At 39.3% G+C, this 61,339-nt stretch overlaps 4 protein-coding genes across 5 annotated transcripts; 3 read left to right on the plus strand and 1 right to left on the minus strand.

Moving 5' to 3' along the window:
- Positions 1-2,116: 2,116 nt before the first annotated feature.
- slc25a25b (solute carrier family 25 member 25b) lies at positions 2,117-27,034 on the minus strand (the record flags this gene model as incomplete). Its single annotated transcript, XM_080018329.1, has 11 exons — positions 2,117-4,094; positions 5,172-5,322; positions 5,435-5,602; positions 5,728-5,835; positions 7,373-7,525; positions 7,606-7,764; positions 18,354-18,465; positions 18,789-18,821; positions 22,588-22,675; positions 22,788-22,914; positions 26,693-27,034. The coding sequence occupies 11 exons, from the start codon at positions 27,032-27,034 to the stop codon at positions 3,916-3,918; spliced, it is 1,620 nt and encodes a 539-aa protein (XP_079874455.1). The 3' UTR covers positions 2,117-3,915.
- Positions 27,035-31,108: 4,074 nt separating this feature from the next.
- naif1 (nuclear apoptosis inducing factor 1) lies at positions 31,109-34,979 on the plus strand (the record flags this gene model as incomplete). Of its 2 annotated transcripts, XM_080017349.1 has the most annotated exons (3): positions 31,109-31,553; positions 32,320-32,373; positions 33,382-34,979. In XM_080017349.1, 3 exons carry the CDS (start codon positions 31,109-31,111, stop codon positions 33,927-33,929), a joined length of 1,047 nt encoding a protein of 348 aa, XP_079873475.1. In that variant the 3' UTR covers positions 33,930-34,979. The 2 variants fall into 2 exon arrangements, with proteins under 2 accessions (XP_079873475.1, XP_079873476.1); XM_080017350.1 differs by lacking the exon at positions 32,320-32,373.
- A 510-nt stretch (positions 34,980-35,489) lies between these two features.
- Positions 35,490-39,685, plus strand: dpm2 (dolichyl-phosphate mannosyltransferase subunit 2, regulatory). The gene is made up of 4 exons (XM_080018252.1): positions 35,490-35,625; positions 36,505-36,594; positions 37,670-37,772; positions 38,073-39,685. Exons 1-4 carry the CDS (start codon positions 35,623-35,625, stop codon positions 38,126-38,128), a joined length of 252 nt encoding a protein of 83 aa, XP_079874378.1. The 5' UTR covers positions 35,490-35,622; the 3' UTR covers positions 38,129-39,685.
- Positions 39,686-43,463: 3,778 nt separating this feature from the next.
- On the plus strand, positions 43,464-54,085 carry pip5kl1 (phosphatidylinositol-4-phosphate 5-kinase-like 1). The gene is made up of 10 exons (XM_080018021.1): positions 43,464-43,604; positions 45,194-45,405; positions 48,210-48,260; positions 48,357-48,511; positions 49,253-49,377; positions 49,525-49,559; positions 49,656-49,711; positions 50,936-51,048; positions 52,695-52,857; positions 53,390-54,085. Exons 2-10 carry the CDS (start codon positions 45,196-45,198, stop codon positions 53,823-53,825), a joined length of 1,344 nt encoding a protein of 447 aa, XP_079874147.1. The 5' UTR covers positions 43,464-43,604; positions 45,194-45,195; the 3' UTR covers positions 53,826-54,085.
- Positions 54,086-61,339: the final 7,254 nt, after the last annotated feature.

Here is a 61,339-nt window from a genome sequence, read left to right on the forward strand (position 1 = left end):
TTTAAATAGTTTTTCCTGAAACAGAAAAACGTTATTATTCAAAGTCCAGTCAGTAAGGTCTGCAAGCAAATCAGTAGGGGGATCATGTGGGCGAGGGTGTTTGTCCAGAAAATATCTCAGGGCAGAAAGGCATTGTTCATGATCAATGTTCATATATAAAGCTTCCACATCCATAACAAGTAAAGCCTTAGGACCAATATAATTGTGTTTCCAGATTTTGGAGAGAACGTTGGTCGCATTCTGTGCATAGGCGGGGAGAGAAGGGAGTAAAGGCTTGATGAAGTCCATATATTTTGAAGAAAGAATGATGGAAAGAGGAATTGAAATGGTCTAATCAAAACCTTTTTTTGATGGGGGGGGCTAATTTTATCAGCAATTTCATACAATGTAACTTTAAACGCAGAATTAATTTAATAAATAAAATCAATCACAAACTTACTGTTGCACCTCATTAATGCATAATAATTGCTAGTTACATTTTTATGAAAGTGATTTGAGTGAAATTTTCTTTCAAAGAAGAAGTGGTCATTGGAACATATTGGTAAGTGGTAGAAGTCCACACACTGGGTGAAAGTAACTTAGCGTTACCATTTTATGCACAAGGCATATTTTATACAATTGAATTAGAGCGGGATCTAATTCTGTAGAAAAGCAGCATCCTGTAGAACAGTGATTCTCAAAGTGGGGGGGGTCCATTGGACTTAGCCGTGAAATTGTTTTTGTATCCCTTTGAAGGAGTTAATCTTTAGAAATAACATTTTTATGCAATACTGTATATAATTCTCCTTTTAGACAAACAAATCCCCCCATGTGCACCTCCTCACCACAGTGTGCGTGCCTGTCTTTACTTGTTCATTTGATACATTGTTTTTATATTGTTTTTTGAAATGGTATAATACAAAGATATTTCCCTCGAATGTTTTTCCACATGAAGTAGTGTGAGAAATAGACCTAATATTGAATTCTTTTTTGGGACATCGGTCCTTGGGTTATTTGCTTTCATATACGGGTCGTAGGATGAAAAAAGATTGAGAACCCCTGCCGTAGAACAATGGAATTTGACAACTGACAAAAAAAAATATGGGTCAACTAAAGAACCTTCCCTTCATCAAGTGGAGTTGAAGAATGAACTCTGCAAGGAACATTCAAACGCATTTCAAATAATTTCATGCAATTTTAAGGAAAGACTGATCATTCAGCAGAAAAATTTAAAAGCAAGGACTAACTGCACGCTATCATTTAATTTTGAAAACCCATACACAACAACACACTTCTTTAAAAGTGACCAGAGCTCAAATAAACAAGCATGGACCTAACCTAAAAGCGACGGGTCAATATTTCTCATTGTCTACCAGATTGCTTATTCTCTCTCTGACTCATAGGCCGTTTCAAGAGTAATGATTTCATATGAAACACATGTTTGGGTTTTCACTTTATCTGATGGAAGCATCAGCAACACATTGCAACCACTAATATCACATTTTCAGTTTTAATCGATTTTTTTTTTTTTTTTTACATTTTTTATATGAGTTTGTCTTTATTGGTTGAAGTTAAAAATTAAGGTGGACATTTTTTTTTTTTTTTGTTTAACATTAAATTGCTGTGTCTGTGTTAATTACTTAAGAAATATCACTAAAGAAAAAATAAAACACACTTCTGTACACTGTTTACTTGGGACATATAGTGCCCCTGATGGCAGATTAGTTGTTTACTAATAAAATTAAAACCTAATTTGATTTATTTTGATGGATATGATATATTAAATATGATGGAATCATATTTTCAGTCATCTAAAAGATACGTAAAAATAGATAAATTACCACACAATACGTTAACAACAGGGGATGCAGGGAATGCAATTCAACTCAAGTTGTCCATTCCCCAAATATGACCATGGCCTTATCTTTAGAAAATGTGATGCTATTTTTAATCTTTTTATACATTTTTAGCATGATATTGTCATGACCAAAAAGGTCCAGACCTGGGCCAGGAAAAAGTCTGGATCTCTGGCCGACACTGTTCTGGTCTCAAAAACTTGGAAGAAAAACACAGGAACCTTGCAGAGTCTGATGCGATAAAGTTTATTGTGTATCTGAGAACCAAGTACAGTTATAAAGAGTGAGTAGCCTCCACAAGCTGACTGAAGAACTGTAGAACTAACTGAAGAACTGCACTTTTGATCGCCTTATATACCCAAGATATTCCCTCCTCCTGGTACATGGAACCAATCACTTTTTTTTTCCCGGGGTGTATCCCAAGGAACCAATCAGTCTTGTCAGATGCCCGTGTTTTTCTGGGAATTCTTCCAGGTGGCCGAAATATTTGTCTTTTTTGTGCATGTTGAGTCCTAAACCTCTGAAATACTGGTGTCTCATCTGGGTGTTTTCGCAGGAGAATATGTTCACGCAACACCTTTTTTTTGGGATTACCTAGCATATATATTTTTTAAAGGTTTTAAATACACACAGCTTGAATATTTGGTTGTGGACTTGTGGCTTGGTACAACATGTCAGCTGGTCGCTTTCTCATGCGTGGGTTAATAAGCTGTACTTGAGGCTCAATATAACTTTTGACCTGGTTTCTCGTCAGGTGGGGGTTAATATTTAACCACAACAATATGTAAACACATCTGCCATGCATGGAATGACTTAATTGCACACATCTATATCCAATTGGTTTCATATGGTATATTACGAAACGCAACCCTTGCACTTTCATAACTGGTAGGAAACTCCTGGGGTTGTATTACAGGCCTCAAGATCAAGTGAGAGAAAAAGTAGACTTATGATTCACCCCTTGCTTAAATGTTTTTTTGTACTTCCCATCCTATAGACCATTGTTTCCCAATGTGTGGGCCGCAGCCCCTGGTGGGCCGTGATGGTACTGCAGGTGGGCCACGAGAGGTCATTTACAATCAACAAATAAAAAGTTTTGAAGTTTGAAATTACCATAAAATATTTATGATGAAATATTTACATTTAAAAAAAGTAATCAGAACTAATAAAACAAAGCCATGGGATTTAAATGATGTGTTATTCTTCATTTATCTGACCTACTTTTAATCCAGACTGGTTTGGCCGCAGAACATTTTCAGATTTAAAATTTCCACAGCATTCTTAAGTTTGGTAATGTATGCTATAGACCTACATACATTCCTAATTTAATCTGTGATGATGGATTTGGTTCTAAAAATCTGTGGAATAGTCATCCAATCATGTCAAATCCAAAAACAGTGATTTGCAGTAGGTGACAGAACAAGTAGACTTGTAGAATATACTGTTTTCTTTCCTTCTATTTTTTTCCGGAATAACATTCACTAGAAACATGGCACGAATAAATTAAATACATTTGTGAAATTATTATAAAACACAGAATCTGAACTATTTTGTTTGAGACCAACTGGGGTTTAATATCCTGCAAGTTAGAAATGCAATGCGTCCAAGTATGAAAGCCCTCATGTTGGCAAGTATGTTGTGTGCCTGTCTTCCGATGTGGCAATATGAGAAATGCCTTCATGATATGTTTACGCAAAGCCCTTTGATTTGATCTAAAATTAAAAACAAGTGAATCTCTATATACTAACTACAGTTCAAGATACCCATTGGTTTGCTCAAACACAGAACACCTGCTCTAATAAAGTAATGCTGAAATGCTGCAAAGTCAAACGGATATGTTTATCAGCCAGTCTTCAAAAAGTCATACATAAAGCACAGTCTTTCTAGCCTTAAATTTGGCTAACAGCTATCGCTGTAAAGCATAGCTGATTTGCAGAAATGACTCTTTAAATAGCAGCAATAAGACCATAGGAAGATATTTCGAAAAAGGATTCTGTACAATTTTGCTCTAAATCTGCTTTCCTTTTTTTTTTTTTTTTTTTGAGGAATGCTTCTAGCTTTTGATCTTCCCTATACCTCGTCACTGGACCCCTAGAGTAATCTTGAGGTGTTCATAGACCACATAGCTAACGCTGACCGCTGGAATAACCTTCATGAAGTTGGGCGCCAGGCCACGGTAGAGTCCCATTGGTCCTTCTGTCTTAATAATGTGTTTGAACAAGCCCGTCATGGTCATCTGAGGGCCTCCTTCCAAGGTAGCTGGGGGATAACCATATATAACATTATTTTATATTTATATCTCCAGACATGCATGCATGCATGCATGCATACATACATACATACATACATACATACATACATACATACATACATACATACATACATACATATTTTGAGTGTACCTGCTGGAAGCCAGGTTTTTCATGATGAACGTTGATTTAAACATATAAACAATTCATATTTCATAATATGTGTAGCTATATGGGAGGAGAATATTACATTAATTACATTCAACAATGTTAATGAAAACCTTGTGAATTTGAAATAAATGGTTACGTAAAGCAAGGGAATTTCAGTGTGCAGCCTAAATCAGTTTCAAAGCCTGAAATTTGTTAAAACATTGCAGAAAGCGTATCTTTAGGGTCCATGATTACGGTACGATTACAATTACGATAGCTACAGTATAGGTAGCATAGGCATAAGTTTGTCCTTCCCGGGAGCAGAAAATTGCAAAATACGAGCAGTTAAGAAAAAGGACAGTCTGTAATAATTACCTTAACAAAATGGGAAAGGGAACTCAGTGATTGGCTTCTGATATTATTTAGAACTATTAAGGTACAGTATGCTGCGAATCTCATGTTTCCCCACCACATCCTAACGGTGCTCTATCTTGGATTAAGATCTGGTGACTGTGGAGGCCAGTGGTGTAGGCTGAACTCATTGTCATGTTCATGGAACCAGGTTGAGATGATGTGTGCTTTGTGACATGGTGCATTATCCTGCTGGAGGTAGCCATTAGAAGATGGGTAGACTGTGGCCATAAAGGGATGAGCATGGTCAGCAACAAATACTCAGGTATGCTGTGGCATTTAAACAATGCTTAGTTGGTATTAAGGGGCCTAATGTGTGCCAAGAAAATCTAGATTTGTCAGACCAGGCAAGTTTTGCCAACATTTCTCTCCAGTTCCTTCCTTTCCTGTCCTGTCCAGTTAAGCTAGTGTAGCCTCACTTCCCTGTTCGTCCAGTTAATGAGCAGGTGTCAAATAAAGTTGTGTGTGTACGTGCGTGCGTGTGTGCGTTTGTGTGTGAGTTACAGTACCTCCACAGGAGACTAACCTTGTGCCTGCATGCGAGTCCTGACCAGAGCTAGGGGATAGCTTGCTAGCTGGCCGCAGGTGCTAGAGGTAGTGCCACAGGCAAGAAGGACAAACACTCCAGGGTCAGCACTGTCTGTGGCAAAACGCTGCAGCCAATAGTTTTTTAGGGTCTGACAATGTGGAGAAACAGAGAAAGAAACTCAGATCCTTCATAGAACAAAAATAAAAACTAAAGGTGATTGAGAAAATAATCCTCGCAAAAACATTTAAAGAACTTCAGACCTCATAGACAGCCAGGTCAATGCCAGCGTAGGGGATGATGCCCAGCATGTTGGGGATGTAGCCCTTGTAGAAAGCAGCAACACCTTCTTTCTGAAAAATGCGTTTGGCACAATCCACCATGCCAGAGTACTGTCCTGTTCTCCTCAAAGCTAGTCGTGTCTTCAAGACCTGCAAGGGGAGGTTTAGTCCAAACTTATAGAGACTTCAATTTTCATTTTCTTTCTAAATTGCCATCATAGTTCCTTTCATATTATCGAATTATCAACCGTGAAATGTCCTAGTTTGTCTCTCACCTCCATTGGGTAGATGCTGCTCTGAGCAATGGCTCCAGCCAGAGATCCTGCCACTAGCCTCTCAAAGATACCCAAGGTCTCCTGGTTACTCCCGATCAAACGTTTGATCTGACAAGAAACACAGCGCATAGGGAACACTGTGTGAGAAGACCTCAAAGTGTCCTAGGAATAATATAACTGTCACTTTAAATCAACAATGACAACAACCACTATTTAACTGCCCAGTGTTTTATTATTAGTGTGTGCCTTTTTAGTGTTTTTGTTGATGGATCTATAGAACATAAATCCCAAATTAGACTGCTGGCAATAAAACTGGCATATTCTATTCAATTATTTCATTTCTTACCACCAGATTACCAGCAAAATCTGACAAATGAACTCATGACATACACAGCAGTTTGCCTTAACTACAACACTGAAGGGGCTTTCACATAGGACACAATGTGAGCTGCGCTCGCCGCTTGGTGGAGTGCAGATGCAGAGCTGGGCCCTTTACATAGGCTGCGCTTAGTGTAGTGCACACATGCACGCTTTTGGGGCCTCTGTCATTACTTCGACAATAGGAATATTGTTTATGGTATTATTTTAAGTTCAGTTGGCCTGTATAAATTAAAACATAACAGTAATTACATTTATATTTCATGTTACAATATTATGTCTTAAGATCTTATTTTAATGACAGGGAATAGTCAGGAACATGTTGTGTAGGTAATATTTATTGGCCATTGGTCATATCGCGAATTTCAACTGCATTTAAACACACACCTGGTCTGCCCACTTGGTAGGAAACCTGTTTCTACGACAGGGATTTCCTTCCAATGTCCTGATAAACCCGTAATGATTGGTTATAGAGCTTGGGGAATTCGGACACCGTTAAAATCAGTTTCCCCTCCAAATTGCACAGAACTTTTGTGCGACTCCGAGGTCCACACACAGCTTTGCTCGGCGCAAATCCTGTGAGGAGCAACCAATACACACCAATGGCGTTTAGAGCGCAGCGCGCACCGTGTGCTATGTGAAAGCCCCTTTACACTTAAAGAGTTTGCCTTCAGAACAGCTGCATAACTTCTTGTGATGCTGCCATACCAGTGGCGGCAGGTCAACAGGGGGCGCAAGGGCACAGCACCCCACTGTCCGAGGAAAAAAAGGTTTTCATAAAATATTAGTTTTTTGTGTCTGGTAAATCATTGCAGTGTTTATCAAAAATATTTTCTTCTCATTTTGTCTTATTTCAGTAAATTCTGTTCATCTTGTTTCCTGTCCTGAGCGCATTTGCAGAGCACCCATACTGGCGACATTGCATTTAAAATGATACAGTTATTACATACTATTCACCTTGCTCTGCGTCTGATCTAATTAGCAAAATGTTTTCAGTGATAATAAAATTGCTGTCAGTTGGCACATGACTGTCCAATGATTTATTGATGGAGAACTTGCTGGTAACATTAAAAATCGCTGTCAGAGTTCTAAATTTGTTCCTAAAGTAAGAACAAATTCATGTAAGAATATATTGGTGCATCCCAAATTTCTGGTTACGATTTAATCATAGATCTGTTTGGCGCACTGTTTGTGAATAAGGCCCAATAAAAGTAATTGATTAAATAAAGCTTTCAAAATCTATATTTGTCTTCCCTTGTTTACCCACCTGTTCATATGCCATGAATTTGATAGCCGACTCTGGAGCAATTTTTATGACGTTGATTCCATTTCCTCTCCAAAGTGACCAAACACCTCCCTCCCGGATCATCTGGACAAAGCCACCAGCAATACGCATGCTGTTGCTTTTGGAAGAATGAACCTGGAACGTCCGGGTTAAAAAACATATTTAGCATTCTGAATTTAAAAGAGATTACATAGCATTTGGAGAGGATGCCTTACCTGCATCAGTACTTTCAGTCTATCAAGTGGCGCTGTACTGGTTCGGGACACTGCACCAGCACCGCCTCCAGCCACTAGGTGTCGCCACCACATGCCTGTTTTCTTCTCTTCTGCCGTGAACTCGTCAGGCACTAGCAAACTCTCCCCAACATCAAAAATCTGCAGACAAAGAAAATGTAGACATCAGGTCAGTTGAAATCTTGTAAAGATGAACCAATTTGTCAATTTTGTCGCAAGCTGTATTTTTTAGGTGGAACGGGTTCTTTTCACTCCAGATGCCAATAGCATTATATAACCACCTTAAATGTTTTTTTGATGATTGCTGGCCTGCTATTTCACCAATTCTTTCTATCAACCAAAATTGGGCTAATTGTGCTCAACAATCATTTGCCTTTGTGTGCAATAAAGTATTATTTATTTGTCGGTGTAAAATTCAGGCATAAATGCAACCTCTACTAAAAGTGACCAACTGAGTGAAAAGAAGCGTCGCTAACTATAGTGATGAGAGGGTCAACCATTTTTTGAGACTCTGTTCTTAACCTGTTATTCGGTAAAAAGAGTTGTTCGATTTTCTGACCCATCAAGTTTCAAATTTGATCAAGACTACATTTTGCTCAAGTTGGTGGATGAAATATTAGAGCTTGATAGGTTAACCGTCATTTGCCCCCCTGCAGACACAAAGAAAAGGCATATGTCATCACAGGCAGAGTTGTATCTCCTGTCAACACAACAGACTGAATACCTCATCTCTAAATCGCGACACGGGTTCTGTGAACATAGGGAAAAGGCTGGATGGATACTCGCTCATTAGCTGCGGCAAAGGACTGCAATCAACAATGAGCAAGGCTCAAAAAACACGGACAGCATAAAAATGAACTCAAACATACAGTCATTATACACCTCGGACTCCTCTGTTAGCCCATCCGCGCTGGAATGTTTTTTTCAAGACCCTGTGTGTCCCTTCTATAGACCCAGGGAGGGCTACTAGCCACTCGACCTCCTCAGAAAATGATCAGACCAACTCTCTCCTCTATTGCTCAGTCTTCAAAGAATCACTTTAATTTACTACCCTACCTCCAAATATGTGCCACGCAGTTACCTCTTTAATCCCCAAGAAAGACAAACCTCTTGAGTGCCGCTCATTCCATCCAATTTCTCTTAGAAACATGAATGCTAAAATCCTTGCTAAAGTTCTGGCGGGCCGCTTGGAGGGGGTTCTTCCCCCATCATACCACCTGACTAATCAGGTTTTATAAAGAACTGTTATTTATATATATATATATATATATATATATATATATATATATATATATATATATATATATAAAAATAATTTTATTTTTTACATCAGACACCTTTTGAATGTCCTTTACGGCCCCTCCCCACCCAGCGTGACAGGGGTAGTGCTCTCACTTGATGCTGAAAAGGCATTCAACGGGGTGGAGTGGGCCTATCTTTTTAGCATACTGGAGATGTTTAGATTTGGCAATAAACTCATATTATTGATCAAAATTTTATATACATCTCTAATGGCTGCCGTGCGCACTACAATAATCTGTCCACCTACTTTGAGTGCCAACATGGCACAAGACAGGGGTGTCCTTTATCTCCACTTAGATTTGCGGTTGCAATGAAACCACTTGCTCTAGCCCTGAGGCAAAATGCCGATATCAAGGGAATCCAGCGTGCAGGATTGGAGCATAATGTTTCGGGGACGATATGTTATTGTACTAATCGCAACACTTTCAGAGTGTCCCCAAGTTACTACTTACAGAATTTGGCAAAATATCTGGCTACAAAGTAAACAACCAGAAAAGCAAGCCATAGCCATAACATACAACATAACCATAAATATTTATATTTAGCTAACTATCAGCCTCTATCTAATCTGAGGCAGGATATAAAGCGCTGGGATCCCCTGTCTCTGTCTCTGGGTGGAAGAATTAAAAAATGTTAGATGTGCTGCCTAAATTTTGTACATATTCTAGCGTCTCCCGTTCTTTCTAACACAATCTTTCTTTTCCAAACTAAACTATCAGATATTAGCTTTTATTTGGAATAACATAACACCCATCCGTCCGTCCCCACCCACGTCATGGGAGGGGACGGACTTCAACTTCCTCCTTTTCCCGGCTCAACAAGCTTGTTTTTTCTGGAGCCGCAACATTTTGAGCATGTTTTATATATACCCTATTTCCTCAAATAAAAACTGGTAAACAAGGCTGAATCTGACTCAGTGTGTTTTTGTTATTTTTTATTTCCTCCAGCATTACACTGCGCGCATCACGCCCCCCGTGACAGTTCCCAAGTTGATTTTCCCTGTGTTCTTTTCTTTTAGAGGAATTGTTTATTAGTTTCTACTTGTTTGATACAAACATTTTAAACCCAACTTAGGGATGTTCCGCCTTGGATCGGGACACTGGATTGCATAATAGAGAGAGCAATCTCTGGTCCACTGTGCGTCCCTTGCCTCCGAATGAATAAAATAATGCAAGTTTATTTTACACTTATTTTGAGGAGCATGGCACCCAGATAGCAGTTGAGGTAAATAAAAAAAGGGTCTCACTGTCTGATCTCTGTACTGATGGCAATTTTGCCTCCTTCAAACAGTTGGTGCAGAAATGTGATATTCTCAGATCATACCTTTATAGGTACTTGGAGCTCCAGAATTCTGTAGCCTCAAACTCAGTTTGCTTACTATCATGCCCTCCCACTTCTCTGTTGGACTCAATTTTTAATTGTTGATCAGTCACAAAACAGCTTATAAGCATAATTCACAAATTACTCAACACATACAATTCGCTGCCTTGAGACCTCCTTAATAATAATTGGGAAACAGACTAAAGATGAACCAATTTCAGAGGAAACTAGGCACAAAATCATACAGGGAATTTTCTCCTTTTCCATATGTCTTAGGCATGCTGTTATTCAATTCAAAATTGTCTGCACTGGTCTAAATTCCAACTTTCTAAGATCAAAGTCGACATAGATCCCACATGTGATCTACGTAGGAAGCCACTCTGCTGCACGTTTTGGAAATTTCCAAAGCTTTACACATTCTGGCAAACCATCTTCATGATGTTCTCTAGGATATATGGAAGTGCAGTAGAGCCGTCGCCATCCAGTGTCTGGTGTTGCCCCTCCGCTGGCCTTCTGCTCTCTCCTGGCCAGGAGACTGATATTGTTTAAATGGAAAGACCCTATTCCACTGACATATAGTCATTGGATCAGGGAATCCTTGTGCAGCCTTAAACTGGAGCAGATTAGATATACTGTAAGAGGGTCTACTAGGAAGCTGTATACTATTTGTCAGCCTTTCTTAACCTTTGAGGATATGGAAGCTGACAGCATGACAATGTAACCAATGCTATGTATAATGTTTATACTGTACGTGTATGTCCAGTATCTGGGGGCTGGGGGATTTATTTAAGTTTATTTTTCCAGTTGGTCTTGTTTGGACCTGTGATATTACGTCAAAAATAAAATAAAAAGACCTTGATCAAAAAAAAGACTACACACAAGACTACACAATTCCGGACCGAAACACCCAAAGGCGGAACGAGGACACCATGAGCCATGAAGACACAGAATCATTGTCAGAATCCTCCTTGCTATTTGACACTTGCTGTCACCAGAGGCACGCTGAAGGAGATGTCGGATACAGTTCTGAAAATCCATCCACCTGATGTACACAGTGGAAGTCACGACTGGCGATAACTTGCACATAGAGGTCATGGAAAATGCACTCACCAACCTACGGGATGACAACACTCCTCAAAGCCCAACTTAACAATCTCGAAGCCTACTCCCGCCGCAAAAACAAAGATTGTGGGAATACCAGGGGGAAAGGATAAGGGGGAGCAGGTGGAGTTGCTGCTCCACGAAGCAAACCGCGAGAAGCCTATGTGTCTCGAGCCGCACACATTGCATTTTGCAGTGTAATCCGATGAATGGAACTCACAGACCCCGTGATCCACCATGACGTGATCCATCAGCGGAATCATTTGGCAAGGTCTCTGGCAAGGCTATACAATAAACTGGGGTAAGAGTGATTTTATGTCTAAAAATATGGACCCAGGGCCTAGGCCTTACAATACCCAGAAATCCCAAACTTTATTTAAATGGAATTTTGCAGATATGGTAGATAAGCTGACATTAAACACTGAGAATTGGAGGATATCCCTGCCCTTATCCATGATGGGACACATTAATGAGATTACGATTTTTGGATCTATTTTAGAACTTGCCAATCTTCCTCGCTGCTGCTTCCCTCATGAAATTAGACTTTGGGATGCCCTGTGACAAGCGCACTCTGTGGTGCGAGTGTGTGCTCTGGGCTTGTGGCCGGGTGGGGAATCTCGCAGGTTGCCGCTTGGTGGGCCTTGCCTTCGAGCCTTGCCCGGTTCTGGCAGGGTGTTGGTCTGTCGGCCACGTGGCCCAAGCCCGGCTCCGCGCCTATGGTCTGTGCCTGGCGCCTGCGGCCCGGGTTCTGCACTTGTGGGTGCGTCTGCGGTTGTATGTGTGCGCTTCAGGGGTGCAGGGTCATTCTGTGCTTTCTGGGACTGTTTTGTGCACCTCTGGGTCATGCGTGGGTGTTGTTCTCGGCTTCCCTGTGGGTTGGAGGTTTGTTTGTGCATGGTGCTCAGAGTGTTCTTGCGGTTGTGGGGTGTCTGTAGGGCTCGTGGGTGGCTGCAAGGCCGCTACTTGGAGGCACAACAATATAACCTACAGCAATGAGTTGACTGACCTGTCACTCTGGTGCCAGGACAACAACTTCCTCCTGAAGATCAGCAAAACTAAGGAGCTGATTGTGGACTTGTGGACAACCGAGGACGCATACGCCGTTGGTGATTAATGGGACTATTGTCGACAGTGTGAGCAGCTTCAAGTACCTGGGAGTCAACATCACGGAGGATTTAACATAGACTTTAGCAGTGTCTTTACCACCTCAGGGGGCTGAAGAAATTCCGGGTCTCGTGAGGATCCTCAAGTCCTTCTACTCTGGAGCAGTGGAGAGTATCCTGACAGGCCACATCACTGCCTGGTTTGGGAACTGTACTGTTCAGGACAGGCAGGCCCTGCAGAGGGTGGTGCGAACGTACCACTGGAACTACCCTCCCCTCCCTGCAGGATTTATACACCAGGAGGTGTAGTAGCAGAGCCCGCAGGATCATGAAGGATCCTCACCACCCCAACAACGGACTGTTCCAGCTGCTGCGGTCAGGCAAGCACCCCCGCAGTCACACAGCGAGAACAGAGAGACTGAGGCGGAGTTTCTTCCCGCAAGCCATAAGAACTGTCAATGCTGACCTCACCAGGGGTCTTCACTGAGACACACACATAGGCCCCACTACGTACCGTTTGTGGACAACTTCGGCAACTTCTTGAACCGTCCAAACGTCTTCAGACATGATGGGAGTTCATCCAAACATTCAAGGATCACGCCTCCTCGCCTTGAACATGGAACTTACGCTGAAATCTTCTGTTCGCTGCTGATGTTTAGTGAGTCTGATCCACTCTGACATTAATGTCACTCTGCCCTACAAATTCCTGTAATTATAAACCATAGACCGAAATTATGTAACGTCCCTGTAACATACAGGAATCTAAACAATTTACTACCGGTTCGGACTCAAACTCTCAGAACCCCGCAAAGCCATGCACACAGAACAACAAAAATGTCTATTAAACGTAAAGTCACTAACTTACAAGTCATTTTTAGTTAAGGAGCTTATAAGTGCTCATAACCTGGATTTCGCTCTATTGACTGAGACCTGGCTGGATAGAAATGGCTCAGTCACACTCATTGAGACAGCACCTTCTAATTTCAAGTTCATCCAAGCCACTAACGCTGACCAGAGAGGCAGTGGAATAACTGCTGTCTTCTCTGATATCTATACCTATCTATATATTTATCCACCATCTAGAGATGCTCTCCACTGAAAAATGTGAGGAGTTCGCTACATTCTTCAGTCACAAAATTATGGCTTTAATAATATAATTATCAGACAGAATATTAGTGCCTCAACCTCCAGAAATGAACCTACCCTTCAGTTCCCCAGTAATATGACTGCTGCCATGTCTCATTTTGTCCTCTTAGACATAAAAAGACGATATTGTTGGTCAGCTCAGGTCCTCCACCTGCTGCCTGGACCCGCTCCCGACCACATTTTTTAAAACATTTTTTAACTGCCTAGCACATGGGGTATTAGAAATGTTAAATGGCTCTCTTCAATCAGGTATATTCCCTGCAGCATTTACAACAGCTGTCATTAAACCACTCCTGAAGAAGAGCAATCTCGGTGCAACAGTTATTGCCAACTACTTGAAAAAAACAGTTTACCTTCAGCTTAACAACTATCTAACCTCAAAAAGCCTTTTAGACACCTATTAATCTGGCTTTCGAACCTCACCATAGCACAGAAAAAGCACTTATTAAAGTTATGAACGATCTACACATAAACACTGATGCTGTTCTTCTGCTCCTGGATCTCAGTGCTGCCTTCGACACTGTTGACCATCAGATTTTATTAGCAAGATTACAAAAATGGGTCGACCTATCTCGCCCGGTTCTAAATTGGTTCAAAACCTACCTACAGGACAGGAAGTTCTTCGTGTCCATTGGAGATTTTGTGTCAAACAAAGTGGATATTGTATGTGGAGTGCCCCAAGGTTTGATTCTGGGACCATTATTGTTTAACCTCTATATGCTTCCACTGGGACAAATTGAAAAGAAACACAAAATAAATTACCATAATTATTCAGATGATTCACAACTGCACATATCCCTATCTCCTGATGACCTACTCCCCATACACTCCGTCACTCAGTGTATTAATGATATTAATGCATGGATGTCAAAGAACTTTTTACAACTGAACAAAGACAAAACAGAAATGCTCATCTTTGGGGCAAAGGCTCAAAGACAGAAAATTGCAGCTCATCTTAGTTCTCTGTCCCTGGAGAGCAAGAATGAAGCCAACAATCTGGGTATAATCATAGACAGCTATCTAATTTTTAAGAGCCACATAAATGAAATCACAAAATCAGCCTTCTACCATCTAAAAAACATTTCAAAATTAAGAGGCTTCCTGTCAAAAGCAGACTCCGAAAAATGAATCCATGCAATCATAGCAAGTAGATTGGACTACTGTAATGGCCGATTCACTGGCCTCCCGAAATAGTCTTTTTGTCTTCCTGTCAAAAGCAGACTCCGAAAAATTAATCCATGCAATCATAACAAGTAGATTGGACTACTGTAATGGCCTATTCACTGGCCTCCCGAAATCATCTGTGCAGCGGCTACAGTTAATCCAAAGTGCGGCTGCACACGTTCTCACTGGGACAAAAAGTTTGAACATATCACACCTGTTCTTAGATCTCTACATTGGCTCCCTGTCAAAACTAGAATTGATTTTAGGATTCTGCTACTTGTATATAAAGCTACAAATGGCCTTGCACCTGAGTATATAAAAGAAATGCTAATTATACAAAAACCAGCAAGAACTCTCAGGTCCACAGGCAGTGGTCTTTTAACTATCCCTGGTACCAACTCTAAAGCAGGAGAAGCTGCCTTCTGTATCTATGACCCAAGTAAATGGATCACCCTACCAAGGGACCTGAGAGAGGCCCCCACACTGAATACTTTTAAAACCAGGTAAAAAACCTGTTGTTTTTTGTTGCTGCTGCTATTTCTGTTGCTGTTGTTTCTGTTGTGATATTACAGTGAGAGGATCATAAGAAGGGTGTGTTTTCGGAGAGATAGTCAAAAGGATCTCTCTCCCGAGGTCAGAATGAAAAACTTGACCCGTAATTTAGGTACGCTAATTAAAGGACCCTGACTGGACTAAGATGAACAGTGCACACAGTTGAAATTTCCGATTCTGGTGAGGGCTACCACTTCCAGTCCCGGTGACGTCTTTGCTCTGCGTTACTTCGTTGAGATGAGATGGTATACACTGTTGACTCAATTAAGATGAGAAGATTTCTGGTTCCGGTGAGAGCTACCACTTCCGGTTCCGGTGACCTCTTCGCTTGTGCGCTGTTGCTGCTACTATTGCTGCTGCTGTTTTCTGTTGCTGCTATTGTTTCTGCTGGTATTGTCGTTGCTGCTGCTACCCTTATACCTAAACTTAACCATCCACCGTAACTGGATTAAGATGAGATGGTGCACACAGTTGAAATCTCAGTGTCTGGTGAGGGCTGCCACTTCCGGTTCTGGTGACACCATTGCTGTGCGTTGCTTCCCTGAGAACTGTTGACTCAATACAGATGAGATTTTTGGTTCCGGTGAGAGCTACCACTTCTGGTTCCGGTGAGGTCTTTGTGTGTGCGTTGCTGTTGTTGCTCCTGCTTTGGTTTTGCTGTTGTTGCTGCTGGTGTTGCTGCTATTTCTGTTGCTGTGGTTTTTTCTGTTGTGATATTACAGTTAGAGGATCATAACAAGGGTGTGTTTTCGGAGAGAGAGAGTCAAAAGGATCGCCCTCCCGAGGTCTGATTGAAAACTTGACCCGTTACATAGGGACGCTAAAGGACTGTGACTGGATTAAGATGAGATGGTGCACACTGTTGAAATTTCCGTTTATGGTGAGGGCTACCACTTCTAGTTCCGGTGACGTCTTTGCTGTGCTTTACTTTGTTGAGATGAGAAAGTGCACACCGTTGACACACTCATAGGTTCCACTGCCTTTATGTACTGTATGTTGCATTCTGTATGAATGTACTGGGTTTATGGCATACTGTGCTGTATTGCTGTTAGCTGTTGTATACTGTACTGTATATCTCAACACACACTACCTCACTTTATTCACATGCCACTACTGCACATTTATATATACATAGTAGTCTATTTCTTTTATTTCTATTTTGCATTCCCACTTAGTATATTACCTTTTTTACTCCCTTATATTCTATTTACTAACTGAATTATGTTTTAGGAATCAGTTAATTTAGTTAGTTAGTTAAATTAGTTAGCTATTGTGTCAGTTAGTACTTCTTGTGCATAATCTCCGGGTGCAATGCAATGTCATTTCACTACATACATGTATGTATGAGACAAATAAACATCTTGAATCTTCAACTCTGTTGTGTGTGCACCCGCCCACCAGCAGATCTCGACCGCTCCAATATGGTGGACGCACAGACACATAAGGTGAGAGTTGACGACTGAGCAGATCGCATTTTATTATATGTAGAAGACAAGACATAGGTAGTAATTTGCCTTTTACTACCAGCGTTCCCCTCTGGCAAAAAAGCATCTGTTTTTCTGCACTTAAAAAAGCGCAGTCTGGGGATATAATGCTCATGACTAAAGCCCATCTGCAGAAGTCCACTGATGTGGGAGACCTGGGCTTACCTGTATTCAGGCGTTATTACTGGGCAGCAAATGCCAGGGCTCTGACCTATTGGCAATGGGGAAACCCAGGAGAAACCAAATGGTTAGACACAGAACTATCAGCAGCAACCAAATCCTCCCTCTCTGCATTGTGTTTTTCTAAAATAGAATCCCCAAATAGATTAATTGGCACGGAAAGGGGACTCTTGACCGTTGGTGATTTATATATACAGAAACACTTTGCATAATTTCAACAGCTGGGAATGACTTTTAACATCCCTAATTCACACAATTTTAGCTCCCTCCAAATATCCCAAAGGACTCATTTAATTAAGTCCTGCAACTTCCTCTGTAGCCACCGACCACTTCAAGAGGCTTGGGCCAGTGAACTGGATATAGAGTTGTTGGATGAAATCTGGGAGGAGGGATTATCTTTAATCCATACTTGTTCAATCAATGCAAGGTTTGAACTGATACGATATACTATAAGGCATAGACAGAATCTGTCCTACAATTTATGCACTGTGTGACAAATGTAAACATCTTTTTTTAGCTTAGTCCTCTCTTGCATCAGAGATATTTGAAGGGCTTTATAAGATATTGTAAAAAGACATTGTTCCTGAACCTGATACTTGCTGCCATTGGATGCTCAGACACTGCCCAAGGACTCATGTATGAAGAACAAATGGCTTTAATGCTTGGAACGGTTGCATTCATAAAATCATCCTACTGGACTTTAAATCATCCTCCAATCCCTGCTCCAGAAATGCTGTTTTATTTCAGTTTTTTATACATGGGTTGTTTAACTGTTGTGAATGTGTTGTATTCAACAACTTCCTCCTGAAGATCAGCAAAACTAAGGAGCTGGTAAGGTATGCATCTTAAAACTGAAGATAAAATACTTAAATAAATAAAATAAAAGTTGTTGGGCATTTAGCTGGGCTGCTTGATAAAAATTATCTCAGGGCCAGCAGCTCCAATGGAAAACATTGTCATTGACTACCCCTGGGTGGCTACCAGCTGTTAGCAGTATGGAAATATGCAATTTAATCTAGTAAACTATCATTCTTCTGTACCTCAGAATTTCTATCTCTAGCGGCTCAGTGTCAGGTATAAATTTGGCTTTAATGCTATGAGATATGCAAAAACATAATACAGTATATGCACAGTTTAAAAGACCAAGATTACTGTAGAACATAAACATAATGTAACTGACAAATTAGTGATTGCAAAAGCCATGGCCATAAAATGGACGCTCAACCACTCAGGGTTGTCCACTATAATAAATGGCTATTTTATTGGAACTGTGTAGAAAAGAGTTAAGAATTATTTACGCTTAAGGGGAAACAAATTGTTAAGCATACTTATGTAAAAAAAAAAACAACAAATATTGTTAGAACTGATAACTATGTACCGTGGAGTGTTTCCAGTGCAGGATAATTTCAGGAATGTTATCAGCCGGGTGCAGGAGGTGGTAGTCCCTCCACTCATTCCAGTTGATGGTCATTGTGCCATTTTTATCCATGCTATAGATGGGAAAAAAAAAATCATTGTATTAAAATTTTCAGTAGGAAATAATTTGACAGCTTTGTGTTCTATTTCCCTTTGTGGAGGGTTCAAACAACGTGCTGACATGCAATTAAATATAGGAACTACATATTTATTTTAATTTGGAGCAGACCTGGGATCCACTACTGAAACTAACCATGTAATTTCCTTGTTTTATCGATTTAGGATTTTTCCCTATTGTTTAATAATACGGTTTCCTTGGGGGGGGGACTACATTTAACAGATGCATTGAAGAGGTGTGAAACAGGCGGAGCAGGCAGACTATTAGACCACCACTTACATGATAGGGGCCCAGATATGACCCCTCCTTATTCTGATATCAGCAAGAGAAAGGGGAAGAGGACAAGGGATAGAGACAGACAAAGAGGTTAGAGGAACCAAAAGACAAAGGAGGAACCAAGACAAAGAGCAGATCCAGACATGAGAACAGCACCACACTTTCTATAATTCAGACCAAAAGATTTTTAACATGGATCATTCTGGCATGACAAAATGAAATTAAAGGACTTTCAAGTGCCCTTTTAAGCATTATTTTTTTCAATTTGAAGAGCTTCACACAAAACAAATCAAAATTGTATTTCATTGTATTTAACGACAATACAATATAGTCTTCATCTCATTGTTTATTATTTATATTTGTATATGCTGTAAAAAAAATACACACACAAATATACAGTATATACTGATGTCATCCATTGTTCCATCCGTATGTTCAATGTTGTTGTTACACTAATCTCTGTCGCAATGTAGCTTGAATGTTATTCTCCCTTGTAAGTCGCTTTGGATAAAAGCGTCTGCTAAATGACTAAATGTAAATGTAATTATAAATGTCTATCTTTGACCATTCTGGATTAAATTTACATTTCCCTGGAATAATCTGTGTTGGAAAAATGATTCCGGAAAAAAAATTATGATTTGGATAACAAAACCCGGGGCAATATCACAGGCTTTCAATCGTGTCATTTTTCAAGGACTTTTCCAAGCACTTCAGCAGAAAAGAGGGTATTTTCAAGGTATTTCAGTACTCAAATTTCTGAGGACCAAATTCCAGCACCTGAGGACGTGGTAAGAGTACTGTTTTAAGTATTACAAGATAGGCTGTCTAGAGACACTAATTAAGGCGGTGCTTCCCAACCTTTTTTCAGCCACGACACACTTTTTAGCACTGAAATTATCAGGTGTCTGGTAGTGGTTTCACCAACTAGTCAACCACTATGACCACTAGTCAGCGCTGTTGGCAGCAGTTGACTATTTTTTGTCAATGTCACCAGATTTACAATAATTATTGTATTAGTAAAATAATTTATAAATAATATGTCTTTACATTTATATCTTAATTAATGTTTTCCTAATTAATTTAATTAACAAAATACAATTGCCAATATTTTTTGGAAACAGGTGTAGCCAGGGCATATCCGGGCCAAGACTTCCTCTTCTGTGCGCCCGTCATTGTTTACACACCGAATTGTTTCACAAGTATAAGTAGTATATTTTAAAAAAAAAGGTAAATAAAAAAAAATAATAAAATGTCCCCTTGAGAGGGTAGAACAGAGTACCGGCAGCTTGTTAGAGCTGGTACACGCTCCATAAGAGCAGTTAACATTATGGATATGATTTGGATTGTGATATCAAAGATGAGATAATAATGTCAAACATGATGCTGTGATATGGTAGGTAGAATTAGGAAAAAAGTCTGATTAGAGAACAACGTACAGAGCGGACACGGACACAGTGGGTGGAGGAGAGAGACGCACTTGCAGACAGTAGTGTTGAAAAGTGCCTTTTCAACTCTAACGGCTCCCAAGCATTTATTTTATCTATGAAATTGTTTTAAATATTGTTTATATTTATTCCACTACAAAAAAACCCCATTATTTAGAATGATTAAATGTGACTGGACTCAATTAACATCCCCTAAAATAAATTACACAATTATAATGAAAACAAAAAAGCTTTTAATGAACAAAAAAAACACCTATCCTATTGTTTTAAATCAAATGTCATATTCTTAATATTTTTCTTTAGGAATATTTTTCTTCTTCTAGCGGAGTGTAGAGTATTTGAATGGTTCAGTTAGAATTCTCATTTAGCTTTGTTCACTGGAGAGATCTATACCTCTTAATAGTCATTGTTTATTAGAAGATTGTGTTTAGCAAGGTAGATTTTTTTTGGGGGGGGGGGGGGGGGGGTGATACGTCCCCCTCAATATTTAGAACACGTGCATTTGTACCCCCCCCGCATTAAAAAAAGTTTGGTGTTTTCCTTTACATAAATAAAGATATTTACATGACAATTTCATGCAGAAAAGGCACAAATTAATGCATAAGAATTCACCAGAATGGAGGAAATTAAGTGTTGGATGCCCAAAATTTCCAGGAAAAATAGAAACGAACCCAACCCATATATACAGTATATATTATAATGTGTACATATTATACCTTATTTCTTGTAATTGTGACTTATTAATTGTATGGTTTTAGGAGGATTTAGATGTATTTTTAATACAACACAGACAATTAATTCTATTATATAATTATAGATCCCAGAATCGCGATTGTGGCGCCGCCCCTTGCGGCCGCCTGCGCGAGCGCCGCGTGTCGAATGCGCACATTACAGTATTTTTCGAGCTTATAGAGCTTGTGCGCAATCACCGGGTGTCATGACATTTCACTGCATATATGTACAACCCTATATGTATGTATGTGACAAATAATCTCTTGAATTTGAACTTGTAGGTTAATAAACTATAATAATCGTCCAAATCCCTGTTGGTTTTATTTATTTTTTAATGAGCTTACATTTTCCATTTCTGACAAGTAAATTTTGCTATCAGCAAAGTAAGGGTTAGGATTAGCTGAAGGGCAAGTAGCGTAAAAAGCTTAATGTTAAGCCCTGTTCTGTGTGTACATTTGTGGGTTCTAATGTGTGAGAACGAGTCATTAAAGGCTAAAAGCGAGAGCAGCATGCAAAGGGGATCACATTGATGTTATAAAAGGAAAGTTAAAGGAAATTAAATGTAAATTGCTAGAATAGGTATCATGGTAACAAAACACATGTGGATACAGGTGAGACACAGGCCCTATAAAACTGGCATTAAAATGCATCTTGAGTGATGTGATCACAAGAGACAGCTCTAAGATCCGATCGCTCAGACCACATTCGGAGATGGTCTGGGCCACATATGGCCACATTCTCAGTGCATACACCAATGTGTCCTGGGCCACATTGTAGAACTGCCTACTCAACTGACATCCCCTGTGTATGCAGAATAACATACTCATTCTGTTTTTTTTTTTGTTAAATTAAGAAACAGAAATAAAAATACATCTCAAATAAAAACGTATTTTTTTTTGTTTGGAGACAAGGAACCGGAACGTGCAGTGGCAATGAGATCGCTCCCTCTCCATTACGTAGTGATCCAATACGGAACAGGACAGTCTCTTAGTTGTGTTTAAAAAATGTTTAATACCAATTCTCTAAAATCAAAACACAGGAAAACCAACGCAGCATGTACATGCATCGCTGTCTAGAGGAGTAAAAACTCCACTCCAATTCTCTGAGTTATGTTCACATTTTTAATTTTCCATACAAGTAAGAAAATAAAGAAACAATCTGTTCAGCCTGAACCCTGTGCTGTGTACAGTACACACGGCACCAAAATTTCAGTTTGTATCGTTTTGATTTGGCCTGTACACCGAGGTCTTCGCAATAAGTCCTTGCAAACAGAAATGATGTTTTCATTTGCATATAGAGCAGGGAAGTGAGATCCGATCACAAGTGGTTACTTGAGACGCATGTGGAAACGCATTCTAATGCCAGGTGTGAACAGATGTACTTAGAGCTGTCCACTTGTGATTGGATTACCCAAGACGTATGTTCAAGCATCATGCGAGGTGTAAACAGGGCCACACACACACACACACACACACACACACACACACACACACACACACACACACACACACACACACACACACACACACACACACACACACACACACACACACACACACACACACAGAGTTTAATCAAATATGATATGCATTTTTGAGTGCCGTGGATGTCAGCAACATCATCACCTTTTCAGAATCTTTTCAGCCTGTTGCTCAGAGATGTTCACCCCCAGGTCACGGAGAGACTGCATGATTTCTTGTGAGTCAATTCGCCCTGGGACACAGGAAACAGATCAAACAGTCACTTGTTTTCATGATTTCTTCTGTATCAGTATTTATTTTTTACTTTAGAGTGGTTAATAGTCCTTTGTAGTAGGTTTGCTCACCATCATTCTTCTTGTCTAGACTCTTGAAGACCAGTCTAAGCTTCTTCTCATGATCTCTCAGATAATGCACAAACTCCTCAAAGTCCAACTGTCCATCCAGGTCCTTGTCTCCTGCTTTCACAATTTTCTGTGAATAGAGAAGGGGGCAATTTCAACTAGAGAAAAGTGTTAAGGTTTGTGATAAATTTGCCTTCAAAGGGAGACTGTGAAACCTACCTTATGAGCAATGCAATTATACAGCTAATGTGCTTGAATCAAGCATCAGGGTCCTATACTTATACATCCAAAATCTTTGGAATCTGACAATTGTTACACATGCATGTCATTTGATTTTGTTTAAACAAAAGGGTAAATTCCTGAAAAAAATCGATTTTAAATGTTTGGGCTAAAATAACTAACTTAATCTGTTTATTTTTGACGTAGAGAGATACTAAAAGTAGTAATCTATTGCAAAAACAGAGTGTTAAAAAACTAACTGGATAAGGTCAGTGTCTGTGTGTAGATAGTCCAATTAACGGGCTACATGGTCCATGGCACATGGATATTTCTCTGCCAGAAAGCTTCTACCACAATCCAGAGCAATGCTGGCATGGAGTAAAACAAAATAAATTGATGTCCTTGAGTGGCTCAGTCACAGTCCTCACCCTAACCCCATTGAATATCTGCGGCAAGACCCCAAAACAGCTGTCCACCGATTACAAAAAACTATTTAGGAAGGTTAATAAGGGTAAAAAATAGGTTAATTATGCATTATAAATATGTGAATATAGGCCAGGATTAAAATATAACGCAAAATTGTATTTTATTTTGTTATTTGTTTCTTTATCCACCAAGGGGTCAGTCCTTTGGCTGAAAAAGATTGAAGAAATTCCCAGGCTTCTTGCAATACTGTCTCAAATACTTCTCAATGCTTTTTGACAATTGGAGTTTTCTCTTTTTATTTATGTATTAATTTATTTTCAAATAGAATTGAATATTTGAACAAGGTTCTCACACGATAAAGAAAGACAATCCCTGATGTTACAATTCTCCATTTCCTCTCCAGCAAGTAAGTATTGTCCCTCGCTGAAAAAGGATAAGCCTTTTGGAGAAAGTCCTGGAACTGGAGAGCGGACCCTAACCCAAGACATGCACATGCTGTAGAAGAAAACGTGATTCATCAGACCAGGCCACCTTCTTCCATTGCTTCATGGTCCGGTTCTGACGCTCCCATGCCGATTTTAGGCGCTTTCGGCGGTGGACAGGGGGCCGCATGAGTACTCTGCGGCTACCCAGCCCCATACACAGCACAGCTGCGATGCCGGGTTCTGACACCTTTCTATCATAGCCAGCATTAACTTTTCAGCAATTTGTGCTACAGTAGCTCCTCTGTGGGATCGGACCAGACGGGCTGGACTTCACTCCCCAGGCACATCAATGAGCCCATGGGCGTCCATGACCCTATTGCCGGTTTTTGTAGGTACTAACCACTACATACCGGGAACAGCCCACAAGACCTGACATTTTGGAGATGCTCTGACCCAGTCGTCTAGCCATCACAATTTGGTCCTTGTCAAAGTCACTCAGATCCTTACGCTTGCCCATTTTTCCTGCTTCCAACACATCAACTTCAAGAACTAACTGTTCACTTGCTGCCTAATATATCCCACCCCTTGACAAGTGTCATTGGAACGAGACGAGCAATGTTATTCACTTCACCTGTCAGTGGTTTTAATGTTCTGGCTGATAGGAGTACATTAGGTAAACATGCTTGTCAATTTAAAATACAAAGTAATGTTCTCAATACTAAATAAGTCCATCTATTTAGCATTCAATTTGTAGTGGCAAATCATCAATTTCCAAAGTAAATGCACTCATTGCCAAAGCAAAAAGGGGCTAATGGTGGCACAGGACACTACAGGACTTTGTTTGCATTTCGCCAGTCGAATTTCAACAGAAATATATTTAATAACCCAACAATAAATTGCAAGACAAACAAGCAAAATCTCAGTCCATAACAAACAAACAAAACAATGTTTTGTGAATAAACTCAACAAATTGTATATTAATAACAATTCTGTGAAATCTGTGGCTGTATTAGTTTAAAACATTAATGTAACAATACTTTATTTAGAACTAAATTACGTGATCTGGTATCATCATGTTTTGTTTCCCCAGCTATTATCCAGGCTTGTTCATTGCCTCAACTTCAATAATAAAGGGAAGGTGAAATATAGCCAGTATAATCCTACCTGTTTAAAATCCATAGGAGGTGCCACCATAATTAATACAGGGGCCCTCTTAGGGGAAGCATCACTAAGGAACTTTTGTTTTTCCTTATTGAAAGAGGAGATGTCAGTCTTTCCCTGGAGACAACCTTCCTCTCTGAAGTTTTCAGGACCATCTGAATTCATGCCCTCCGGTGAGTTATCTTCAACGGGCATGCAATCTGCCCTACCAAAAAAAATCCGGAGCAGGAAATTCAAGATGTTGTGCAGCATCTTCAGTCAGGGATGTACGCCGTTGGTTGTGTGTGTAACGGGCGTGGAGTAATAAGTAATCCTCTCCAAATCGCACATGCAGATATACAAAATGACTTAATTGTGGTAGTCTGTTGATCTTAAATTGCAAACCAGCATAGCTACTGTGAAAAGGTCAGATAAGTCAGAGGACAAATATAGTTACTGCGGAATAGGTGACAAAATTTTGGCCACTTCCTTCCACGCCACTATTTCAGGTCAGGTAGTCTTTCCTCTTCCTTCTTCCATTAAACCATTTCTTCTGCCAACAAAAATGTAGCGGAAACAACAAAACAAAATGACAATCTTTTGACTCGACCAACAAAGATAGGTATTCCAAAGAAACCCCTTATGTGCAAATGATGCATTCAAGCTAAGAAGTGAGCAGTATTTCAAATTCCATACTAAAATATCCAGCCTCAAATATCTTGCCTGGCAGAAGAAGCATTAAGAGACCCTGTATCCATCCCACTTTGCCAGGTTTGACATCAGCAGCAGAGTAATGCAGCAAAAAAAAAAAAAAGAGCCTCAAGAAACCTGCAGCCTCACTGCGGCCATGCGCCAGCCAATCACCGTAGCCGATACTGCCAGGCCACACTGTACAGCCAATAGAAGCTAGGACAGCAGTTGGATTTTAATCAACCTGGCGTTTAAATTCCGACTAGAAGAAAGCCCCCCCCTCCCCGCCCAGCGACATTTAAATGTATAACACGTACAGTTTAACTTAGATTCGTCACCCTAAAATAAATGCGAAATATGTACGTGAATACTGCAAAACACCAAAATATATATATTTTTAAGAATTACGTTTACAGCATTTATACTTACCACACTGGCAGTTTAGCAATTTGAAACTGAAATGTAAACTCTTTGTAGTGTGCCCCATGTCATTCTCTACTAGCCTACGTATTGCTATGATCAAACAAAAAAGAACAGACTCACGGATCCAGTTATGTTTTGCAAGTAAAGCATAATACCACATTTGAAATTTGAATAGCTAAAAAAAAGTTAACTTTATTAATAATCTCGAAGTCACACACACACACACACACACACACACACACACACACACACACACACACACACACACACACACACACACACACACACTTATTTTCAGTACCAAAGGCAAAAATCGAAATCACATTTTAAAAAGCATGGGCATCAATTTGAAACAGTCACCAACTTGAATTTACATTTTAAAAAAGGTGGTGAAATGTTGAAACGGCTTGCAGTTGCAGGTAATTTTATCTTCTTTACATGCAACAAGCATACAACTATGCAGTGAAATTATTAACGAATGATAATTATTAATGAGCCGCTTCCGGTTCGTACCTGGAATATATAAATGCCAAAAAGTTGTTTTTACTTCCACAATATTTAGTTATATTAAATCCACGGACTTACCCTGAGTTCGTGTTCTGTGCGGTGTACTCCTAATTTCTTTAGCCCAATTGTCAGGTCGTTGACACATATCCCACCGTCCCCGTTAACGTCTAAGACTTGGAACAACACCTTTAACCTGTGCTCCTGCTCGCCACACAGCTCACAGGGATGCGGTGATTGACAGGAGTCGGAGTCCATGGTAGACGTTAAAGGCCGATAAACGGATTCGTTTGGAAAACCGGATTCGTCGTCCGCCGCAGGTCCCCCTCCGCCACCCGGGTCGACTCCTCCGTGGGCCTCGGCTGAGCGGCATTGACAGAAAACCCTGTTAAGCAAAGGGGCAATTCCAGAGCCGTGTTGCATAGTGGGGTTTAGTCTTCCCAAGACATTTTAAATACTTGGGAAATCTCAATGTAGAAGTTAATCCAAATGTGGAGTCAGCGGGCAATAGTCCGTGCATTAAAGAAAAATGTGTGAGGTAGACGGATGATGCTGATGATGCGGTGTTGTCCAGCCCTTCTTCCACGTCACATGTCCACGTAGTTTTTACATGTGTTTTGAAAGGCGAATCCCGACCGTACCTGAGCCTAGCTAACACGCGAGCATTGCCATAGCCGTTTACAAAGTACTCTCGGCCCAAAAATATGTCAGCGAGTAAACTACTTTTGTAAACTGGAGAGCTAGCTAGATAGCGTGTTTTTACGTCGTCCGAAGTCAAATGGGAAACTGGGCCGCGGTACACATCGTTAAAAAAAAAAACCCGCTGTCTTTCAACATGAAATGTTGCAGTTTGAGTACCGCCGGTGCCGGTTTGTTAAGGGACCCATCTAACCGGCATTTCCCCCCCCATGAAAGGTCAGCCCCCCGGAAACACGTGTGTTCAGATCTCGTTCTACAACGCGAGAATTAGCCTACAGCAGCCTATCACAATGCGCGTCGACATGTTTGGCACAGGTACATATAGCTCTACGATGAACCGTGGACATGCGACGTTAGGGGCTGCACGTCAGACGCCGACGCGGGGCTCACTCTGGTGAAGCGCGCTGTGCGTCACAGGGTGAGGTAAGCCGACACGTCACTCGTGTCGGCTTACCATAGTCACGTGACCGATGACGTCCGAATCTTCGAACGCGAGCGAACTGCTGTACTAGAAGTACAGCGTGGCTGGTTTGAGCTTCTGGCGCGATCCCATGCCGACAAAAGAGGTTTATTTGATACATGATAGGTGATAGATGTTTGTGGAAAAAGTACTGGCGAGAATAGATCAAGATGAATGAATCATCTTGATCTATTCAGACAGAATAGATAAAGAGAAAGATATAGGCTAGATTAGGCTGATATAGATGAATTGTAAATAAATGAAATTATACAATAATTTTGCCCTGTTGCACAAGCACATTTCCCATATCCCCTGTGATGCATTGCCCCATTGTCTTTTCCCAACTTCACATGTATTTGTCAAACACTGGTGACGAAATGTTTTATATTCTCCTTTGATAACTCCATCACATGAAATACTAAAGATAATACTTTATTAATTCCCCGGAAATTGAAATTCAGGTGTTACAGCAGCAAACTAGTGCAAGTCAAGAAAGGGATAAAAAATAAATAAATGAATTTAAAGAATAAAATAAACGTAAATTGCGAAGGAAAAACGATAACACGCGTATAAGGTCTATGCTACTCTGTAGAAGTTTCAATATATTATGGCTTATACTGCTTAAATGCTGATTTTATTGAAACAAATAACTCAAATGGCCTCATTATACAAGGAATTTAAACATTAATAAAGAGTTGTTATTTATTTATTATGCATATATATACGCAGCACTTGAATAATTGAACGCGAATATCAGCAGAACAAACAGAAAACGCGAAGGGTTCTTATAGCTTTTTATTGCGCACATGAGATTATATCTCTGAAAGCAACGAGCCGTTGTGCCAGTGCCCCGTCTGCAGACCACCAGGTGTCACTGCGTTCTCCGTTTCCCCCAAAGCTTCACGGGACTTCGCCTTCCCATCACTGTTCAATATAACTTGATCAATATTTTTCATGGCATGCCGTGGCTGCAATAAGTAACTCGGGTAATGGCAGGTAATAGCCGATGGCCGACATATAAACAAACAAAAGCACACAGCGCGCTCACGGCGGAAATTTCTTCCGGCAGGGACGGCGAACGTTGGGTGAAGTCTTCAAGGGACACGATATGTATAATTCGAACGATTGAGACTTTTCAACAATAACCATAACCATTTAGACTGTTCATGGGAAAGTTCAGACGAGAATAAAAAGGACACTCCACGTGGAATTTCAAAGTTAAGGCCCTTCAAAAAAAAAGTTTATTTGTCAGATGCTCAGTATAACACAGGGTCATTCTGTGAGATTCTTGTGACAAGCCAAGCGACAACTACGTAAAAGGTGTTAGAAGATATTCAGTTGTTAAAAAGAAAAGTCTACATAATAATAAAGAAAAACACAATAATAGAACATTAGTAACAGTATAGGGGAATGTAAAAATGGGGAATATGTCATGTATTCTGATGGTTGTAGACAGCGTATGACTGGACAATAAGAATATGAATAAAGTGGAGGTGTGCCGATGAATGGGTCATTTACAATGAATGTGCAATTGACAAGAGCATATGTAAAATTGTTCATATGTCATCAATATGATCAGTAGCTTAGTATTGCTGGTTAAGGAGCCTGATGGCCTGGGGGATAAAAACTGTTTGAGTCTGAATCTTTAATTGTCACACAACACACCACACTACAACACATGCATACACACACACACACACACACATGCACATGCTTTGGATGGTGGCTGGTGAAATGAGGCCTCTGCGTTTAACCCATCCTGTCTTGTCCTTCCTCCGGGGGGGCAGCCAGGAGCAGTGCCCGGGGACCTGGTACCACCTACCATCCTTACTGATGGTAGGTGGAGGAAACCCCATGTGAGTATGGGGAGAACATGCAAACTCCACACAGAAAGGCTCCTAATTTGGGAGATAACCCGTCAGAGCACGGGGCAAACAGCGCCCCAGGCGGGAATCGAACATGAACCTGCTCCTGTAACGTCTACCAGACAGCAGCAATGTCCATAGCCTGGGTGGCTATAGTCCTTTATTATTATCCATGCTTTTCCAAGGCATTGTGTGTGTTAGATGCCTTCATGGAGGGGAGCTGGCAGCCGATGATGCCCTCTGCTGTCTTCACCACCCTCGCTAATCATGGTGCTTAAAGGAGCACTACAGGAGGACTTTTCTCCCTGCTGCAAGAGACCTCTTCCTTTGGCTGGCTTGATCTGGGTGATCTGATTCAGACAGTGGAGGGATGTTAAAATCTATTCTGCAACAAAGCATTATAGCCATTATGTTTCCACCCTGGTACACACAGTGTACATATCGTTAAAAAATAAATAAATATATATATATATATATATATATATTACACACACATACATACATACATACATATACACAAACACACAAAGTTGCAAAACCTCGAAATTGCACGAAATTTAACCACTGCCAGAATGTGAATTGTTAATACAGATTGCTGTACAGAATTTCCCTCCGCAAAGAATAATCTATCTCTCTATCTCAGCCCTTTTGTTCGCTAGAGAAGATAGCTCACTGATGAATGTCCTTCATATGTACATGGTATTTCACATTTAAGTGAACGAAGTGGCAGTATTGAGCATAACCATGTTTCCCTAGGCGTTCACATTATACTCACCTACCAGACAAATATGGAGGAAAAAAGCCGCAACTACCAAGCAAGTCATAAAAAAATATTTTTAGAATAACAAAGGTCATTTTATTTGTGTAACATTTGCGTCCTCCCAAATTGGTCCACCCGCTGACAGATGAGACAAATGTATTACTTTTGGCAACAAATGAGGAGAATCTCTCTTCGAATAGTCTTCAATGTTTCCTTCGTCTTTCTTTGAGACGTGTACAATATAAAAACAGATAATCCACAATCACACAATCGCTTTTCGTTGAGTTCCACCGTTTTCTTCACCCGGGCCGGATAGGTCGGATAAGTGCAGAGGTCAGACACTTAGAAGCACCTAAATCTGTTCTGACCATTGATGTAATTCCATTGTAATATCAGAACATTTGTTGTATTTTACGATACAAAGGTGCCCTGCCTTCTCTCAAAACAAGGTATTTCACTTCCCATAGTTTGCGTGGTTCGCTGGATGATTGGCATTTGATTCAACCAATAGGAGCAAAGGATGTGAAGGCGTTAAGCCAATGGCAAATTATCGGGCGGAGCTTAAAGCACAGTTAACGTAGGCTATACGTTGTTGGTAGGAAGAAGAAGCCGATTCTGGAAGCCATTACGTTGCGCACATCAATTGAGTAAGTCCTACTATTTTTGCGTACAATACGCACAATTATCTTTCCAAAACCCTCAATTATTCTATTATGGCCTCGCTCGCGAAAAAGAGGAAAATGAATTTTTCGGAGAGAGAGGTGGAAATTATTGTCGAGGAAATAGAGAAACAAAAGCATACACTCGTTAACCACTTCAACGCTGGAGTCACCCACATTGCGAAGAATAATGCATGGGTGGAAATCCTTAAAAGGGTGAACGCGGTAACCACCTGTCCGAGAGAGCTGGCAGAGGTGAAGAAAAAGTGGTCCGACATGAAGACGGAAGTTCGCCGCAAAGTGGCCCAAGCCCGGGCTGCGATTGAGGGGACCTCGGTGGACTGCGCTCCGGTTCCCGTCATCCTCACGGCCATGCAGCAGAGAATATGTAACCTCCTGGGGGAGGCGACCATCATCAGTTTGCCGGCGGGGGACTCGGATGCTGAAATAACTTTGCCCGTCACGATGAACACGGCCACTACCGTCACACTTACGGAGAGTAAGTTTATCAAACTTTTAGGGACAGGTTATATTATTGAGATCGCAAGTTTAAAATGTTTCACAAACATTTAAAAGCAAACAACTCAAAAAAACGGTTAAAGTAATTTGAATCCGCTAGAACGTAGAAATTTGTAATATTTTTCTTATTTTTTTTTTTTAAATGCATTATTTGTCCAAGTTGTCTGCAGTAGTCAATTAAAACTAAACAAATACTTTCTAAACTATGATTGAGTGGATAAAAATATTAAATACTTCTCTTGTCAATGCACATTCTGTTAATAAACAGTTTATGTTTATGCAGCTACAGTTTCGTTACAGGGTCTAAAATAAGCTGCAATTCAATTGCAAGAAGTCCATGTCCTTTCATTGCAGTGGAACTAGACATTATCAGTCTTGTGGGTATTCATGGGTATTAATTTAGCCAACTAAGAGGTTTATGCCAATCTATTCACTGGGTGTCTATATATTGTTTATACCAGATATTGAACCTTGAAAAAAATGAATTGAACGTTCAGCCCTGCATTATGTGACACTTTTTGCCTGGATTCATTCATTTATATCGTGTTTGGCTTGAAAAGTGACAACAATTATAACTGCAAATCACAGGACATTCAAATTTGAGAACTCTTCATACCCCCAAGTTTAACCCAAAACAAAAATGACAAAGAAAACATCTGTTGCGCATAGAGTTTAGAAAAAGAATACAACTTTATAGTGAGTGGTCAATTTATTTATTTATTTTTTTTATCCATGAACTCATTCAGCTCTTCCAACTGGAGCAGCCGAACCAGCATGTGATGAAGATAAACCACTGACTGGTAAGTCAGTTAGTACTCCATCCTCCCAACAATTAAATTAAATGCCCAATATGTATGAAAAAAACCAGTCATTAAATGCAATGTAGCCATCTGTTTTCTATTCCAAATATCATAATTTTCATGGAATTCAAAATCTTCAGGCTTTAGCTGTCAAGGGTACAATATGTAACTTTTCCGCATCAAAATTTCTAAGAGTGACTAGATCTATGTTATATATTTAGTTGAGTTGTGTACTTAATTATCCCAAATGTTTTCAACAATTTTCGAACCCAGAGAAATAAAGATAACGATCCATTTCATTAGGTTGCCTGTCAATGGCGTCATATCCCCTTTCCTCCCCTCTACTTGCTATAAGTTCTGGGGCAACACGGGGAACACCGGATGATACGTCAGAGAGTGAGGAGAGGACTAGACAAAGTAGTTAACGTTAGCTAGCCACTGTACTGTAATATTATTTGTATTGCTCCACTATTACTCTACTAACTATTGTTTGGTGGAGCACAATTTTTTTCTTTGCCGTTTGCTGGGCATTCTGTCACCGAAGCTGTCCCCGCAAAGCGCAAACGTATGGATGAAGTCACCAATTCCCATGATCCCACGCTACTTCACAACATCATCAAACTTGTCTTTTGATTTGTTTTTTTCAATCAAAGATATATTTCTAGTTGCAGCAGTTAATTTATGTTCCATCTGTCCTCGTTGGTTCATAGATAGATGATAGATAGATGATAAAAATCCCCCTAATATAAATATTAGCTACCACCAAGTATTCCGCCAAATTATGTTGTTATGGGGCGTTGCTGTTCTCTGTCTTCTGTATAAAACGGTAAATCTGCAATTGCTGCTGCGGTTCAAAAATGAGCTCTATGAAAACAAACAAAAAGAACAGCCAATATTAAAATGACCATGTCGTTCAGTGAATACTGAGTCATGTATGGTCTGGGGAAATGGGCAAATGTACAAAAGTAACCTGATGAACATCTTTCCTTGTTCCTGTTCCTCGACTAGCTGAGACCACCTACCATACCCTCGAGGAGGGTGGTGTAGTAGAGTACTGCACCACCACCGTGGGTGATGCCGTTCCCACTGTTGTTACTGCTGTGGAGACTCCAGTGGAGATGCTGGCCTCTGCCTCCGCCTCCCCTCCACTGCCCCAGGGCCAGGCCAAGCCTCAGGAGCTCAAAAGCCGCATTGCCCTCAACTCAGCCCGCCTCTTGCAGGAACAAAGGGTCACCAACGTGCATGTGCGGCAGATTGCACAACATCTCGAGGGCCAGAACGAGCTGCTCCAGATAATGAGGCGATCCCAAGAGGCACAGGCGTATGCCCAGGAAAGACAGGCGCAGGCTCTCGAGGGCACCCAAGCCGCTCTTCTGGCCCTAGTACAGATGCTCCGGCCAGCACTGAAGGACCTGCGCAAGTTTTTGCAAAGCGGAACGGAGCCCCCCAACTCTGGCAGCAAAGCGGCAGGAGGCACTACCGAAGGGTTGGGCACAGAGGAACAGATGAGGTCCAAAGCCTCTCTACCATCACAGCAAATGGATGAGACACAATAGGAGTGTATGAACAAGACAGAACACATTTGCGGAGGGGTTGTATGCTGCCCGTTGAGTCTAATTCAAGCGCAAACTGGGCAGAACCAGGGAACGCAAAGAATTGTCTCAGTTTATGACCCAAATGGGTTTATCTGGTCCACTCTAAATCATGATATGATTTTCTTTGTAAATACGCCAGAGACTGTTAAACACCTTGTTAACTGTTATATGAATTTGATCGAGCTTTTCTCCAGGGAAGTCGAAGATGTGATGGCTGCTTCGGGGATTATTATAAAAAAAAAAATGTTTTATACCCGTCTGACAGTAAACGGCCGGGCAGTTGGCGTTGTTATTTGACAATTTTTGTGAACGTTATTCTAGGTGAGGCTCATATCCCCTGGTTCCAGATTTTCATATTTCCGCCGACTTCCTTGTCCATGGATGGCACCGGTAGCTCTCATGGGTGAGTATTGTTGCATTGGTTCAGTCCGCGATGTGGGCTTGCCAGCAATGGTCCAACATTTGTATGTTTTTAAATGTTTCAGCCATGCTGGATGTTTCTGTTGCCACTGGCTTGGTCCAGTGGAGTCCCGACCACTAATGGTCTTATGGGTTCAGTCAACATTGACTCTGATGTTGCTACTATAAGGCCGTAAAGTACACACTGGAACTGTCAACGAGATATTGAATTATTTGTGGTCTATTCACAGGAACCCATATTGTGAGGTTTCGGTGTTTTTTTCCATCCGACACTTAAATACTGAGGGCATTTTTATTTTAATTGTATTTATTTTTTTGGTCCTTTAAAGCCAAGGTTGGTGTTTTAAAAATAGGGGATGAGGGAAAGATTCCAACTGGGAAGTTCTGCAGTGAAGATTCAGTTGCTCCTATTTAGCATAATAATAAATCACCATAATCCCAAATGGTTTGTGAACAGAGGATTTGCAGATGCCTCAATATGGACAAGCTAAATTCGACTATTGACTCCCTTTTTTACTTTATTTGTATTTTTTTTCCTGACTTTCATAATGTACCCCTTTGCTGCTGAACGTAACTTAAAACATTTGGTGAGGAGAATTTTTTTTTTCCCCCCTGATCAAAGTGTGATTGTATATTGGTTCCACCTTTTTTGAAATGCAATTTGAGTCATATAAAATGTATATATTTTTAATAAATTATTTCTGCTGAATTTACCAATAAAGAAATCTGGAATGGATTTTCTTTAAAGGAAATTACTTTACCGTTCCTTTTCTATTCCAATTTAAAAAAAAAAATAATAAGACTGTCTGGTGCCTAAATGCACCCAATGCATTTGGATAGCCTAGATTGAACGTGATGGATTGTACTCTTGACTTCATTCTTCATTTCATAAATCCATATAGAAATGGAGGTCTAAGATTTTCTCAAACATGGAACAAGGAGCAACTTTGGTGGTACACTGTCGTGTGTGTGTGTGTGTGTGTGTGTGTGTGTGTGTGTGTGTGTGTGTGTGTGTGTGTGTGTGTGTGTGTGTGTGTGTGTGTGTGTGTGTGTGTGTGTGTGTGTGTGTGTGTGTGTGTGTGATGAATACGTGCTGTGTGAGTCGAGAAGTGGGGCTTTCTAGTTGTATCGTCATTCAACCTGTGGGGGGCAGCAACACGCGACAATTGCGTTTGGGAAGAGTAGAAGAAGAAAAAGGAGGAAGACGTTGGGTGTCAAGTAATATCGGTAAAACATGGTAAGATATGGCACAAACGACATAATTTAATTGAAATACATCACTACATACACGTAACTGTACATGTATTAGGTTGTATTGATGTGTTTCATGTTAATTTATCAATGTATCAATTTTATTTGCGGAACGTGAACCGACTAATAATTCGTAGTGTGGTTTGTGGCTAATTTCGATTGATTTCTTTAATTTTGTTGAGGTCTTGCAAATTGCAGCGAGTGGAATTTAGGAGGCTAAGGAATTGGCCCAATAAGATCTCACAGGGTTTTTTTTTTGTTGTAATTTAACCGAAAATAAACATAACTAAGATATAATGGTATTTCTTCCTGTCAAGTTAACTGAAGCTGCTTCAAGATTAATCCGTCCATTGTCGAGCCTTAAAAATCTATTTAGATCAGTTTTATAAAAGCCGGTCACATCAACTATCACACAATTTGCGGTATTACTATTGGAAAAGTCACTATCATATTTTGTTTGCCTATGCCGAATTCTGAAATCCCAAGTAGCTGCCTATACAAATCCGCACCGCCTAGCGTTTTTGGGGGTATTACAACAACAACGTTTTACCGTGTGCGTATGTCCATTTATAAAAGTTCAAAAACAAATCCAAGGGTACCAAAAGTAGATAGATGTTGTCAAATTTAATATAAAGGTTGTTGAATTCAATTTTCCAGTCCTGGTACAGTCCCTCGGTGCACTTTTATTTGTTGGCTTGTTTGTTTGTTTGTTTATTTTTTATTAAAATTGCACTCTATGTTTAGCTTTTCTCTGGCTTTTGTACTGCCACTTACTTTTTGACAACCCCCACACATGTGCTATGCTGAATTTTGTTTTTGTTGTCATGAAATGTTATATATGTCTAATCAGTTTCTGTGTGTTTAGGCTACGGGCACCGACCAAGCAGTTGGCATGAGCCTGGTTGTCTTCAGCCTGATATTATTTACATACTACTCTATTTGGGTAATTATCCTGGTAGGTATTATAAGTTGATCTAAAATTGTAGTCCATAGACAAATCATTTGTACAATAAGTTGCTCGATAAAATTAGATACATTTTGCATTTGCTTTACTTATAACTTGTTATTTCGAGTGGCCAAATTAACCATATATGGTTAATTACAATGACTGAACTAAGAATGTTCTGTCACATAAACCAAGGGATCACTAGTCACACACAAGTTTGTGTATGTCTCAGTCTTTGTTTGAGATGCCGCACACCATTATTTTTTTGCCAGTGTATTACATTTAATTTATTTAATTGACAAAATTATATGAGAAAATATGCTAAAGAGACTCCACACAATCTTAACTTGTAATCGAAATTCTTTTGAGCTAAATTATGTTTCATATTTTTTTGAGCTTCCAGTTCCCCTACAGTGTGTCTGTCGACACACTGTAGGTGTAGAAAAAAAATCACACTGTTTTCAAAACAGCTTCCAACTGTTAACAATGTAAGCTGTTGATGACCTCCATAAAAGATCAGTGGCTACATCTAAAATTCGCATCGACACACAGTATGATGTCAGACCAAGACTGGTGACTGGTAACGATTTAATTCTGTATTGAAAACTGATTTTTGCGTTATCAACCATATCTTCCAGCTGACTCGCATTAGTGACTGATTTGACCAATTAAATGGGTAAACTGGTATTGTCCAGAGCTGCTCTACATCTGCCGAAGATAAATAGAGGTTTTATTTTAAAAGTCCATTGAATAAAGTTAGAAAGTGTTGAAATTACAGTTTTACAGAATGAAACCCCAAACATTTGTCAGTGACCCAGATAACGATGTAAGAAAAGTCACTAGCTCAACCTTTGCAGTGGATTTTTATTAATTTATTTTTTTTACATTTTAACTTCGGGCTCCAGTATTTGCTGCAATTTTGAAGAAGCTTCCAAGAGGCACCGATAACTCAGTGTTTTGTTTTTTTTGGCCTGTTTATGCCATGGGGTTATGTAGTATTATGTTTTAGTAGAAATGTTTTTACTTTGTTTTATACAGGTTAAGCATTGTGAAAAAAATAATGTTCTATCCTGTGATTTTCCAGCCCTTTGTAGATTGTGATCATGTGCTGCACCACTATTTCCTTCCCCGGGAATACTCCGTCATTCTGCCTGGTATTGCTGCTGTAGTACTTCTCCTATGTATTGGTGAGTAGGCACAACAATTAAAAATATATAACCACACTATAGGGTCATTCATGCTGAAATTGTATATTTTAGCAATGTCATGCAACTAATTTCAGATAATAGTGTCAACGCCTCTTCAAAAGTTACATACTTACTTAAAAGGTAAACATACTGACCAGGTTGTGTCGTTATTTTTATTGTACCTTCAACTATTCTCAGTGTCAAATGAGAATTTGAGGCTCTGAAATTAACAAAATTGGCATTTGGTGAACCACACTTTTCTATATAAAATTCAACTCCATGTTTGTTTGTTTTCCATAGGGACTTTCATTGCAGTCGTCATGTGGAAGAGTCACAAACCGAAGAAGGTGGACTAGGCTCAGACTCTTGGAATGGTTACTCCAGTGCGGTGGTTTGGAGTGAACTTGGCCTGGTGCAGGTTCTCTATAAACCTCTTTTTGTCACCACCGTCCTCATTCCATCTGGTGTTCAGGAAAACCAAAAGTCATGATTCTATAACTTTTCAATTCTCTTTAACAAGGTTTTTTACTGTTCGATTTTCAGTTCTACCAATTATAAAATGCATCTGGTTATTTAAAATAGCAGGTTGTAAAGTTGCAGATTGCAAAAAACTGAATACTCCCCCCTCACCCCTTCCTTTCCAATGATGTAGGAGAAGCTACGGTGGCTACAAGCTAACATTTGCAAAATTTGCATGTTAAAAACCTATTCTAGGCTATTTTAGTCTGAGATGGCATTAGCAGGATACATATTTTATTATCCGTTTGCAGAGTCAAAGAATGGATAGACCACATGGTAACGTTATGGAGGTTAGAGGGTGAGGAAGAGCCAGTATTTGGTTTGTCCATTCTCGGCTACTGTAGAAACATGGCCGTGCAACCAGGCACCCTCCATGGAAGGGGACCCGCTCCATATGCGGGTATGAAGGGCTCATTCCAAGTTAACAAAAACACATCAGTTCTTATTTTCATGGGATTATACACTAGTTAAAACATACTTCAGAATCATAGACTCTATTTCTTTCAAGTCCATTCTGTTAGATTCCACTAAATTCTACACACTGGTCCTGTAAAGGTCTCATAATGTTCCAATTTCCGCAATATTATTCCACAAAGCTAACTTAATATGTTAATGTGTTTTTTATTTTTATTAATTGTTTTATTCCACAACTAATGAATATTACCTTTGTGGAATATTAGTACAGAAATCAGTAGAGACATTTCACTGACCAAGCCAGGCAATGTCCAGGGGGCAATTTAAGCAAATTATGTCTAAACAGATAATTTTCTGCAATCCAGAATCTACCACAGACCTCGAGAAATATTGAAATGTGTTCATTTTGAAACAGAATGTGCCAATGATTTGACATTCTCTTCAATCCTTCACACAACATAACAGAATTTAACTTTGAAAGTATTTGGATCAAATGATGGGTGACTTTTTCTTCCATTAATAATAAATCTTTTATAGATTTATTTTATTTGCCATTTGTTCATATCCCCTCGCACTCGTAGTCTTTGACCCTACCATGCCACTCTTTCAAACCCGACTACAGCCACATAATGGAAACACAAAAAAACCCCATGGCCCACGTAGAAGGGTTGAGGCCCCAACCTCCCAAACAGTGCTGGAGTGGGTGTCATTTAAGGATTTATGTAACTTAATTTAAACTACGTCAAGCTGCTTGTGCATTAGGTTAGGACAGTGTAGTCAGACATTAATTTTCTCAATTAATTAAGAGTCACTGTGTGGCCTGCTAGGTCCCAGGAAACTTGCACACTCAGACTTTATATCATATCAATGAAATTATGTGGGCAATAACTTGGATCAAATATTTCAGGAGCGAGCGTGTGTGTGCATGCGTGCGTGCTGGGGCAAGGGGGCATATGCAAGGGGTAAGGGTGCATATAACAATACGAAATTGATTCTTTGTCAATACAAATCTTTGCTTGTAAAAATGAGTTTGGTCTCTTTTCAGTGTGTGGGGGGGAAAATCTGATCTTAAACTTCATTCATCTTAAACATTTGTTAGTAGGCTGGTAGGTAAGGCGGTTGGCCTGCAGTGCAGTTATTGTTCAGTGTAAAAGGTCAAACTGATTACAGAATACTGACGGTTTGCATTATGTGGAAGGCAGAATTTTAAAAGGAAAAAAAAAAGTGTAAAAATAGTATTTGGGGTGGTTTTGAAAGCTACGTGGTCCCCAGACAATATTACGGAATATAGGACCATGTTGACAGATGTGTAGGAGAGCCCAAAGTTGTAGTGGTGGCAGTTTTGGCAAGCTGTTTGAGCATTTATTCATTTTTTCAAACTAACTGCAATTCTGATCGAACCAGTTGTAAATCTACTCTTTGATGTCAAACAAACATTCTTGATATCAAGAACTGAATTATTTTATCAATAAATCACTTTTTTGATATCAAGAAAAAAACATTGATAAGAATTAAATTAAATTCTTGATACTCTGCTCACAAAAAGTTAGGGATATTCCGCTTCCGGGTGAAATTTCAAGATGAACCTAAAATGCACTATAACCTTTACAGGTGAACTTCATTTGATCTTCTCTAAACTTTTGAATGCACATGTCCAACTGTTCAATGTTTCAGTACTTTTTGTACAACTTGCTGTTCTCTCACAAGGAGCTGAACGGCAAAATTCACAACAGGTGTTTGATCCATGAATCGACCAATACATTTCCTGCTTCAATTAGAATTGGTATTTAAACAGTCCTCTTCATCATGCTGTTCACATTTTGACATCATGAGACCAAGACGACACCTAACAACTGATCAACAGAACCTCGCCATAGCGAGGCTTCAAACAGGATGTTCTCAGAGGGAAGTGGCCACTGAGCTTAGAGTGTCACAGAGTGTCATCAGCAGGTTGCAACAGAGATACAGAGAGACTGGAAGAGTCACAGAAAGGCATAGAAGTGGACGTCCTTTGGCCACATCCCACACTGATGAGCGCTTCATTGTGAACAGTGACCTGCGGAACCAGATGATGAATGCCACTCAACTCCAGGCACATTTAAGGGAGGTGAGAGGCACCCCAGTGTCAAGTCGGACCATTCAAAACAATCAGTGTGGTCTGCGTGCTAGACGACCTGAAGTACCTGACCACACCACCAGGCACAGGCATCATCGTCTTGCATGGGCCAAGGAGCATTTAGGCTGGACGAGGGACCAGTGGGCCTCTGCTGTTCTCTGATGAAAGTCGATTCACGTTGAGCAGAAATGATGGCTGCCAATGATGTTGGAGGCGTCAAGGAAAGCTCTATGCATCAGCCACTTTTGTGACCAAACGAGCCTTTGGTGGTGGTGGTGTTACAGTGTGGGCAGGTGTGTCTAGTCAATACAGAACTGCCCTACACTTTGTGAATGGTACAGTGACAAGCCCACACTACCTGAATAACATAATTAATCCAGTCATTATGCCCCTGCATGAAAAACACAGGCTTAATTTCATCTTCATGGACGACAATGCTCCAGCTCATCGAGGTTGCATCATTATTGAACGGCTGCTGGAGCCTGGGGTACCTCAGATGCAGTTGCCTGCGCTTTCTCCAGACCTCAATCCCATAGAAAACCTATGGATCAGCTGAGTCACCGTGTAGAGGCTCGTAACTCTGTGCCCCAGAACCTCAATGACCTGAGGACAGCCCTTCAAGAAGAGTGGGGTGCCAGGCCTCAGCAGACAATAAGTCGACTTGTGAACAGCATGAGAGGTCATTGTCAAGCTGTAATTGATGCTCAAAGGGCACATGACAAGTTATTGAGACATTGACATTTTTTGTTGTGGTATACCCACCGCTGTTGTTGGCTTTTGTTTCAATAAATTGTTTGAGATGAGGAAATCACTATTGCATGCTTCTGCTTAAATGCCCTACTTTCATGATATAATATAACTGTAGCGTGAACTTTTTATTTTCCATAAATTTCACCCGAAAGCCAAATATCCCTAACTTTTTGTGAGTAGTGTACCAGTAATGTTATTTCTAGATATCAAAGATGCAACTTTAACTAGTTATTTAACTTATTTGGTGGGCGGGAGCAACAGCAGGATGTACATAGGTGACTAGGGCTGGAATCACAAACAATTACATTACATTACATTACATTTAGTCATTTAGCAGACGCTTTTATCCAAAGCGACTTACAATTGTTCAAACACCGACGGACGCAGCCATCAGGAGCAATTAGGGGTTAAGTGTCTTGCTCAAGGACACTACAGCATGCTAGCAGGAGGAGCCTGGGATCGAACCAGCAACCTTTAGATTACTAGACCACCAGCTCTACCGCCTGAGCTACCATCCCCACCAATTCAACACAATGGGAGACATCCCGTGCCAAATTCAAAGAACAATCAAGCGAATAGTTTAGTTCAATCAAGGATTTGGAAGACATTGTGAAACGCGGGCAGTTAATTCATTAATAGCGAACTTGCACTAAAAATTATCTTAAAAATAAAAAAAATTGAGACCTTGCAATCTATTAAAAGCTGCCAGTTAAAATGACCGATGTTCTTTGTTTGGTAAAGATTTAAAATCTCCTCGAGCCGCAGTAATTTCACCATGCACACGGTTAAAAACATTTGAATTGTCCAGTGAGCTTGTGGACCCATGTCCTGGTCCTTGAGTCGTCTTGAGTGTGTCCCCCTCATATCCGTTGCCTGTGAGGCAGCTGTCAGGCGGTTTGTCAATCAATGCTTACTATTGTGATATCAACTTTTCAACATTTACTCAAAATTACAATACTGATATCAAGTATATGAGTTGCTGATATCAACAATTCCAATTTTGATATCAACAATTTCCAGTGATCATAACTAAAAAGTAATTCAAGATATCGGTATTCATGGAAAGCCGTTTGAGCATTTATTCATTTTTTCGAAGTAGTTGCAATTCTGACTGAACTAGTTGTAAATCTACTCTTTGATATATAAAAAAAACCAACTCACTGTTGATATCAACAATTCAATTCTTGATATAAAGTAATGGCATTGTTGATATCAACATTACCAATTCTTTCTCATCAGTTTTATAAACAACTTCCTATCTGCACAGTGTATTGTACTGCTGCTTTGCAGCAAGAAGGTCCTGGGTTCAATTCCCGCCTGGGGCGCTGTTGGCACTGCGCTCCGGTGGGTTATCTCCCGATTAGGAGCTGTGTGGAATTTCCATGTTTTCCCCGTGCTCACATGGGGTTTCCTCCATGTAAAGTAAGTAAGGACCCCCACCAAAAATATACAGAACAGGCCGCTGTATGTTGCCCACTGCTCCTGACTGCCCCCCGGTGGAAGGACAAGATGTGATAAAAATGCAGAGATCTCATTTCACCGGCCACGATTTCAAGCATGTGTGGGTGTCGCCGCATGAGTGCATGTGTTGTGGTGTGTGTGCCGTATGATAAGTTAAGAATCGTATATATTGCAATTGTGATATCAAGAATGTGAATTGTTGATATCAAAAATGTGTATTTGTATAAACAATTCGAATTGTTGTTGTCAAAAGTTGTACTCTTGATGTCAACAATTTCCATTCTTGATATCAACGTGATCTCAATTACCATTACCATACCAACAATTACCATTTTTAATATCAACAATTCGAATTGTTGTTATCAACTGTGTTTTTTTATATATATCAAAGACGATTTACAACTAGTTCAGTCAGAATTGCAACTACTTGGAAAAACGGAATAATTGCTGCTTGCAATAGGCAGAGATGTGGTGCACCCAGCACACGGAGAGAGGACAGACCAGCACCGTCATCTGGGAACGGAAAATGCGCTGACCGACACCGAGCGAGGAGGGAATCGGAGCCAACGGAGGTAATTACAGGCGTCATTATTCTGCCTTTAATGAAATGCAAGTCTGCGGAGCTAGATGTTGTTATTCAATACCAATAGGGATATATTTTCCCCATTCTCGCTAGCCACTGTTAAATCCACAGCATGGTAAAGGGAAGTTGTTTGAGAATAGGGATGCACAAAAAAATTGGATCGGAATTATGTGTCACTATTAGAGTGAGTGACCGTGGTATTTTAACTTGTGAGTGAAATAAAAAATAAAAGCAGCCTAGTTGCGGCAAATGGCAAAAAAAACAACTAAATATGTCTTAAAAGCATTTCATTTAGACAGTTCTACGATTTTTCATAACGAACCAGCTCATCATTACATCCGGGGTCTTGGAAGTAAAAACTACATGTCGCTTCACCAGTGAACTGGTATGTCGGGGGTTTGCTGTACTAATAGTATAAGCGACTGACTACTATCTTCCTAAATCAGTGCTGAGGTTTGAGGCCTACTCAAATGTAGACTATAAGCACATTGTCGAGACCTACTGTGACATCAACACAACATCTTTCAAATGAAGCCCCTGTGCTTTTATTTTTGTTTGTATCAAATTGAGGAAGAAGCTTCACTCAGTTGGGAAGTTATACTTCATTTCAGTGAACCCTGGAAGAACACAATGGAACGACCAAATTAGTTTATGAGAGCCAAATAATGGGACTTCATTGAAAAGGCGCAAGGCGGGTATAGTCAGGTTTTCTCGGCTTATGTCTTTGCGAACCCTACAGCTGTCTTGTCCTCATCCCGCACAAGCTGAATAGAGGCTGCAGAACAAACGGCCCTAGATATTCAGTTATTTTTCCTGCAAATAATGCCATTTTAAAAGCTTAGTGTCTGCAAAGCCTATAGTTATTTGGTGTTGAATCCAGCAGAGAAAGGAAAGGAGAAAAATAATAAAATCATTTGAACCTTTGATCTTTATAGAGAACGACCATCACATTAAATTGAAAGGGCGAAGTATGTGATTCAGCATCATGAGCGTATATTCACGCATTTCTGAGACCCATCCGCTGTGGGGTTTTCTGGATGAATAATATTAGGTGTAATCATTTTAATTAAGATATAAGAATATAATCGACTACAGAAGGAATTTTCTGCATTATTACCTTCCAAAACTTATTTTATGGTGTGTACTGTATTGTACAAAAAGCATAAACAGCCTAAGCAGCCTGTAGATGTAATTTTAACCATTAAAGATTTCTAGATTGGTTGCAATGGCAACAAACATATTAGATGCAGAGAAAACTGTTGTTTGAAAGCACCGGTCTCGATTTTTAGAGATGGTCTGGATGGATTATTATGCATGGCCAAACATGTTTAAAATTTTTACATTTATCGACATGGCTACACTCTCCAAGATGCAACTGTTAGTGAAAGTCTTTTGTTACTTGTATGGTAATGTATTAATGGGGAATAGTCAAGTGACAGGTTTGTCATTATCGTTAGATAGATTTTTGCTTTGAGCAATCTTGAGGAAAATCTTGGAAAATTAAGTTGTATAATTAAATGTATAATAGTGCAGCGATCATTTGAAATCTGTGTATATACCTGTGTACATTCCAAATAGAAATGTCAGCACTACCACAAAGTTCTGTGGCCAGTGGTCATTGTCAACACTCTGGTACAGTAAAGAGGAAGAGATGGGGCGGTCTGAGGCAACAGTGGAAGCTGCTGGGTTTATTTGAAATTGATCAGCAACATGAGTTCTACAATCTCACCTGCATGATGAAAGAAGGCCTCAAAGCAGCCATCCAGATCACCATCGACAACCAACCAACAGTGAGTGCCTTGTTAGAGTGCCAGCATTACATGCAAAGTCTGCCGTACATGCAGTACCAGTCAATGGTTTGAGTACACATTACAACAGTAACAAATCCAAAACAAAGCATAAGGAGTTTGAAAATTGTCTCTAAATCTTAGTTCCCTTAAAATAACCCCCACTGGGCATAAAGCGGACCTATTATGCTAATTTTCAACAAGTCACCAAAATATGATTTTGAATTTATTTGCTGAAAATATGACCATTATGCATTTTAGCCATTCTAACATGCCTCTAAACCACCCTGTTCCAGGCTGGCTGTTTCTGTGGGGTGGAGCCACCCTCCTGAGGCCCCTAGTTCTATGAGCCAATGGGGTTTGAGCACAAGTTACAAGTTCTGTGAGCCATGGGTTTGAGCTTTACTTCTGGGTTCCATTGTATTTAATCCGTAAACTTTCACAGATTTCACCGTATTTCACAGATTTCACCGATTTCACCGTATCAATCCACCAAAATCAGTTTCTGAACAACTTTGAGGCGAGTAATAAGTAATCCAGTTGCTAACTCTCCACTCATATTTGATCTACAAGGCCTAATTTAAAGTTTGTTCCAACCTTCATGAGGCAAGGGCACTGCTGCACTGCCAGTTGCACCGCACAGGGGTTTTTAAGTTTCATTCAGGAAACGTTGGAAAATAAAATAAATACATCTACAGTAAAAACAATTTTTTTATTGGTTTTGTTTGAAGAAACACACAGTGGATAGCGCACCACAGCCTACAGTCTATCTTTTTTTTTTTTTTTGAGAAAGAAACAGCAGAATTATTTATGAAATACTTGTTTCCACCGTCTGCAGTTTTTTCCACAGATAGTTGGTATTAATCCCTTTTTCTTTTAAAAGATGTGTGCTGGTCTGTAAGCTAACAGAGCAGTGGCACTTGTTATTCTCCAGCAGTGCGTTGAGTTACTCAGATGGGGGGGGCGATACTAAGGCCCTAAATGATGTAGATAAGGGCTCCACATCTGAATGGCTTGTTTCATAACGTGTTTTCTGAAATACACAGCTCACAAAAAACTGACTGGGTATTATGAAAAACTCACTTTTTTAGTATGAAAAACTCACTTTTTCAGTGTGAAAAACTCACTTTTTCACTGCATAAGCACTGAAAAAGGGAGTTTTTCATACTAAAAAAGTGAGTAATAGGTCATAATAGGGCTTCTTTAAGAACAAGGCATTCAGTTAGCAACTTTAAGCAGGAAATCACCAACGTATCTTCCCAGCTCTTCTGCAGAAATTACCAGTGATGAGGGACCCTTGTCAGTTGCTCTGCTTTGACTCTTCTGTCCAGATCATCCCATACAAGTTCTATGGGGTCGAGAGACAGGGCAGGCCAGGCCATAGTCAGGTCAGATCATGACACTGTATCTTTCATGCTTGACAATGCAATGCACATGCAGAACTCAGTCGCTCACCTTTCCCTGCTTGCGAATACTCTGTAGCATCAAACATCTAATCCCAGAAGAGCCTCTTCCTTCTATTCTGGACTCTTCACAGTGGTTTCTTTGCAATGATTCTTTCAGTTAGACCAGCTTCTGTGGTCTCTTAACAGTTGCTCTGAACATCCGTACTAATAGCATTTAGCTGAGCTTATTGTCAATCACCGTTTTCACAGACTTCTAGCTTCTTAACTTGTTAACTGATCACCTTTGGCCAGCCTGATGTTCAGTCCTCATGAGTTCCACTTTCTTCAAACTGTTTGATGGTCTTGGCCAGAGCAGTAACCGATACTTGGTCTGCATTTGTCTTAAGGATTGAGCTTACTTTCTCAAAGTAAGGACAAGCTGTCTTTTTCTTTGCTTCACTGAGCAAATCAATTTTTTATTTTTTGCTCCCATACATCCAAAAATGACAAACCTGTGCAAATGCTACATATAGTTATAGTTACCATGGACCCATGAAATACAGTCTTATACAGATTTCATTTTTTTAAATGACATGGGTTTGAAACTGGAACCCCTTGGCTCTGGGTGGCCATTTCCTTGACATTTACAAAATTTCCATATTAATTAAAAAATTACATGAATTTTTCACTTGCAGTTCACTTATGATTATTTGTCTATATAAGTACACATACAATATAAGTGAATATTAACTGTTTCTAGACAGATTCATGCAGTGTAAACCATAGAAAAACCTGGTTTCAAGAAGAGGCACTCAAACCTTTGACTGGCACTGTAGACAGACCAACGGATAGATATAAGGGTATTTTGAAATTATATTTATGTTTCAAGTGGAATAATTAAGAATACATATTGCAGTGATATTCTCACCAACCAAGGTAGCTATTTTAAAATGTGATAGGTAGTTTATTTTTCATGTAACATTCCTTCCATGCAAAGCTGAAATGGTAAATCCTATCCTAAACAAGTTTGAAAGGGTGTCTGTTATGCGATGTCCACCACACTGTTGCTACTGAGCTGAATGAGAAGTCACAAGGCAGTTATACACACTGCCATATGGGACTGGTCAGCTCTAATCCCAGTGAAACATAGTCAGCTGTCTCAGCAGTTTGATGCATCACTATCCTATCTGTTGTGTCATACTTGTAGCGTACCAAAAGGACAAAACACAGACAACAGACAGGAACACAAGCGCAAATGTGTCAGCACAGAACATTATATATGTATTGCCAAACTAAAAAGATATGTTTTAGACAAGTTTTTCATCCATAATTACTGCCTACTCTTAAACCATTTTTCAACAGTGAAGTCAAGTGAATTTGTTAGGATTGTTGTAAAGTACTAACTTCTTTACTTTATTTCAGAATGAATTAGTAGATGAAGATTTCAGAATGGAGCTCACTCAAATCCATAAGGTATCCTTAAGTGTTTTGTATTATCGAAAAAGCCTCCAAACATTCTTTCATTTTTGTACTCAGTGTGTAGCTTTCCATGTGTGCCTTTGTGTGCAGGACTTTACACTACAAACATTTGCGCTCCGAGTGTTCGCCTGCCTGCGGGGCTCCTTAGGAATGACAGAGAGAGAGTACCAGCACTCACTTTGCTCCAGCAGTAGCTATCTCCAATTCATCAGTAACTCCAAGAGCAAGGCAGACTTTTTTCTGACGTGAGTTTGATGTGGCAAACCCAGTGATAAGTCAATACTAACGATGTAATGTTGACATCCATCGAAGAGCACTTCATGTGAAACACATCTGGCCAACAAGAGTGTTTTCTGTTTGATATTCTTTCTGCAGTAAGACAAATTAAAATTGTATTTTATCACATAACATAACCTCTCGATAAATGGTACGGTTAAGAGGATCTTAACCCAAGAGGTTCGGTTAAGAAATGCCATACCTTATGCCTTTAACTAGAAATCTTTGAAGGCTAATTGTATTTTGAAATTGTGTTATCCTTGTCCTAGACAAGGTGAAAATGGACTATTTTGATAAGAATTGTCAACATATAGTTTTTTCGTTCAGCAAAAAACTGCTGAATATGTCCATAATAAAACTTGAGGTATCAAATGAGCTCTCAGGAAAAAATATTCTTATTTTTTTGCTTTTAATGGTCATTAAAAAATTTCCGCCCTTCGCTTTGATGTTGTGATAAAATATGGTACTGAGTGTTGGTCTGAGACACATTCATTTCAGTGAAACCAAAAAATGATGATATATTGAATAGCACAAAAAAATAGATGGTATTGCAAGTCATTTAAGAAAGAGAATAATATAAGATAATTAGAATATGTTTCAATTTTTATTTCAGAGCAGTGGTTTATAATTGCTTAATAATTCTGTTAATTATACTGTAGTATTTATACTATCAAGCTCTATTGACTCTTATTTTGCTTTTGACTTTCTAGGAATGATAAACGCTTTTTTCTGAAAACCCAAAATAAAAGAGAGATTCTATTTCTTTTGGAGAACTTGAAAATCTACATGGAGCATCTGTCAAAATATCCTCATTCACTACTTGTCAAGTTCCTAGGTAATGTCTTTGACAAAACTACATTACCAAATAAACAGTCATTTTTGAGCCAGATCAACAAATGTCAAGATGAAAAAAATATGAAAACATGTAATTTTAATGTGTGAATAACTGATTTAACTATTTTGAATGATCTTTCTCTTTAAGGTGTTCACAGGATTAAAATTCCACACAAACAAAAGGTATTCTTCAAATTTGACCAGCTTCTCTGTGCAGCAGTTTTATGAGTTTTCACTATTATACACTTGAACACTATCTATTTTCCTTCTCCTTTGCAGAAATACTTTATTGTAATGCAAAGTGTTTTTTATCCTGATGATCGAATTAATGCCAGGTAAGCCTTTTGCACGTACAGGGTACTCTCAACACACTACAAAGCTTCATATATTGCTAGATATAGCAAACATGTGAATAATGTAATGAATTGCAAATGATCTTTCTATCACTTTCAAATGTGCAACAACAGGTGTTGAAAGTGAAATTATAGAGGTTCAGATTTAGGACACCTCAGATTAACACATTTAAAGCTAGCACCAACAAGTGATCTCAGACCAATCATTTTTTCCAAAATAAGAGAAAATATGAATTCCTACTGAAGTCCGACTCCTGAAGTCCGTTTGTGTAATTTTTCCATCCAGAAGTAGAGTCAGGTAAAAAATTCTTAAGCCATATGATGTGAGATACATCCTTTTTAAAATAGCCGAAGTCTAAATTGAGTTTCAGATTCCTGCCTTTCTTTGTTGTCGTTACTCATTCCAATGTAAATTTGCATTATCAGCACAAAACTCTTGATAGTAGTTCACACTCCTTACAAGAACAAGCGAACCTTAGCTCACCCATAATTCCTATAATTGTAGCATTTCAGCAGAAAGAATTGAAGGCCCTCCGAGTATCCCTGCATCCAGATTGTTAAAACAGCCGTGACTGAGCTTTAGAGAGTTTAATAAAAAAAGAATAATAATCTTGTCCGGTGCATGGTATTGCGTCATTTCCGGTGTCACTTCTCGCGTGTGTTTTCCTGACAAGCGGTAGTTTGGAGACTCAACAGACTGGTTGGGGAGTCCTCCTGGTGAAAGGTCTTGTAATGTGTGACCCCTGTCGCCGGTCAGTCATGTAGTGTGCAAACAACAAGTCAGGAATATTCCCCATCACAAGACAGAAAGTTGTGGAGTGTGAACAGTACAGCGATCTGATTACTTTTAAAGTCGTCAGATCTCCAGTAGTATGGCCATGGCATTAGCCACAAAAGCTTTTAATCTATGGAGATAGCCTTCTGCTGTATATCAGATCTGATAAGTCTTATCTTAAAACATATGTTTAACTTTGTTGGTCAATGCTAAAAGACATTTAATTAAATTTTTGATCTATTTGGTTGTTTTTATCTCTTAATTTCTCTCTTTATCTCTTATATCCTATTTTTCATTATTTGCCATTGTATTTTGATGTTTTTATACCCTGAAGCAACTTTGTAACAAAGCAAAACAAATCATTTTAAGAATTAACCATAGTTCCTTGGTATGTATAAATTCTGCAACTTAAATGTGTCTTTTGGTCTTAGATATGACATTAAGGGCTGTGAGGTGAGCCGTTGGACAGAGCCTGCCCCAGAAGGTAGCCAGGTTATTGTGGTTCTCAAAGACCTCAACTTTGAAGGCCAGTATATCAATCTTGGTAAGAAATTGTGTATGTAATCTTCCAAGTCAAGTGTATGTATTATGGCACATCAAAATGGCCTCACACAAAACGGTTTAAGACGACAAAATGTCTCAAAACAGTGTCAGATGGGAAAAAAGTCCACAGAAAAAATTACCTCAGTCTGTTATATAATATCTCCTGAATATTGTTAGCAAACTTTTAAACTCACTGTTATAGACAAATTAATCAATATTCAGCTTCTGCATGGCCTATTTCATGCCTCTATCTATGCCTTTATCAGAAACTGATTGTTTAGAAGAAATAAGAGATTGTATATATGACAATCTGCCTTTGCTATTTTAGAGTTCATGCCAGACGGACAGTTGGATTGAGTCTTTCCGGTTGTCAACTTCATTTGTATCTGTGCTCACCCTCTGACCCACGGACGGTTGATGACGCTACACCGGTGTCGCTTGAATGAATGACTTCCAGTCGCTTTTGTCTATTTTGTTGCATTGTTTGTTGTATTGTTATGTGAACGGGGGCTAGGTGTGAAAATGGCAACAGACACCACTGTCATGGACAAAATGGCCCAGACAGTACAGCCAGAGACCTAACAGCCTCTGATAAAATGGCTGCAGACAAAACCGCCTCAAGCCACAGAGAAAACAACCTCAGCCAAAATTCCTTAACGGCCTCAGCTGAAAGGCAGCCTGACAAAACAACCACAGACAAAATGGCCACAGACAAATCTGCATCATACAAAATGGCCTGAACCTCAGGCAAAATGGCCTCATACATGTATAGTACAGCCACAAGTAAACCTTGCCCCTGCATGCACATTTTGTTGCATCAGGGTGCATCACTAATAAGTTTGACATTTCTATAATAGACATTCAGAATTTCTTGCCTTTCTAAGATCAATAGTTCTCTGAAAACAGAACTCATTGCGGGCCAAGGCCATTTGACTGAGGCTGTTCTGTCTATGGCCTTCTTTTAGGTCATTTGGCTGTGGCGTATTTTCTTTACTGCGTCTTTCTCTTCTGTTTGGTGCTCGCCGCTGTCTTTTTGTCATTTGTCACCTTAACTTTGCTGGAGCCTTTAAGGCAAAAAGTTAAATGCCTTTTTGTCTGAGGCCATTTTGTTTGAGACCATTTCTCCGTCTGAGGCCATTAAAGAGAGCAGCTAAATACATTGTTGACAGTTTTAGCCTGTTGAGCTACAGCCTTCATTGGGAGACATCATTAGTGTGGGTGTGACTTGAGTTGCCATGTGATTACATGTATTGCTGAAGCTTTGGTAGGGGTGGCTGGTTTCAAGCTTGTTATAGTGGCCAACTCTGATACTCCATCCTGGCATCAAAAGCATATTTTCCATAGAAACTCCAGGGAACTACTTGAATATTTACATGTGCAATACGAATTAACAGTATGTTTACTGAGAAAAAGATTTTTACACCTCTTGGAACTTATAATTGGCAATAAACATGGATCTAAGCGGTAGTAAGGACTGAAAAGTACTGATTTTACTTTTGATCAATGACAAACAAGCCCTGGCTTCCGGTAGGACAACTTGTTTGGTTTGATTTGAGTTTCGGTAGTAGATACGGAAAGCAAAAATAAGCAACAAATGACATGCCAGCCATGACATGTTTGATTTCATATGTTTGTGCATGTGGACAGACCAACAGCGTCCCTGGTTCCTGCGGCAGGTAGAGATTGACACCCACTTCTTACAGAGGCTCAATGTGCTGGACTACAGTCTTCTCCTGGCTCACCAACCCTTACACCACGATGAGCGTCACCAGTGTCTTTCCTTCGCTACTCTCATTATGAGAACCAAAAAGTAGGTATCATCATGGTTTAGCCATTCATGTAACATGCTCTTTAGTCATTCATGACACTTTCATCTATAGTGCCAAAAATGACCGGCTTGCTGCACATTATCCCTTACTAGCCCCTACCTAGTCCCTCCACCTCTGATCATGTAAGCTAGTCACAGCTACTAAAATACAGCTACTATCACGGTTAGGTTAGCATGGTATCTCCACTTTAATCTAAATTACAAATGACATACTAATCAAAGTGCTACAATGAATATCAGGTCCAAACCTGTGATTCTCCTGATCATAATTGTTATTGGGAAAAGGTTTCAGGCTAGACCCTTAACTCAGCCATGGCCTGATACTAAATTATTAAATGAATATCTCCACATTTTCATGTTTAATTGGACATAATACAGTATCTTACTTTTTCCACAGTACTCACTACGACCTACCTCAGTACTACACTACCTTCTTCCATCATGTCTTTTGACAGCTGCTTGTTCACTTTCAATTTAATTCACTTGCCCCTGTTCTTTGTCTTTGACCTTTCAGATCTGTGTACCCAGGGTCCAGCCCTATGCAGGCTGGTATAGCTGGTGTTCCAGGGGTTGGCCCTGAGGACGACTCTGCCTTCCTGTTTTCACAAACAGAAAGTGGCCATATGAGAAAGTCTACTGTCAGAAATGCCCCAAGTGTTGAGATCGTTCAATCTATCAGTGGGACAAACAGTGACTCAGGGGAGCTTCAGGATTTTATGGCTCATAACCGACGTCTACTGCCAAACTTCAAGAATCCACTGCATGTGATTGATGGACCCGAGCAACGGTACTTCATTGGCATCATTGATATTTTCACCGTTTACAGTTTCAAAAAGAGGCTTGAGCATTGGTGGAAGAGACTCAGACATCCAGGACAGACATTTTCCACAGTCAGTCCCCCAGCTTATTGCCTCAGACTTTGTCAGTGGGTACAGGGCCATAGCAAGTAGCCCTGAATTGAAGGCCAGGTGGAGGGGTAATTATTGGTATTAGGCTTGGTGCAACTCTGAGCAATAAAATAAATTGACAAAGATCCACAAAAGCAAACAACCTCAAGTGGACACACTTAAGCTGGTTTTACACTGAATCCGAAAATGCATCTGACAGTTGTATCCTGCCTAGCCTAGCGACCGTCAGATGACCTGTGTCTAGGGTTGTGTATATTTTCTTGCAATTTTTCAAACTTTTTCAGTTTTTCCAAAACCTGCCTCAAATACACAGAATGAAGGAGCTCAAAAATGTCCTTTATATATATATATATATTATATATCAAGACAGGAGCATCAGTATTATTATTATTATTATTATTATTATTATTATTAATAATAATAATAATAATAATAATAATAATAATTGATGCTCCTGTCTTGATCAGGACTCTGTAAATGAGACTCCTTCTCCCACGTATGCCTTATATGTCTTTATATAATTAACATTGAATATTGCCATATTCACGATCAATAAATCAGCTGTTTTATGACTGAATTTTGCATATAAAAAAGATAAAACATTATTATTATTATTATTATTATTATTATTAATAATAATAATAATAATAATAATAATAAAAATAATAATTGTATTAATAATAATAATGTTTTATCTTTCTTTTTTATATGCAAAATTCATTCAAACATTATTATTATTATTAATAATAATAATAATAATAATAATATTGTAATAATAATAATAATGTTTTATCTTTCTTTTTTATATGAAAAATTCATTCAAATATTATTATTATTATTATTAATAATAATAGTAATAATAATAATGTTTTATCTTTCTTTTTTATATGCAAAATTCATTCATAAAATAGCTGATTTATTGATCGTGAATATGGCAATATTCAATGTTAATTATATATACATATATAAAGCATACATGTTTATTTTTATTAATTTAACTAGTAAGGCCTCAGTGAGAGAAGGAGTCTCATTTACAGAGAGGCCTGATCAAGACAGGAGCATCAAACAAACATTTAGGTTGCAGAAAATAAATACATATAAAAATACATAAAAGACAAGTAACATAAAATAAACTCTCCATAGAAATTAATTGACTTCCATTTTTTTGTTGTCGTTTGTCAGCTTCAATGTAAAGCCGGCTTCAGGCTCAGGCCAACAAACCTTTTCATACTGAGAGAAGAATGTTTGAAGAGCATTTAAAACACATTTAATGTTTATGCATCGATTGTACCATTTATTTCTCTGTATGCCTTTATTGCAGCCCCCCATTAAATATTCTACCGCATGACAGGTAGCGTAGCGTACTGTATGCCAACAATACCAGTGTTCCAATATTAACAAAAATCCCTATAATGTATACAGCTTCTATTTGTAAGAAAAATTATTAGAAAAATATTGTATGCAAAGTGCTTTAACAATCAAAAAATACTGAAAAGCCAATAACCAAACAAATTAAAATACTATTAAATAAAAAAAAATCAAGATAAGAAAAGGTAATAAAAAAGTAAAAGGAAGCAACGATAAAGATAAAAGGCAACTAGCTATTTCACAGATTGACTGAAATGTGTGCAAAGTAATTGGAAGTGATTTTTGACCCATTTATGGTTTATATTTATTAATAGTTTAATCACTTAAATTTGATGGCTGAACTTCATTTGATCAGCTTTCTGTTTTCACAAAAGTGTTCACAGAAAGCATGTTGTATAACATGGATCCCCAATTTAGGCTGTTCATCGAGATGTTTTTAATTATCTATTATTTATTCATTGATTTATTTATTCAACTTAAGGCTGGAACGGGATCGCTTTGCTTCCAGTAGTGATTTTTCTATTCCTATTTTCTATTCTTTGCAGTTTTTGGATAGCAACAGGGGGAAAAAAATGCTGTACTATAACATGGTTAGAAAACATTGACTTAATTAAACTGATATAGAAATTACATTAAGATAATGATACCTAGTTCTATTATAACAACTTCACTATTTTCTTTGATAATTCACCAAACTAAAATGCTGTTCATTTGGACAGTATGCCAAATATTATTTAATATTGTGATAGTTATGTGCAAAGACTTTTTGCACATAACTTTGAATTTTTTCATAGATATTTGTACAAGAATCTGCATGAGTTTATTTTGTTTGATGCTTTTATTTATTTATTTGTTTTGGGTTCACATTTCTGTGGCTGTTCATTTTAAGACAGCCAAACATCTATGGATGAGGAAAAAACAACATTAAAATGTAGACTATGAAATGCTGATGTAAAGTCAAACGAAAACCTTTTGAATTTCTAGAGTCTGTCCGGCCATTTCTCTTCAATAAACCTGTCATTGTTTCTCCACCGGGTAAGGACCCCCAGCCCTTTCTTTACTTGCCTATTCTGAGTTTCCTCTGACTTTATCTTATCACATTTAATCCCCATCCCCTGCTTCATTTTGTTTGCATATATTTAAGACTGTGACTCTCTTAATGTATTTGTTAATATTCAAGACTTTGCTGGTGATAACTGTAATGTACAGTTGGTTCAACTCCTATCGAGAGTCACGTATCCCTTGACAACATGTGGCGGCCATGTATAAATTAAGCAATTTACTTACTCTTGGGTTCGATTCCCGTCTGGGGCGCTGTTGGCACCGTGCTCCGGTGGGTTATCTCCCAATTAGGAGCCCTTCTGTGTGGAGTTTGCATGTTCTGCCCGTGAAAAAGGACCCTCACCAGAAAACATGCACACATCATTGTCTGACCAGCGATGGACATATGGTTCCCGGGTGCGTCATTGAATGCTGCCCACTGCTCCTGGCTGCCCCCTCCCCAGAGGAAGGACAAGCCAAGAGTCAAACCTTTCATTGCTATAAATAGTTCTCGATCTCAGTCTGAAAATGTATATTGTTCTGATGAACACAGAACTGCCTTTTTGTTGGAACTGATTGAGCAGTGCAGCCTTGCAATTTTGATCTTGCAACACAAGAGCTGGTTTCCATTATTATTTATTTTAAGTGGACTTTGAAACATGTTCATGGCACAAATGTTGAAACAACATTTGCCTTAGAAGAGGAACGCGAAGAGGGTATAAAACCCCTTAATTCTACAGAAGCCACATTGATAGGGTAAAATAAGCACCTCACGAGCGACACAACAGACACGACAAGTTATTATTATTAGTCCCTTTGGACAAAAGCATCTGCTAAACGTTGTACATTGTACGGCATGCTCCTTTGCTAAAGCGGCATACTGTACCATGGTGCCGACGCACTGTACGTGGCACAACATCCACAAAGTAGGCGGATATGGCTGCCAGGTAGTCCTTGATGGTGGAAAAGGCATACCCTTATTCATAATTTCCAGCAGAAAATACGCTGATGAGGGATAATTCACACATCTCAAATTTCTCAAATACAGAATTTGATAAATTTTGCCCTGTAAATAATATTAATTTAATTACCTTTATTTAAGGTGTGTCCTTAATCCGAGTTTGCAGCATGTCACTCTGTGTTTGTAGTTGAGTATTTTTAAGTTATTTCAAGTTCAAGTTCAAGTTCAAGTTCAAGAGATTATTTGTCACATACATATACATACGTTCATACATATATGCAGTGAAATGTCATGACACCCGGTGATTACTCACAATAAGCTCTATAAATACTAAAAAATACCAAAATGTGCGTAATCGACACAAGGTGCTCGCGCAGGCAGCCGCAAGGGGAGGCGCCACAATCGCGATTCTGGGTCCTATAATTATATACTAGAATTAATTGACTGTGTTGTATTAAATATACATTTAAATCCTCCTAAAAGTAATTTTAAATAGCATTACATTATTTAATCTTACAACCAGACAGAGAATGCAGTGCAAGGAAAACATACTTGAAGAAAACACAATCAGCTACAATACTCAGGTATGCTGTGGCCTTTAAACCATGCTCAGTTGGTACTAAGGGACCCAAAGTGTGCCAAGAAAATATCCTCCACACCATTACACCACCAGTGTGAACCCTAACCCTAACCCTCAAGGCAGGATTGATCCATGCTTTCAGTTCTTTACGCTAAATTCTGACCCTACCATCTAAATGTTGCAGCAACGTTTTTCCAATCTTCAATTGTCCATTTTTGGTGAGCCTGTGCAAATTGTAGCCTCAGTTTCCTGTTATTAGCTGACAGGAGTGGCACGCCCACTCGCTCACCTGTGAATGCTCCGGACAATCACCTGCTCTGTTCACACATTTTGTGTGTTTTAGCTGCCTAATCTTATTTTTTTACTGACTCCTAAATGGCTGAGCCCTCTCTCTGGACAATCCGGCAACCTGTGTCAACCTGCTCACTGTGTTGGGGGAATTCAGTATGGTAGATGGGGCTGGATCTCCCCTCAACGGCTACCTACATAGACACTAGTGGCCTACACTTGTCTGCCTTCCCTAGGAGCACATCTGTTGCTAACCTGGCAACCTGACTAATTCTTTCAGCCTCACCTGCATGAATTCAAACTTCTCTTGAATGCTGAAACGATGCTGCAGGTTTTTTCCTGTAGCTTTTTACCTTTACGACTGAAGAAAACGAAGATTGAAAAGAAACATTCTTTTAGATAGGTAGACGTCCTCCTTTTTTCTTTAAAGATGGAAAATGGCGGTTTCTACAAATTGTCCCTGCTTGAAATGTGCTACCCATGAATACAGCATCCCATTGTTTATGTGTGCTAGCTAGACGATGATTATGATGGCACAATGCGGTTTATCATATCAATTAATCAAAGTTTATTTATATAGCACATTTTAAAACAACCACAGTTGCCAAAGTGCTGAACGGTCATGAAATATGAAATACATGAGTAATACAGAGGCATCGTAGGAATGCAGTACCTGCCGCCCCTAGTGCTCTAGCTGGAGTTTAGTGGTGGACCAGCTCAGCAAGATATGACGCCAGCCCATTGACAACCTTAAAAACAATCAAAGCAATTTGATTTTAATAAAGCAATCAAATTAAATAAAGCAAGCAATAAAATCTTAAAATCAATCCTAAAGCAGACAGGAAGCTAGTGGAGGGAAGCCAATACTGGTGTTATATGTTCATGCTTTCTGGTTCCACTTAATAGAGGAGCAGCTGCGTTTTGTATCTGTTGCTGATTCAGTAAGGAATGGGAGATCAGATTGATAACTCCTGACATTCTGTTTGTTCAACATCTTGCCATCCATGGCCCAGTTGTTGCTTTGGTTGTAACCATTTTATTATAAATTGAAGATCGTTTGCTACATGGTAGTATCTGAAGTTTGGGGCTGCTAGGCCTCCACAATCTTTGTTTTTTTGTAGTGTTGCTAGTTTAATTCTCGGTTTCTTGAATTTCCAATAGAATGTATTGATTATTGAGTCTAGGGTATTAAACCAATGTACTGTTGGTTGCACTGGGGTCATTGAAAATATATAGTTTATTTTTGGAAGAATGTTCATTTTCACTGCTGCTATCCTACCAATTAGTGAGATGTACCCATCTCACTAATTGGTAGGATAGCAGCAGGGAGGGAGGGATTAGGGAGGTGATATGATGAGAGAAGTAGGGAGGGGGGATTAGGAAGGTGAGATGATGAGAGTGAGCAATATTTTAAATTCATTGACATAGATAGCATGCTAATTTCTACATCTCACAGAATATTATTACCAGAATTATCAAAATACAGACATAATTATCAGAATAACCAGGGTGTGGTGGAGGAGTCTCAGAATAACAGACCGTCTATATGTAGTTTATCAACAACCAGCGATACTCATTTACCCTTCTGCTGGTTCTCCTTCAGGATGTGGTACAGCACCTTCTGTCAGTCGTTGATCTCCTGGGGGAAATTATTGTTCATACTCAGAGTGGTTCCTTTCAGCTCCCGTCCTTTGCTTTTAACCAGCTCCTTGTGCTTGAAGTGTTCAAACTTGGCAATGATGGACAAGGGACAGTTTCCCACGCGGTGTCGCAGTCAGTGAACCCGGTGGTAGTTGATCTGCTTCACGGTGTCCGTGGGGAGTTTCAGGGCGATGTGGAGGAAGACCTTCACCATGTTTTCTGGGGACTGTATTGTTCTCTGGGATCCCAGAAAAGACGAGGTTGTCCCACAAACTTCTGGATTGTATATCCAGGATAGTCTCTTTTATTATTTTATTTTATTTTTTCAAAACCTCCATCTCCGTTGTGAGACGCTTCGTGGAGGTTTTAAATCCGCGTTGTCTTTATGCATCTCGTCGACTGTGCGGTGCAGGAAATCAAGGCTGGCTTTGATCTCGGTGATGTCTTGGAGAAGTGGACCAAGCATGTCCAGCTTCCTGTTAATCTCATCCAAAACACTAACCTCTACAGCGCTGGGGATTAGAACATCTGTGTCTGTTGCTGAGTCTGCCTTTTTCCTTTTTGCTGGATTGTTATGGTCCTGGTCCTCTTCCATCACCTACTCGTAATAAAAATGTATATAATCCCGAGGTCCTCCACTTTGGTTTCGTGCAATGTTTTCTAAATTGTATATACTGTATATATATATATATATATATATATATATATATATATATATATATATATATATATATATACATACATTCAGTGTATGTATGTATGTATGTATGTATGTATGTGTGTGTATATATATATATATATATATATTCAAGATTCATTCAAGATTCAATGAATTGAATTGAATTGAATTGAATCTTGAATTGAATCTTGAATGTATGTGTGTGTATATATATATATATATATATATATATATATATATATATATATATATATATATATATATATATATATATATATATATACATACATTCAGTGTATGTATGTATGTATGTATGTATGTATGTGTGTGTATATATATATATATATATATATATATTCAAGATTCATTCAAGATTCAATGAATTGAATTGAATTGAATTGAATCTTGAATTGAATCTTGAATGTATGTGTGTGTATATATATATATATATATATATATACACACACACACACACACACACACACACACACACACACACACATATACACAGACATCGACAAATTTGTTGGTACCCTTACAGCTCATTGAAACAGTGCTTCATTGCTCCTGAAATGTGATGAAATTAAAAGCAAAGAAACTGAAAAGAGAAATTATTGCTCGAGGTTAAAGAACCCACAATTTTCTCTGAAATAACTTGAAACTCACAAAAGTAATTGGCATTCATCATAGTTTATTCCATATTTAATAGAAATTTGACTTTGCTTTTTGATTCAACAGAATATTTAACATAATAAAACAAATGAAAATGGCATGGACAAAAATGATGGGACCCTTAACCTAATATTTTGTCGCACAACCTTTAGAGGCAATCACGCAATTCCTGTAGCTCTCAATGAGATTTCTACAACGGTCAACAGGTGGTTTGGCCCACTCTTCTAGCTGTTTCTGGCTTCAAGGGTGCCTTCTCCAGACTGCATGTTTCAGCTCTTTCCATAGATGTTCGATAAGATTCAAATCAGGGCTCATAGACGGCCACT

Source organism: Zeus faber (assembly GCF_960531495.2).
Source record: "Zeus faber genome assembly, chromosome: 17".
Taxonomy (NCBI): domain Eukaryota; kingdom Metazoa; phylum Chordata; class Actinopteri; order Zeiformes; family Zeidae; genus Zeus; species Zeus faber.

Excerpts from the sequence above, each read along its gene's own strand:
- dpm2 (XM_080018252.1), top strand. Across the intron at positions 36,595-37,669 it reads CTATTTGGGTAATTATCCTG|CCCTTTGTAGATTGTGATCA; the intron begins GTAGGTATTATA and ends GTGATTTTCCAG. Across the intron at positions 37,773-38,072 it reads AGTACTTCTCCTATGTATTG|GGACTTTCATTGCAGTCGTC; the intron begins GTGAGTAGGCAC and ends TGTTTTCCATAG.
- pip5kl1 (XM_080018021.1), top strand. The coding sequence starts at position 45,196 with ATGTCAGCACTACCACAAAGTTCTGTGGCCAGTGGTCATTGTCAACAC. Across the intron at positions 45,406-48,209 it reads CCATCGACAACCAACCAACA|AATGAATTAGTAGATGAAGA; the intron begins GTGAGTGCCTTG and ends ACTTTATTTCAG. Across the intron at positions 51,049-52,694 it reads AGGCCAGTATATCAATCTTG|ACCAACAGCGTCCCTGGTTC; the intron begins GTAAGAAATTGT and ends GCATGTGGACAG.